The sequence below is a fragment of the Lycorma delicatula genome, chromosome 9 (genome assembly GCF_047948215.1).
Source record: "Lycorma delicatula isolate Av1 chromosome 9, ASM4794821v1, whole genome shotgun sequence".
Taxonomy (NCBI): domain Eukaryota; kingdom Metazoa; phylum Arthropoda; class Insecta; order Hemiptera; family Fulgoridae; genus Lycorma; species Lycorma delicatula.
This window is the reverse complement of record NC_134463.1, coordinates 117,442,992-117,515,080: the sequence shown is the minus strand read 5'-3', so window position 1 is coordinate 117,515,080 and position 72,089 is coordinate 117,442,992. Positions and strand designations below refer to the sequence as shown.

At 30.4% G+C, this 72,089-nt stretch overlaps 1 protein-coding gene across 5 annotated transcripts; it reads left to right on the top strand.

Annotated features, from left to right (window-relative positions):
* The first annotated feature begins 29,215 nt into the window (after window positions 1–29,215).
* Window positions 29,216–63,915, top strand: Tango10 (transport and golgi organization 10). Of its 5 annotated transcripts, XR_012757675.1 has the most exons (11): window positions 29,216–29,376; window positions 29,969–30,086; window positions 37,613–37,753; window positions 40,036–40,215; window positions 42,841–42,960; window positions 43,568–43,704; window positions 44,623–44,846; window positions 49,189–49,391; window positions 50,874–51,029; window positions 57,053–57,205; window positions 63,773–63,915. XR_012757675.1 is itself a non-coding variant. In XM_075375135.1 (10 exons), the coding sequence occupies exons 3-10, from the start codon at window positions 29,970–29,972 to the stop codon at window positions 51,318–51,320; spliced, it is 1,569 nt and encodes a 522-aa protein (XP_075231250.1). In that variant the 5' UTR covers window positions 29,226–29,376; window positions 29,548–29,667; window position 29,969; the 3' UTR covers window positions 51,321–51,775. The 5 variants fall into 5 exon arrangements, 4 of the variants coding, with proteins under 4 accessions (XP_075231248.1, XP_075231250.1, XP_075231249.1 ...); XM_075375135.1 differs by lacking the exons at window positions 57,053–57,205; window positions 63,773–63,915 and adding an exon at window positions 29,548–29,667 and having other exon boundaries at window positions 29,226–29,376; window positions 50,874–51,775; XM_075375134.1 differs by lacking the exons at window positions 57,053–57,205; window positions 63,773–63,915 and adding an exon at window positions 29,548–29,690 and having other exon boundaries at window positions 29,226–29,376; window positions 50,874–51,775.
* Window positions 63,916–72,089: the final 8,174 nt, after the last annotated feature.

The window sequence follows — 72,089 nt, the reverse complement described above, 5'->3', positions numbered from 1 at the left end:
GTACCGACGGGCTCCTTGAGTGTTGCTTTAGGTTAGGTAAACCTAACCTAAAAACAGTTGTCGATATTTAGTGTGCTGATTGGTATTTATTTTTTTGTTTTATCGTTAGTTATTTATTTATTCAATATGGATACAATTGCGACTGATAGTGAAATTATTAATTATTTGGACGAATTAACAATGTAAGTAATCCAAGTGAAAACAATGAAACTATCTTTGAGACTAGACAGAATACTAACAATATGTTTGACTTAGTTTTCGATGAAGAAATTACTAGAATTAGACAGGTTGTACCTGAGAGTATATCAGATAAAAATTATAAGACTAAAAAAGTTGACAGTAAATGCAGTGCTAAAAAACGTAGACCTAAAAGTAAAACTGTGAAAGAACGACTGGAGAAGAAATACATAGAAAATGGCGTAAACAAGAAAAAGCAACTGTCATATCAGATTATTCCTTGCCAACAGGTGTTGATTGCAATTTGTTTGCGCATTGCAATACGGGTACTGAGATTTTTATTGAGATCGTTCGTGAAACTCTTGAAAATATTGTTTATGAAAGTAACCTTTATGCCACCCAGCGGCATAAAAATTTGAGCCTGTCATTAAAAGAACTCCATGTGTTTCTGGGTATAAATATGATCACGGGCTACAGTATTTTGCCGTCCAAGATTTACATAACCCAGAGATAGCAAATACAATGTCAAGAAATAGATTTGATGCTATTTTGTGTAACCTCCATGTTAATGACAATTCAATCATTCCCAATAACAACAAAGACAAACTTTTCAAATTTAGACCCGTAATTCAAACACTAAATAACAAATTTGCAGTTTCATACAGTGGTACAAGGCAATTAACTGTTGATGAAACAATGATACGTTTCAAGGATTGCACCAGTATGAAACAATACAACCCGATGAAACCAATAAAGCCTGGATTCAAATTATGGACCGTTGGTGATATGAAGGGCTATGTAAAAAAAATTTGGAATATATCAAGGTAAAGACGATACACTGCAACAAGAACTTGAAAATTTTTCATTGTGTGAACGTGTAGTTTTACATCTTTCGAAAGAAGAATGGGGAAAATCAATAATTATTATTTTCGTTAATTTTTCACAACTTTGACCTTATTAGAAAAACTAAAAATACATTAGCTTGTGGAACAATTAGAATGAATAGGAAGGGTGTACCACGTGATATGGTACATGATAATGAAATGGAAAGGGGTGATAGTGACTATAGAATTTCATGTAGTGGTATAAGTAGTTGCCTTTGCTTCAAACTATCACGGTTCTGAAATTAGTAAAGTGAGCAGAAAATTCCACGATGGGAAAAAACGAGATGTCTCTGCTCCACTAGTAGCTGCAGACTACAATTCATATATGGGGGGAATTGATCTCGCTGATCGTACAGTTTATGGAATTAATCGCAGGTGCAAGAAGTGGTGGCACAGATTATTTTAGGGTTTATTGAAAATTGCGTTCATTAATTCTTATTTAATATTCAGTGAAATAGATGGAAAAATTCCATTGATTGACTTTAAACGGTCAGTTACACGAGGGCTCCTGACAAACACTGAACCGAAAAAGGGTTCAATTAAACGTAGAAGTCTTCAGCAGCTTCCTGAACAGAATAAAAAGCGCAGAGGTAAAAGTTTTTCTGTGCCTAAAGATGTTGGGGAGGGAAATCGTGGTGTCCACTGGCCAGTTTTTACAGACACTAGGAGACGGTGTGAAATATGTAGCATAAATGGCATTCAGTCTCGACCATATACCAAGTGTAGCCATTGTGGAGTTCATTTATGTTGCAATGATAAAAAAACTGTTTTGTTGCTTTTCATAACATAAGTGAAAAGTAAGACTGTAAAAGTACGGTAATACTCTGTAAATAGTTATTATAAATGTATAGTTTGTGATAACGTATGGTTTTGGTGTTTATTGACTGCTGTCAGAAGTGTTTCAAAACTTTTTTGTGTTAAAGTGTCATGTTGTTTATTTGATGCGTATCATGTATAATACTATGGCTAAAATAATATCTAAATAATGTTCTAAGCCTGAATAGTGGTTTTCTAAGAAAGGGACATTTTGTTTTGTGACAGGAAGTTGGTAGCGCTACTCAACCGGTATAGATACGGCAGTGTGAGTTGATTCTCCTTGAGCTGTGTAAACTTTTGTGCCGTTTCCGGTCGTGTTACGAACAGAATGTCTTTTACCATAGAACAACGAGTTTTCATTCTTGAATAATATTTTGCTGCGAAATCGTATGCGAGTGTAAAAGAATCATTTGACAGATGACGTTTTAGAGAATGTGAAAACAAGATTGTTCAATTCTCCACAGAAAAGTTTACGAAAACTTTCCACGCAAGTCGGCTTGTCATATTCGAGCGTTCAGAAAGCCGCTAAAAAATTAAAATTGTATCCGTATCGCGTACGATTAGTCCAAGAGCTTGAGCCTCCAGATTTAAACAAGCGATTGCAATATTGCCGTCGGTTTAGGTCTCTCGTAACTGTTAACGGAATCGAATTTTTAAACACAGTGTTCTTTAATGAAGGAAGCTTGGATCCATCTCGATGGTTATGAGAACAGTCAAAACTGTCGAATTTGGGCGGTTGAAAATCCTAACGCTTTACAAGACAAATCTTTGCATCCTTTCTTTCTTTTTCCTGTTTAGCCTCCGGTAACTACCGTTTAGATAATTCTTCAGAGGATGAATGAGGATGATATGTATGAGTGTAAATAAAGTGAAGTCTTGTACAATCTCAGTTCGACCGTTCCTGAGATGTATGGTTAATTGAAACCTAACCACCAAAGAACACCGGTATCCACGATCTAGTATTCAAATCCATGTAAAAATATCTGGCTTTACTAGGAGTTGAACGCTGTAACTCTCGACTTCCAAATCAGCTGATTTGGGAAGACGCGTTAACCACTAGACCAACTCGGTGGGTTAAATCTTTGCATCCTGGAAAAATTGGTGTGTGGTGTGCGATATCTCTTCATCGTATAGTCGGACCCATATTCTTCGAACAGACAGTAGATGGTGAAGTATACAGGAATATTGTGCGCCAATTTGTGTACCTCCTGGAACCTCAAGAACGGTATTGCTGGTTTCAGCAAGACGACGCTACATGCCACACGTCTCGAGATACCGTGGATTTTCTCCAAGAGTTCTTTGATGATCGAATAAGCAAGGGCTTATAATAAAATATAAGCAAAGCAAATATAAATAAGCAAGGGCTTATGGCCTCCAAGGTCCCCAGATCTCACATCTCCTGACTACTTTTTGTGGGGCTATATTAAGTCCGAGCCTTCAAAAACCATCCTCACACTATTGATGTTCTTAAAGTCAATATTACAGACTTAATCACGAATATTTCCAATGCAACTCTTAAAAAGGTTTCTGCTAATATGCTGAAAAGAGTCCGTGCGTGTATAACCGCAAGGGGTGGGCATTTTGAGCATATTCTTTAATAATTATGTAAGTAATAGGTTTTTTATTAATTGTAAGTAACAAATACATTTTTTTATTCCACCTAAATTTCCCTTTCTTAAATTACGTTTAAAATTGGATAACAGGACTAAAAAATCACTCTGTATTATTCAATATTATCCCAGTAAATCAAAAAAATTACACCATTTTGTTTTTTTAATATTCTGTGTAACACAATCAAAAAAAGGTTTCACCCTTCTAAAAAAAAAAAAAAACAAAAAACAAATAAAATAAATTATATCCATATTTTTCTAAAAAACTTAGAATCAAACAGAAAATCAAAAAAAAATAAAATGAAAAGAAGGTGGTTTACAAAATTAAAATATCTGTAAATCTAAATTATTTAGTTTTTGTTAACGTTTGCCAAACATAATATAAAAATGTCATCGCACTCAATAATTTCATTCCGGTTGACCGAGTTTGTAGCATTAACTTCTTTAAAACAAAATTAACCTACCGATTCGGCTAAAATATTACACTACACGAGTGCAAAATGTTTTTTTCTTTCGTTATTAATTGGATAATTCGTAAATTACTTTAAAGCAGAATACTTATTTTCATTTATATTATTATAAAATTACAATGATAAATCATTAAAATTTTAATAAAATAAAAAAAAAATGTATACAATATTATTAAACTTCCGAGAATTAGAGCTTAAAATGTAACGCTTTCCTCTTACTAGTTAAGATAAAAAGCATTATTACTTTTAGGATCCAATAATTATTTTCTCTTTTTATTTACATACTTATTGGAAAAATGAAAAGTAAGAAATCTGTTTAGCTACCCGTTTGTTCCCAGGACGCATAGGAATCCGTTTGTCCTTAGGGAATCTCGTTCGGCTTCAGCTTCTACGCATTTCTAAACCTGAAAAAAATAAAATCCTTTTAAAATTTAAAGTAATAAGTCTTATTCTTTCTAATCTAAAAATAACAACAGTCTTGTGATTCACATCACACCATAGTATACCGATTACCTCTTTCCCAGTCCGTCAGACGTTTACACAGGATTAACAACAGATTCGAGGGACCCATTCTTATCTTGATTCTAAAATTTACAGTCAAAATATCAAATCCCCGTAAACATAACAGAATTTACCCGGATCGTTTACGCAATTTCTCGGCATATTTATTCGTTAACACAACACACTCGATATAGCAACTGTAAATTCCAAAACATAATGAAACCGTAGTGCGTGCACGCACAACGAACGCTTAAACAACACCGGTACGTTAGTCGTACGACTAGGAAGATTGAACTGCATCGACGGGTCAGAACCTACAGCAGATAATATTGCTTTTTTATTTTCCCACCTTCAGTTAGAAATCAGTTAAAATATTTTTTATATACGTAAGTTATCCGTAAAGAAAAAAATAAGTAGAATTGTGTAAAAACGATGCTTAGAAAATGTTATCGCACAAAAATTGTGTGCGATAGAAAAATTCTGATCTCGTTTATGAATTCAGCATAAAAAGAAACACATAATTAGTATAAAAAGAACACGATGAAACTTCGTGTATCAAAACTGTCTATTAATGTTATTATAAACGAGTTTACAAATTCATCGAGAACGTGTACGCTAATACTAAAATTCAACGCGACACATAAATTAATTCAAGCGGTTAATCTACGAACGGATCCCAGTAGAATATAGGTTTACAAAATTCGAAAGCTTTTACGATATAAAATTAACGAGAAACGACGGATTTCAGAGCAAGATTTATGCGTAACATAATAAAGGAATTTAGCAGTTAAAATCGATAATTAAAATATTTTGAAAATTAAACCGTTTATATACTAATAGATTATAGTAGTAAACTTTGCCATTAGTTGCCCTAGATTTAAACGTAAACACGAAGTTATAATTTAATCGGATTAAAATAATCAATTAGATACAGCCTTGTTTTTATATGACTGCTCAAAAAGGAGTGTAATGTATTTAGGGTGTTTATATGTTTGTTTGCTCCATTGTAACAACCCAACGGCGGAACCGATTTAGATGTATGACCCGCGTTGAAAACCTTACGTTACTGTCTCGGGCTCTATATATATATATATATATATATATATATATATATATATATATCTAAAGAAATTGAAAACAAACTGAACTATATACAAATACACTGTAGAAAATTATCACCCGCACGCTCTTTAATTATTCTATATTAAACAGCAATTTTTTTTTTTGGCAGTCGTGATTTTTAATTTTTATTATTTATTCATTTCATTTAACAAATACGCTTTCTTCCAAAGCCCTTTTATTATTCCCTAAATAATATAAATGATAAAAGTTTTAAAGTTAAACGTAAAACACTTTTTGGGAAAATTATTATCACCGGAATTCTAAACCAAAATAACTACGGTAGAACAAATAGATAGGTTTTTTTTTTTATTCTGATCGGTAGATAATATGATAAACGGATCAAGTCAATAACGGATAGATATGGAAATCCAAGAATGAAAAAAGGAACCGCCCTATCAATGCCTGAATGGAATGGAGGAAACCGCGGTAAAACCTCGATCAGAACAATTTTACAGAATACACAATTAATAATTGTAAAATAAAAAAGTTGACAACACAGTTGTGAAGCTTTCCCGTCACGCGTTTTTTTTTTTTTGTAACGTACGGCTTACACACACAAGTTAATTTAAAATATTTATCATTTCATTTAAATATTTAATATTCTTTGTTTATTTAATTCAGTGATTCTAACTAAAGCGCGCGCGCATACCGTATTTCATTCGCGCGGGTGTGCTGTATTAGCGGTCACTTACCTGTGACGTTACAACATAGCAGACGACTGCACCTAGCAGTTACTTATACAGATTTGAATACTAGATCGTGGATACCGGTGTTCTTTGGCGGTTGGGTATCGATTAACCACACATCTCAGAAACGGTCGAAATGAGACTGTACAAGATTACACTTCATTTACATTCATACATATCATCCTCTGAAGTAATATCTTACGATGGTTCCGGAGGCTAAACAGAAAAATAAGCGAAGACGACAATAGCATCTGTACGTCAGTGTTACTAGCGATCTTCTGGTGAGAAGGGGTACAATGATGCATTATACCCACTTAGCCACTAGTTTATTTAGAGCATCTTTTGTGGTGGTGGGGGGGGGGTGCGATTTTGCCAACCGTTTTGTGCAAATATTATTCAACGGAAAAATTTTTGGCGGGAAATATGACTAAAGTATCGATATTTTAGTTTCCGCTTTCACGAAAACCTCAACAAAAAGCAAATAATTCACTGATGCTGTGAAAAGATCCATCAATAAGAAAACCCATTTGGCAAAAAAGTTGTTATTGAATGGAAACAAAATTAATTTCTGGACATGGTACCGCTGACATGTTAAATAAATAATATTAACAATTAATGAAATCCACCTTACCAGCACATTATTACTGAACTCAAGCTCTTTCGGGTTACTTGAAATCCATCATCAGAAGATAAAATGATTGGATTAAAGTCAAAAATTTTAAAGATCACAGTTTAAATGTAAAACAGTTACGACTGTCTGGTCATACCAGTATACTGAAGGAATATACACGTACTCTGGTGGATTAAAATGAAATCAAACGGAACCACGTTATCAAAGAGATAATTATGAGATTAAATTATTACTTCTTTATATTTAATAAGTTTTTAAATAATATATTGTTTTTTAAACATTTTTGTTCATTAATAAGATTTTTATTATTACAGTTTATATGATATTTTTCCAAATTATAAGTATTATAATATTTCTACGAAATATCTAAGATTTTCATGAAATTATTATGATTGTATGTATGACCGTATTCTGTTAGATGTTTGGCAAAGTTAGTGTTTATTATTTAATTATTTATTATTTTTAATGTTATTTATTTGATCTTCTGCACGTGCAGAAAATTTGCGATTGGTCATACTCACGTACGAGGTCTGTTCAAAAAATACGTAGACTGTTTGAATTGCGCGGATCCAGTTGGTTCCAGTCAAATCCGCTTGGCGTCGCCATGTTCGTACAGATCAGCTGATTACAACGCAGTTTTTTGATTGCAAATATCATTGGTCGCTTAGCTACGCGGTTGTTTGTAAAGTGTGTTTCTTTCTTTTGGCGGATTTTACAATGTTCAACTTGAACGAGCAGAACGTTGCTGTGAAATTTTGTGTTAAACTCGGAAAATCTGCGAGTGAAACTTTTTATATGCTCAAGACGGCTTACGGCAACGTTGCTATGAAGCGTGCGACAAGTTTTAAGTGGCATGGATATTTTAAAGATGCTCGTCAGTCGATTAAAGACGATGAGCGTCCTGGACGTCCTTCCACGTCAACTGACGACTCACACGTAGACAAAATCAACACCCTGGTTCGAGAAAATCGACGTCCGACCATCAGAGAAGTTCACTGAAGTTTTCAAACGTCTGCGGGACGCTATCCGGCGGAAAAGGCCAGAAATGTGGAAGAGTGGTGACTTATTTTTCCATCATGACAACGCTCCAGCCCATTCAGCCCTCAGAACTCGTGAGTTTTTAGCCAAACACTTGATCACTGTTCTTCCCCACCCACCCTACTCACCTTTCCTCGCTTCTTTTGACTTTTTCTTGTTCCCCAAACTCAAAAGACTTTGAAAGGAAAAAGATTTAAGACGATTCCTGAGATCGAGGAAAATGCGACGAAGGAACTGAAGAACATCACAAAAGAAGCGTTTCAGGAACGTTTCCAAAAGTGGAAACACCGTCGGGATAAGTCTGTACGTCGGGATGGAGAGTACTTTGAAGGTGACCCAGACAAGTAACTTCTAAATAAAGTACACTTTGTTTTATGACGTTAGTCTACGTATTTTTTGAACAGACTGCGTATATCAAGTCGCAATCATCACAAACAAGACTGTATAATCCCTGTTTATTAAATCTGGAATCATTATCATATGATTCTTCATTAAAACTATTTATAATTATTATATTTAATTAATTTGTTATTAATAGAATATGCAGGTGTTAAGCCATTTTTTATATATTTTTTCAGTTTTTTGATTAAAAGGTGTACATTCATTTACGTATAATTTATTCTTTAGCGATGTTTTTAATGATTACTACTTCTTTATTTAAGGAAATTTTATCACGTTTGAAATATTTTATCGCCGGTAAGGTGGATTTCATTAGTTGTTAATTTTATATATAAAATTATCAACAAAAATATGTTTTGTATGAACAATTTTTAGCAGGAAAGATTATTTGAGTATCCCAAAGTTAGGTTTTGTTAATAACGCCTAAATATTTAAGACAAAAAATATGTTTTTTTAGATTTAATTATGTTTTCTACTATGTTATTAATCTATGTAAAATCCTGAGCAATTACTGGGTCAAATTCAGTTTTTTCATACTTTAATATATACCGCAGTAGATACGCTTAGGATCAGGATTTAAATATCGGAGAGCAGGTTTGGACAGCGGGTGATCCGTGCAAGGACGAGGTCAGCACCGCATTATCAACACTCTAGTCGATTATTGATCAGTTTTGTGAGATATGACGACCTGATCGCATTCTAATCTCTGTGGGAAAAAGGTAGGATTAAGATTACAATTTTGTGGAGAGAGGTAAAGTACCAAGATTCGGTGATATACCACATCTCGTCGGATAATCGACCGAATTTAATTTAAACAAAAATTTCTCACTACAGAGAGATACCAAACCGTATGTGTCCAAGCTATTACTCGATTGTACGACGCAGAAATAATTTTACGAAGAGCATCGTCAGTCATCTTTAGAGGCTAACTCCGAGTCCGATTCTGGCGACTGTAAGGTTAGTTTACGGCGTATTTTGCATTTTCAATACTTAGTTTATGTTAATGTTCACTGTTTCTGTAGTTAAATTTTTGGCTGAATTTGACATGCTGTCGTGACATGAAAATTACTGGAAAATCGTTTGTAATGTGGATAAATACGGTTTCGGTGGAGATTAGTATAGAGTTAGGCGGGGGTCTTTAATCTTCCGCGGGTAGGCTTTTAGTTTAGCACTTCCTGAGGGCTTTGGGATAGAGTTAGGTGTCTGATGTCTTCGTAGAAGGCAAACGTGACTAGGGCGAAATTTACCTATGTGAATCTCTTTCGAGGCATCTGCATCGTTGGCATCTCACGAGGCCGGACTGATGACTGTGGAATGTAATCGGTTTGAGGGCAAGAAGATTTCCTCCGATTAAGTCACTCATGGCTAGGAATGGAGAGGGTGGTGTAGCGATCAGACACGCTACGAGGCGGATGTTCTTCTTCAACGGGAGGGGGGGGGGGGGAATTGAGATGTTTCTGTCGTTAAGCATGGATTCCCATGCAGCCGTGAGGTGTGTATCTCCATCTCGATGATGGTAGTTTATGTGAAAAGTAAATGTCACGCGAGACTCTGCGATGTAGCTGAGTGAGGATAGAGGAGGTCGGTCCTCCCCTCCCTGGTAGACCAGGCCGAAATTCATAATTGTAACCAAGTCAGGGGTATGAACTACAAAGTTGATTCGCTAAGGGAACTAGGAATAAATTTCGTTGTTGCCAACAACATTTTTTGTGAAATGTTATTTATTAAATTGCCTCGAATAATTATGAGACATTTACTCACAAATCGGCTCTTAAAGTATAGAACTAGGCGCGCGGTGTTCGTGCTTCCGCAAACTCGGTTAACTAGTCCATAGGGGAATGAAGTAGAACAGTCAAGATTGCCCGAAAGAAATCTACAGCGAAGGAGAAGGCCGAGTCATAATTCACTGACGTAAATGTCTACCGAGGCATTTACATCGGTGACATCCCAACCAGGCCTGGCTTATTACTGTGAGATGTAAAAAGTTACAGGACATAAGACGACTCCCGTTAAAGCTCATCAGGATTAGAACTAGCGGAGTGGTGTGGTGATCGGAATCGTCACAAGGCTGGTGTCTTTCCTTCCCTACGGGGACTGAGATGTTTCTTTCGTTAACGTAATCTTGTGTCGGTATGAAAAATTTGATTTTTATCAGATAAACGGTCAGTATTACCGTGTAAAAACCTATTGTATGATGGCAGAAAATAAACTGAATTGAAAAAATCGATTATATCGAATTTCTCGGACAGCAAAACCCCACCAAAATATATAAAAATTCAAAAAGAAGATGTTTGAATCCATCGATACTTAAAATAAATTAAAAATTAACGACAGTTAATTTTTAATTTATTTTAAGTTAATACTTAGCTTGTTTTTAAACGCTTAATTAAAAATAAGTTACAAAACTTACAATTACACACTACAAAATACAACTTTTTAGTCGGTCATTGAACAACTTTTTTGTCTCATTAGATATAACAATACAAAACAATAGGACTCATATAATAAAGATAAAAAAATAAAATACTCTTTTTTAGTCATTAAATAGAAAGAAATTCACTAATATGTTGAAGCATTAAATCAAAAAGGTCTTAATTTCTGTATCTGTGTCTCCGTAAAAATTCACATAAATAGGAATCCATTACTTTTCTGAATGTTTCCTTTTCCTTTTTATTTCGTTGTTCAGCACAAATCCATAAATTCTCAATATTTTGTGTACGTGCCCCTATCTCGGGATCGAAAAAAATTCTCAGAACGGTTCACGAAGAGGTGTTAAAAATAGTCTTCCGAACGAGGAATATCGTCGTTACGATTTCCATTTATCAGATATAATCGTTGAACCTTTTTCGATACAACCTTTAATTATAATCGGTAAAGTGTCTTTCGTACTATCCGGAACGGCATACGTAAAACACTCTTTTATTTCTCTACAGATTCCATCGAAATCTACCGGTTCGCAAGAATTTTCCTCTATTGTTTCTTTTTGAGAAAGAAGACTCGATGATCTACACTGTCATATCGGGACCGCCAATTTTTATCGGATTTTTCAATAGATCAGCATAAGCTTAAAGTAAATAGTTCTTCCGATCAGTGATGCTTTCGGTTTGCACGTTCAATTCTTTGAGATAAAATTTAGTCGTTGCACATTAGTTAACCCGGCAATAAATAAACCAAATATCTTTTTCAAGTGTTAAATCTCTCCCTTCTAACCGTGTATCTTTTCTCAATATATATTTTGAAGACATGATCGTTTAACGCAGAAGCGACGAATACAGTTTGCGCTATAGTTTCATTTCATTTCATCGTGCGTCTTTTTAAAATATCTTACAGGGTACAATATTTTTCTTTCTTGCAAAACTTTCACTGCTTTTTCAGGACCGTTAACATCTCGAACGAACGAAACAAAAGTGTATACAGCTATTCTATTCAGCGATATAATAACATACAAATCACAAATAGTCAGAAGAAATAAATACGAACATCGTGACCCATTCAAACACGGGTCTTCCAAATGTACCCGTTGAGAGACGTCCGATATAAGCATTATTGCTTATAACTATAAATATAATCTAACCAAATTTAACCTACGCTTGCTTCACTTTCTAGTGGTAAAAGTTTTAAAACTGTTCAAAAATGAAAATTACGTAAGCGTACTTTAAAAAAAAAAAAAAAAAAAAATATCAATTTCCGACAAAAAACCAATTTCAAAGATACGATTAAAAAGTCCCATCTAAAGGCTTTGGTGAAAAAGATGGTGTAAATATCGTTTAAGTCACAACAATAACCTACTTATCGACAGAATTATATGTCGACTTTAGCCTTTTTATACCTAAAATTAATCGATCGACTACCCCGTAATCTGTGTCATTAGAATTCCAAATTTTAATAGCGTTAATTTTCCTAACTTATATTTACCTGTTAGCAAGTATTTTATTTTTAAACCCGATATACACTCGAACAAACACACCGTACATTCTTATTTACATTATTTATAATTGTAGCTCTACAAATAGTTGACCTAGTTCAATAGAATATTTAAAAACAGTACCGCTTAAATAATAATGAACAAAATTGACTGCACCGATGAAAATCAATAAAACGGTGCAGTTTTACAAACTGCAGTAAATAGTTAAGACGATTCTGTTTTACGATTACAAAAAATATAACAGAATAAAAAAATTTAATTCTACAACCACAACTAACAACTAAAATTAGAATTTTCCAGGAAGCTCTGCTAGATTTTTTGCAGGAAATTATCTGTTGTAACAAATAATTTCTTTTTATATACAATAGTTAATTTCCTTCAAGAATGCAAAAAAATAATCGGTCTTTCTCTCTTAAAAGTAAAAGAATACGGTACACCCTCCAAACATATCACGCACATATACCTCATTTTATACAACCAATATACAGACTGGAATCCCAAACGGCCCGGTTTTTATTTAAAAGCGACACTGAGAAAGAGTTATTTTAGTCACATAAATTCAAACCCCGAGCCTTTTACAGTAGCACATGTTTATACGCCAAATTCTTCAGCAGAAGATAAAAAGACAAAGAAGATGCGTGAAGAAATAGATGATCTAATCAAATATGTAAAAGAAGATGATAAATAATAACGACAGAATGGAATGCTATAGTAAGAAAGAGATGAGAAGAGGAAGAAGTCGAAGATAACAGGCTAGATAAAAGTAATGAAAAAGGAATTATACTTATAGAATACTACATTAATTATAAACTAGCGATTGCAAAAACCTTATTAAAAAGTAATAAAATAAGCAACTCGCAGATCAGACCAAGAGAAATCACAAAATATCAGATAGATTTTATAATGATTAAGCAGATTTCTGAAATAAAATACCGACTGAGAACTACAAACATCGAGGAAAAGTCATCAGTTCTAATCTTAAACAAGTAATGATGAAATGGAGGCTGAAGTTTAAAAAATTAAAACAGTCGGAAAACAAACAAACTATAAGACATTTTAACATTGATTTAAATGAAACGTAGGTTCACATCTAGAACAGTTGGTGAAGAGTCGGTGGAGAACTACCGGTTAAAATTAAAAAAGGAAATAATTAAGGTAAAAAAGAAAACGATCAGTAGAAAAGTAAGTGAGCAGAAAACCGTAGGTAACGATTAAAATACTAAAATAATATACAGGTGAACACAAAAGAAAATAAAGGCTGAAAATTGTATTACGATATAAGAAATTAAATTAATAGGAAACTTAAGGTAGCGAATGAAGATCCGTAGAAAGAAAGATGAATCGAGTCGGGAAAATTGTGAATACTGGAAAAGTCGATGAAGCGTCATACTAGATCTGCTCAGAAAATAACCGAATTACATTTTTTTTTTAATTGTTTTTTTAATTTTACCGATTATTGATCCTGGTTGCCTTAAAAGTACTCCCTTCCCCTATACAACACTTTTCCAAGCGGTGTTTCCAAACCCCCAAGCAGTCCTAAATAGCATCATTTGAGATGGCCTTTAAGCTCTGTGATGAATTTGCATTAATGCATTAATATAGTCTCAAAACGGCATACTTTCATCACTGAATTTAATTTCGGAAATGAGAAAGAATCGCAAGAAGCCAGGTCTGGCAAGTAGGGAGGCTGAGGGAGAACAGTCATCTGATTTTTGGTAAAAAACTGACGAAGCTGAATGTACAGACGCATCGTCGTAGAGAAGAAACCGTGAGTTTTTCGCCGCAACTCCGGTTTCTTTTTAGGCTCCGGCTTTTTACAACGTAACCGTTGTAAAAATCCTTGATAGTACGCACGGTTTAATGTTCCACCTTGAGGCAAGAATTCAAAATGCACAATTCCATTAAAATCGAAAAAACAGAGAGCAGCGCTTTGACATTGAATCGAGACCGACGTACTTTCTTGGGTCGTTGAGATCCTTTGCCGATCCACTATGATGATTGAACTATATTCTCGATGTCGTAGCCGTAAACCCCGCTTTCGTCTCCATTATGATCCTTTGCACGAACGTTTCATCGTCATCGGCTTGTTCAAGAAGTTGCCGACAAACGTTCAATCGATGTTCTTTCTACAGTTCGGTCATCAAACGAGGAACAAACTTTGCAACGACTCCTATACATGTTCAAATTTTCAATCAAAATGTCATGGCATGATCCGATGGGGATGCTAACCTTTTCTGCAATTTTTCTGTGAGTCGATCGGCGATTTGCGTGTATGAGATCGTTGATTTTCTGAACGCGGATGTCATCAGTTTCAGAAGTCGAAGGCCTTCCTGGTCAAGAGTCATCTTCAATCGACTGATGACCACTTTTAAATCGTGAAAACCATCTTTAACACTGCGTACGACCCAGAGCATCATCTCCGTAAGCTTGTTTTAAAATTTGAAACGTTCCTGTGGAAGTTTTTCCCGGTTTCACGCAAAATTATACGTTGAATCGTTGTTGCTGAAAATCGCACATTACATAAATTTCTACTAGCGCTTAATCACGTTGCACTCAGATAACAATAACACCAAAGTAAACGAGATATCAACAATCCAACAATATTTGGTTACAAAGGAGGTTATGCGGAACACAATGCTACCAAATGTAGGTCACTAAATATCTCCGTTGGCGCGTAATTAAAAATGTTCGGTTATTTTCTGAAAACACCTCGTACAGAAAAATAAGAAAAAACTTAGGGAAATAAAAATAAAATACGAAGTGTGTGAGAAAAGTTATGAGATTGGTAACACTGCGAGCGATTTCGCAACGCTGTGTCTACCGGTCTGTTGTAGACCGATTTGTTCATCCCTTCCACATGTTCAGTACGAGTTTCAACTCCGTTCAGCCAACACATTCTTTTTGACAGCGCCATCAGTGAAGTTGTGGTTTTGTTGTGTTACGAAAATGGAGCATCGGAATTTAGATCAAAGTTGTGCGATCAAGTTTTGTGTTAAACTCGGGGAATCCGCAAGTGTGACCTTTGAAAAGCGGTAACAGGCCTATGGGGAACGCTGCTTATCAAGAGCATAAGTTTCCCCTGGCACAAATCATTTTTGGAAGGCCGAGAACACGTTGAATATCAACCTCGCTCAGGGAGACCTTCGACTTCAAAATTTGACGAAAACGGTGAGCGTGTGGGGGTTCTTGTGAGATCAGACCGTCGTTTAACAATAAGGATGAGTGAACAGTTAAATTTAAACATTTCACCGTACATCGAATTTTGACAGACGATTTGGACATACGAAAGGTTTGTGACAATTTCATGACAATGCCCCGTGTCACAGGGCCATTTCCATCACGGAATGTTTTACCTCAAAACCCGTTCCTACGGTTCCTCAACCCCCCTATTCAACTGATTTGAGTCCTTGTGACTTTTTCCTTTTCCTGAAATTGAAACGCGTCTTAAAAGGACGTCATTTTGGAACTCTGGAGAATATTCAAAAGACTGTGACCGACCAGTTAAAAGCCCTACCAGTTGAAGCCTTCCAGCGCTGCTACCAGGAATGGGAACAACGACTCCGCCGGTGTATAGCTGTATAAGGGAAGTACTTTGAAGGGGATAATGTTGTTGTTTGAAAAAAATAGAAACTTTGGTAAGTAAAAAGTCAGTCTCATTACTTTTCTCACACACCTCGTATATCAGTATCAGAGATGTAAATGGAAAAATCTTTGTCACAAAGAGAAAATAGAGCTAACAGGAAGAAGGAAAAACTAGAACGACCGAAAAGAGTAAAACAATTCAGATTTAAACACGGTAGAGTTATTTATAATTTGTAGAAAAATTAGGTGGCAAATATAAGAGTAAAAGATGAAAAAACCAACCTCTGACTCAGAATGGAAGGAGTTGAAGATGTATTCTATCGCTATCGGTTTTCAACTTGTGTATAGAAGAAGCGATACAGGAATTGAAAAATGCATTTGAGAGCGGAGTAACTGTTGAAAGAGAAAAACAAAACGTTCAACAATGTCGAATTCTTTGGCAAATACTGAACACCAGTTAGGTGAAATACAGAATGGCACGGAGAGAACTCAGTCTGAAATTAAATAAGAGTAAAACAAAGGTGTCAAAAACAAATGCGACAGAAAGAAGGATGATAAAAAATTAAATATTTAGCTAAGAGAACACAATATCTCAAGAGAAAGAATTTTTCGTTTATTCGATAAATAAAAAACATGACAGAATTATTCATAAATAAAACTTTAAACAAATCTGTTTATTTTTATTTAATCCGTAAAATTACTAACAATCATACCTTAAAATTAACGTTATATAAAAAAGTAAACGTATAAAAATAGTTAATGAATTTTGTACATTTCATATAAACATCAAAAATGTATAAATAAACAAAAAAATTATACAAAAATATAAATTAATCAGCAAAACAACAAAACAATAAGTACCTCAAAGAGAAAAACCCAGAGCCGAGTTACCATTATTACCCTATATACAAAGCGTCCCACGAAGAAACTTTCAAAACATGTACTACTGATAATAATGAAAAAATTTCATATAAACCGAGGTCTGGAAACGCTCTGTTTTCGAATTACAGCTAGCGAAAGATTTTGCCCGGATTTCAGCTCTTCTAATATAATGAAGCCCTACAATAATTTTTGGGACCAAAATTAAGCAGTAAAATTGGTAGTTTCTTACGTAATTTAAACTAGGAAATAATATAAAACAGGTCCCAGAACTGTAACTTGAGTAGTTTTTTTATATCCGATGTAAAACATAAAATTCGTTTTTTTAGGTTTGTAGTACAATAGCTATGTTAAATGACTAATAAATCCGGAAGATTTAGTAACAAAACTTGTAGAAAATTTAATTTTGAGAAAATTAATGTGAATCCAATCGATAAAAAGTAAATAAAAACTTTTAAAAACCGGTTTTTTATTGAAGAAAAACAAATGAAAAGTAGATAGAAAATTGTATTATTCTTTCTATAACTAATAAACATTCTTTTTAAAACCAAAAACGCTAATTACATTTTTTTTTAATAAAAAAATATCAAATCATCTATTAAAGTTATTTTACATTAAAAAATTCCTTTCTAATTAAGATAAAAAAAAGAATTATTGAAATGAATATGCTTGGTGAAACCAAAGCTGAAATGTACATTAAAAAATACATATTGAAAACTGCCTTCTTTTTAAAGTGAATTAGTAGTCATTTTTTTGCAACGACTTAGACAGGATTAATTATTATTCTTAGTATTCATTGCCAAAATGATGGTTGAAAAGCTTGAAATTTGATGAAGGTAAAAAAAATATGATCATATAATTTTAACGATTTCTTTTTTTGGGAGGGGAGCGGAAAACGCTTTCGAGTTATCATCGCCCAATTCAGAAACTAATAAAAGTCCCTTCTCGCATATTAAATTATTAATGAGTTTAGTAAAAAAAATTTCTAATTCTTGCTTATTATATCGAACGCTTAAACACTTATTAATGTTTATTATCTATTGTCTATTACATATATTTAACATTTAAGAGGTTTTGATGATAGAAATGTAGTGTCTTAGGTTTTTTGGTGTCAGTATTGTTTTGTTAAAAACAGGTTTATTTATATTACAGAAATTTTTGTTTTTTGAGCGGAAGAAACGATATCTGCGAGACTCTTAGCTTACCGTTTATAATTTCATTGTAATTTTTTATGGATATCACTGTGTTTTGTTAAATTATTTATTCTTTTAATTTTTTTAATGAATTACTGATAGTTATCTTATGGATTTATTATTAAAATTAATTACTTTAGAACAAACAAATTGAATTTCACGGCTAATTTTTTTTTTTTGTTAGTTACCATATTTTTCCTTTTTTAATAAAACCAGTATAATGAACTTTACGAATCGAAAATCCGTGATGTAATTTTGCACGTATTACTTTGTAAATTAACCCTCGATTTTTATCGTTAAATTCGATTTTACCAATCGAATTTATCTCTGTTTTATTTATTCCATTTTTAATAAGACTAGTATAATCTTAAATAATACTTTTATTGTATAACACTTTTATTTTTTACTTTATGAAGTGATGGGAATTAAAAAAATTGTTTCATCTTCAGTACTTTCATCTACATAACAGTATTTACTATTAAAATAAGCTGTAGTATATTTTCTTTTAAATTTTATTATTTCAAGCGCATTATCAAGTTTTTGTACGCTACCTAGTAGTATCAAGTACTGCTATCTAGCGGCGAGATTCGTAAAGGTACATTAAAAAATGAATAAATGACATATTCGAGTCCCGCCGTTCATCAAATGGAAAAAAAAGTTGTCTAACAAAATTCGACGTATTTTTTGAAAGTATTCTTTGTTACTCTCATCCTGAACTGAGATATAATGTTTTGACGCTTTTTTCCATTTTCATTTCACCGTTAGGTTAGGTCACGTTTAGAACTGTAAACGTAGTTCATCGACTTCGTCGCCTCTTACCGACCGAGTTCTATCGAACTCGGTGATAAAATATGTAACATAATCGACAAAATAAAATCTAATATAATCTAACGAATATTGATTCTTCTTAGAAGTAACAATTCCCGGTCTAGAACATTCTTGCCGTTTCCTAGGACGCGCCGTTTGTCCCCCGACAATTTAAATTTACGACGTAAGGCAGTGTAACAAGTCCACTCCAGGATGTGGTGCACAGTCAAACGGCAGTCGAATCGTGCGCATAGTGGTGCGTTTTCTGCCGACATCAGGTATCCGTGAGTAGCTCTGGTATGTCCTAATCCCAATCGACACAGGACCACTTCCTCTGGGCGAATTTTTCTACATAGAGTCCCACGATAACACTATATAATTGATGTGTCGGAGTTTATTAACCGCTGTAGCAATCCAGTCACCTTGCCGCCTTCTTCGAATAGTATTTTTAATTGAATTAATAAAATCGGTAGTTTTAACTCGAGCGGTGAATGACGGTCGGCTACATGCGTTTTTAGCAGCGGAATCCGCACGTTCGTTACCCAAGATTACCACACGGCTAGGAATCCAGCAGAAATTCATCTGTGTGTTGTGACGATTTAATTCAGCGATCGGACGATGTATTTCGGTAACAATTTTAATGAAATGTTGATCGATCTATTTGTATGATTATCCGAAGTATCCTGGATATTTCTAGTGCACATTTACGCATACGAGATACACAGAGATGGCAACGCCACTAGTTTTTCTACAACGAGTGTAATAGAGCGATACGGAGGTATAATAGTCGAAGAGCCGTTAGCGTTAAAATATAAGTGATCCGGCCGAGCCTCGGAACTATCAACCTTCCGTAGGAGAGAACAAGTGCTCAATACATTAAAAAAAAAAAGAAGCGAACGAATGGCGCTCAACGCCGTTCGGAAAAGACATGCGTTAGGAACATTTTACATTATTAAATGGTAGCCGTACAAAGTTTCTCTTTTTATTACAAATTTTCATCGTCAAGGTAATATATCGTGAGCATTATTTTCAAAATCACACCTTCCTAACTTCATCGGAATCAAATTATTGTTTTCATAAAGCCGACATACGCATCGGTAACTGCAACCGCGATTCAGCGAACCTAAAATTAAATTTTCTACAACTTCACTGGTAATGAAATTTTTATCATTTTTCTTATCACCGTTACGTGATAATCTTTTAAACGATCGTTCATCGCGTACAATCGATGCGAACAATTTATCACGATTTCTATTACCGCTAATAGGTTATCAGATTGCACACAATTATATATAAAATAGATATACTTCTTTAAAACACGAGTTTGAATTATTGAGATGCTCATTAGAAAGTGTTTAAGAGTAGATTTGCTAGAAGCAAATTTAATCTCGCTTTATATTTCATGAAAAATTTGTATTACGTTTGATTTGTTATTTATTATCGGCTGAATTGTATGTTTACTCGGTAGATGAAATGTACATTTTTTTTTTTTTATTTACAGATTCTAGATTATCAATGAATCGTTCGTAACGTAACAAAGTACATTACTTTCAGTAGTCAGTAATATACAAAAAAAATACAGTAAAAATAAATAATAATAAAACATCTCAACGTAGCTGCGAAAAGAACGACTAAACCATTTAAGCCGATTTTATTTTTGAGATATTAGTTCAATAATTACTCATAGTAGTGTGGTAAAATCGTGTGGAGTATAATCGACGAGCCGATTAATTTTACTTGATACTAAAAAAATATACTCCTCCCGTTATCTGTTGTCAACTTTGTAAACTATCTTCACAATCGTAATGATGTAACTAATTGCAGTATTAAACACATGATACGATGATTTTAATTTTGACCACAGGTAATAATCTGTAAACAAATACTTAAAAAAATAATTAAAAAATAAAACCCGACTTATAATATAACTGCATTAAAAACTAAAATATATATATATATATATATATATTTAAAAGCAGAGTTTTGAAGTTATTTTTATTATTATTGTTCATTTTGCATTCATATTTTCTGATTTAACAAATTAATTTTCATGGGAAATGTTTTTATCCATCATAATTCAAAATAGAAATTATATAAAACTTAATTTTTTTAATGATAAAATGAACCAGATTTATTTAATATAAAGATTTAAAGTTTTATAACACATGCTATCGTTTGCAATTTTATTGAGTAAGACATGTAATTATTATGCAGCTTGAAAAACATGTTAAATTTTAATTGTGTCAGTTCATTTAGTGTATTATTTTTGTTGTGATTATGTTTTTTTAGAATATTCAAGTATGTTACGATATCCTTTTTCGTGTATTATTTTCTTTTTTAAATTACTACAGGCTAACCATGCAATTATGTAGCTGCAGATGCCAACAGTGTTGGCAGAGAGTGAAGTGCATTATGAATGAAATGTTGAGAAGAATAAATCAAACATGTGAGGAGTATGAGATGAAGATAAATAAAAGATAAAAAGCATGATAATTAGTAAATCAACCAAAAGGGCAACAATTAGGACTAGAGGAAATAAAGGTGAGCAAGTGGCATCCTTCAAGTACCTGGGGTCCATCATTAAGGAAGATATGAAGTGTGATCAGGAAGTTAAAGTACGAATAGCTAGGCAAAGGAAGCAATCAGCAAAATGCGGAGAGTGCAATGTAGCAAACTAGATCTGCTACTAAGGAAAAAACTTGCAAAATGTTTTGTATGAAGCGTGGCTCTTTATGGGGCAGAGACAGGGACTATTAAAAAATGGAGAAGAGGAAAGATTGAAGACCTTTGTAATGTGGGTTTGGAGGAGGACGGAAAAGATGAGCTGGACAGAGAGAGTTTGGAATTAGCAGGTGCTTCGTAGAGTGGGAGAAGAGAAGGCGATTATTGAAATAAGAAGAAGAAAATGCAGTTGGTTGGTACATTGGCTGAGACGTGATTGCCTGTTGCTGACGGCATTGGAAGGATTTGTAACAGGAAGGAAAGCAAGAGGTCAGAGACAAATGATGATGGTAGACAATATAAAAAGGGAAGAAAGTTACTATAAAATGAAACGGATGGCACAGAATCAAGCAGAATGGAGGGTGGCCATGTGGAAACCTGCCTTTGGACAAAACACTTATTATTATTATTATTATTATTATTATTGTTATTATTATTATTATTATTATTATTATTATTATTATTATTGTTATTATTATTAGATGAAATATGAATTTTTATAGCATGTGAAAAATACGAAGTCTGACTGGAATTCAAACCCAGATTCTACCAAATTAAACAGGAAAATGCTATCTTACTACCATGAAGGTTGACAGTAAATATATAATACATCAAACATTGTTAATTTCAACGGTTTGGTGATTCATATCGTTGAGCTAGTTAACAAAACTCGATTGGTTAAGTATGTTGCTATGGATTACTTTTTTAAGCTCATTGTAACTTTAAGGCTGTATCCTGTTTAAACCGATATAAAATATTTTGAATTGATAGTAACTCATTTTGCAAAATCTACAGGACGGTGTATTTATGATTTGTGTATAACGGTTTTTTTACTTTACATTATACTGTCTAACTGAACAGACAACAATATATAAGAAAATGTATATTAATTGGATCAAATTTCGCATGTAAAGGTTTATTTGCAGATCTTGGCATTTTATGATCCCTCACCGACCAAAAAACAATTTTAGTATCGAAAGATTCCAAAAGGAAAAATGTTGGTTTGTTTTTTTTGTTTCATCTTTCCCGAATAAATGGTCTAATTTGGATGAAATTTGTCACAATGATTTCTGTGCAATGGAAAATGATGCAGTTAAAGTATAATTACAATTGGTCAAGGAGAGAGCAATATAGGGCAAAAAAAAACAGTTTTATTTTTTGTTGCCACTAGACTCAGTCGCACTGAGCTAGTAATTAAATGATTTCATTACATTAGTACTATCCGAGATGTGCCTAACGGGCAAGTCTTGTCTGCCCTCACCCAAAACGGGTAGGGGCCAACTTTGCCTGAATTGATTTAAGCATTTACTCATAATCATAAACACACCCAGAGCAGCTACTCAAACCACTAATCAAATGGTTGCATGCTCGCATCTCCTTCATACAACTTTGATCTAAATAAACTCAAACTTAATAACTTTTTCTCTACATTAAATTATACCCTCATGAGTGCAAACAACTTTACCCTGAATGATACCCAAATAACTAACTAGTACAAAAAAATCAACCCCAAAACTGATTACACCTCTGAGATTCAACTCTGATGACAAACTCAGGACTTTTACTACAATCTTAGATGTTACTGAGGTAATGTATTTAGGCAATTTCGTTCAGGGAGGAGAGATAATAAGCCTAATTTTTCTTCTTTTTTCTATTAGTTATCATTTTGCTTGATTAATCAATTTTATGAAATTTTGTACGATGAGTTTTGATTATGGTTCATTGATTATATTTTATTTTGATGCAATTGGTCAAGCAAGTGGAGAAATACAATCTCTGTGGTTCCCATATTTCAAAATTTTACACAAGTAGAATAATTTTTTCACATTATTCAATATTTTTTATGAGGCTTATACTCTTTTATTGGCAAACAATAAAGTTCAGTATATGTTAATGATAGCACTATTTATAATAAACAAACAGAATTATTTGTACTGACATGTAACAATGGATAAAGTTATTAAAGCTCGGGGCTTATTATGAGTAATAATATCCCTCCAAAATAGCCAAGGGCAAAGCCAAACAATTTTCCAAAAGAGTGATGCAACTCTTTGTTGGCTGTTTTTGTTTTTTTGTTCTGATGGTTGCATCCTTCATTTTACATTCTATTGTATAAATCATTTTCCAGAGTCTTAACTATCTTTTATGTTATCTTTGATTTTATGTTTATTTAATTTGTGGCAAAATGTTCAATAAATGTCTGATACGCGTATATTCATAATACTAGTTATTATAGTGTTGAATTCTTTTATGTGATCTTTTTTTAATGACATGGGTCAAACCAACATATGTTAACCCCCACATGTAATAAACTTGAAATTCTACATAAACTCAGAAAAGGATTACATCTTAGATCAGACAAACACTATAATATATATGAATGTACAGAAATAGTATTCTACATAAATTTTAGATAAAAGTAGCTATCAGAGACTCAAAAATTTAACTGAAAATAAAAGAGAATGGAAACAGACATGGTTCCTAATGACTTAACTTGGGACATATAACTATTTGATTTTTTTTTTTTTGTGTTCAGTCATTTGACTGGTTTGATGCAGCTATCCACATTGTTATATGAAAATGCAGAGAGCCACATTTTCTTGGAAAAAAAGCAGCTGTAGTTTTCCATTGCTTTCAGCTGCGCAGTACTCAGAGGACTGAGTGATGTTGATATGGCCGTTTAAGTCATTGTGACTCACGCCCCTAACAACTACTGAAAGAGCTGCTGCCCTCTTTCAGGAATCATTCCTTAGTCTGGCTCTCAACAGATACCTCTCCGATATGGTTGCACCTTCGGTCCAGCTACTCTGTATCCCCCTGAGCACTCAAGCCCCCTCACCAACGGCAAGGTCTCATGATTCATAGAGGAGTTAAATAAATATTTAACTATTTCATAAAAAATCAATATCCTAGTTTTTCATTTATAATTTTTCTATTCTTCAGCAAACAAAAAGGTATAAGTGTAATAGTATTATATTCCGTAGTAGTTTGCAGTAGTTATATAATTAGTAGTAGTTTGTAAATTTTAATGGAGAATTTTTAAAAAGTCAGGTATATCAAGATGCCCAAAAAGAAGTGAATTCCTGGGTGTTTTATTAAATGACAAATTCTCTTTGGATGATAAATCGATTAGTTTGACAAAATCAAACTACATTATTTTGGTGTGAAGCTTGTCATCATTATTAAACAATTTTTTTTTTTGGTTACGTTTTTTTTTAGCTTATTTCTGAAATATATCATCTCTTGCGGCCCCCTCAAGAAATCCAAATGAGTTTTCAAGGTAGAAAAGTGGTTTATCAGATCACTGTTCGGCCGCCATAAGTATGAATCAAATAAAAGTTTTATAAAATTGAAAATATTAACTTATCCTTGTGTTTATATTTATGAATTTGCAAACTTTGCTAAAAAGAATAACCACGTATTTTTTTAAAAAATAACAATGTCCACTTCTATTAAATAGTACAACAGAACTGTTTTTGTACAATATAATATTTATTGCTTATGAGAAAAGCCTCATACTGCCTTTACCTTTTTTAATAAAATACTGAATCGTTATAAAAAAATTTCCCACTACTTTATTTAAATACAACTAAAATATTTTCTTTTACAGAAAACAATATCAATGAATTTTCAAATAGTACTAATTAAAAATTGTTTTAAATCCTGAATTTCCTGTGTCTTCGCTTAACATTACCACAAATATGCGCTCAAATAATTTTCATTAACACCTTCTGAATTATAAATTATTTTTTATGTTTAGTAACTTTGTGTACTAATATTATTTCATGCGTTTATATTTTAAATAGTTAATATGGACTTAATGACATCTAATTTTTATTTTATGATTAATTGTATATTTTGTAATCAAAGATTTGTCAATTTTCCTTGATCCATCAAGGCAACTGCTGGGAAAGTTCCCTTTTTTATACAGGAAGTAGCATATTTATCCATTTCTTAAATGATCTGTATAATGTTTGTATTATTATGTACCGATCATAATATTTATTTTGCAATAAACTTAAATAGTTTTCTCATGTGACAATCAAATGGACACTCGTAAAAATCAACAAATTATATTTTATACTGTTTCTATCAAAAATCAAAGACTGCTTCTGGAAAATTTCAATCAAGTAAATTACTATATGCAAAAATTACTTATATGTAAATTACTATATCTTTTATCGGTTTATTTAAATTTATGTAAGCTTACTAAATCATCATTTGTCTTCTTACAGAGATAAATAGATTTTTTTTTCTTGACAAGGGCATAAAACTGAAAGCATGTATTTGAGAATTTGTTATTTACGACATTACAAATTGTACTGTGGTTATTTTTTGCAGGTTATATTTGTTAATTGATACTTATCTAATAAATACTTTATCATAAGAAAAAGAAACTAATGGAATATAAATATTAATGACTTGAGTACTGTCAACCTTAAATCAATTTATCTGGTAAATAATAATAATCTAATAATAATAATAAATAGTAATAATCTGGTAAATAATAAATTTATCTTGTTCCACATTTCAGCTTATGTTGTAAACTAAATTTCCAGATAAAATATTTTACAAATTTTGAAAAAAAGAAAAAGATGTAGAATGCTTTTTTTTAATATAAAGGGATTTACATTTTAATAATAATTTCATAGAAAATACAAATTATTTTCAAAATGGTAGTGTAATGCATTATATTAGTCATGATGTCATGTAATGTGGGTTACACATTATTACAGTTAGTACCCATATTTTTGAATACATATCTATACTTAAAGAATAGTATAAATTTGTTTTCTGTCATCAAGCTTCATGATGTCATTTCAGTAATGAGTAGTAAAACTAGACAATTGTTGTACATAAAACTGTTTTTATGTCTTTTGCCTTTCAAGCTCAGGATTAGCAAGGGAAAATCAAGGAAGATATAAATATAAATTCTTCAGTACATATTCTTAAAATTTCATAATTATATCTTTAGTAAACTATTGCTCCTGTTCCATGTGTTAAAAATACCCACAGGAATATGAGAATCAATGTTTATCCTTTTAGGGATAAAACAAAATTTTTTTGGTTATTATTTTATATATTCTCAATCAAATTTTTGATTCTATTAAAAATGAATTGCAAAATATAAGGAGACAATAAAATTCAGTCTTAATCGAGCTTCACCTTTTTGGGGATGGTTATGAGGTAAAAACTTTTAATTATTTTTCATAGAATGTTAAATTCTTTTATCACAAAGTAAAAAAATTTAACAAAGTTCAGGAAATAATATTTTAATCCTGTTTATATCTCTTAGCAATGGATAGTTTTAATGTAAATTTCCAAATTTATATTAAATATTATTTCCTTTTAACATCGCTTAGGGGCTAGTAAAGAAAAATCCTTTTTATCAAAAGCTTACTATACAAGAATATTCTGACCAGGTTTCAAGTTTACAACACTTCCATTTCGGCAAACTTTTCACTTTCACTACTCCGTCTTTATTTAATCCCTTAGGTGAAGTTAGCAGTAATAAAAATAATATCTATTTATTTTTTGTAAAGACTTTGTTAAGAATTAACGTGCCAATGGCAGTATCCTAAATATTCAGAATATTTGAAAATTATTTGTATATTATTATTTATTTATTATATCATTATACTATTACATCATATATTATAATCAATATATAAATAGTGTATATATTTAAATATATAAATAATACATAATCAAACAAATTAGTAAAACTGATGGATCAAATTAATGTCTAAAACTGCTGAAAAAAGAACATTAAATAAATAAAGATTCTAAACACTTTAACAAACCAAGTATAGATATAAAAATTTGCATACTTAAAGTATTTTTGCAACATAAATCTAGATAATTTAGACATATTTTAATTAATGTTTTCAGATAGATAAAAAAAAAAATTTAATTCCTCAAGCAGGTTATGGAATATTAAGGTAAAAATATGCCAAATTTCATTACTATATTTATAAAAAGTATATATATTATATTTTTTTTTTTTCAAAATAATATAATAATAGAAATTCAAAGTTTGGTAGCCTAAATTTTAGCTTATTTCATGTTTTTTTTTTGTTTTTTTTTTTTTTTATCTAACAGTAAATGTATAAACTTAATATAGGTTTTAAAAACAATCCATAGGTTTATGAAACAGAACTGTTTGCAATAGTTTCATTATTCTATAACTACTAATATTAATATTACAAATACTACTATTTACTAATTAGCCAACAAGAGACAATGCTAATCTTTATAATACTTTAATTAAATAGTTTTTTAAATACGGTCTTATCTGCCATACCTCAAACAGAAAAAATTACCTTTTCCAGCTATGACATGGTCTCTGTACAGTAGATATTGTTGTAATTCATTTATTTTTAAATAAAAAAAATAGCTATTTATTTAAATAAAACATTTAAATAAAACATACTATTATACCTTTTAATAAATAATCCAACAGGTGTTGCAAAATGAGAATCGGTAAAACGATTGAACATGGCATAAAATTTGTGTTCTCAAATGCATAACTCCTTGCTAGTTTCAGTTAATCACGTGAAAATTTAAAATAAATTATCATTGACATTAAGTAACAAAAACAAAATAAAAATTAACCTAATAACCTTAAACTAATATAACCACTGATTTAGTGTAAGAAACAAACTTTAAATAAATAAAGAAGTAATAATTTTGAAGCACAACAAAACAAACCACACGATAAACGAATTATATATTTTTTTCATACGTCGAAATACGAAGCGACGAAAGAAAACATTACGTTTCTCTCTATCTGGTGGTAGGTTGCTGTACCTACGCTAGAACAAATCGACACTGTACAGATTGCAAACTTTAAAATGTATCGTCCACCGTAGAGCGAGGCAAAATATTTTTATATTTGAAAAAACATTCCAGATATATGTGAATTAATTATACTCAGAAAAAATTATTGACAGTAGAATTAAGGTTTAAATTATCCACATACCATTACTTTAATTCATTTAAAACCTTTTACTTTAAAATAATTAAATTCAGAAGACAGATATTTTTCTTCCGTTACTAGAGTAGTATCTTAGTATTTTACGCTTCATCTTGTTAGTAGTCGAGTTTATGTAGATGCATGAGCCTTGCGAATGAACCACCACTCTATGCCTACCTTCCTTTTTTCCTGTTTAGCCTCCGGGAATTACCGTCAGGTATTAAGAGGATGATATGAATCAGTGTAAGTGAAGGGTAGTCTTGTACAGTCTCGGGTCGATCATTTCTGAGATGTGTGGTTAATTGAAACCCAACGACCAAAGAACACCGGTATCCACGATCTAGTATTAAAATCAGTATAAAAGTCGAGTTTTTATCTAGAGTAAGGAATAAGTTTTTAGGTGGACAGGTAAGATTTCTTATCTTTCGTTAACTTTTAGTCATAACTACAACTCATTTTGATCCTCAGTTAACTCTTATTTATGTGACATCAAAGTTTTTCACTATCGGTTTCGATCTTCATTATCTCTTAGCAATACCTATTTTAAAAATATCCGTTTATTCTAAACTATGAAGCTTCAACGCCTTAAAATGATTTATTCTTACGTGTACAGGTATCCCAAATCTTCCTTGATGACAGCTGATTGTATTAGCTGTCAGTTAATTTATTTTCAGTTTGTTGAAAACGTTCATCTTTATGAGCATTACAAACCTGATAACTTTATCAAGGAATAAGACTACGTTTTTTTACCTTCAAACATTCATTCTGAAAACAACCAGTAGGTGCGACAATGTCAGTAAAAATTATTCTAAACGATGGAGGGGATATATGTGACTTATTCACTTGCAGAGAATTGAAAAGTTACGTATACAATTGTGATAAGGAGAGTAAAACATGAACCATAAAATAAATCTTGCTGTCTTCTATTTATAAAATATGCTTGAAAGAGTCGTCGGAAGGTAAGATGTGCACGTAGCCTCAATTAATACAGCACAACTAGTTACGTATGTATGACGATATGGTAAACATACTTTTGTGATTTTGGGGTTAGGTTGTTCTTTCCGTTGAAGTCGATAGTTTTAAATTATATCATCAATGACTTGTAATTATTCGTATTCTTTTTTTTACAGAAATTCAGTTGTAAGAGATTTAAATTCGAATGATACATTTTATTCTTATCCAGATGACTGATTTGATTAATTTAAAAGTTAATTTATGGTCTTAACAAAACTGAGCAAGTAAAAAGAAAAGTAATCACCATTGTTATTATCATGTAACTATAAACCATTTATTTATCTGATTTGAAAGTTATAAGGATATGGATGAAAAAGAAAATATTTGTTTTGAAAGTATTAAGTTATAGGTTATGTAAGGTTAGATTTTTTAAAATTTAATACCTATATAGAATGAATTTTATAGAATTTTATTTTATAGAATGAATTTTTGCTATTTTAAGGTTATTGTATAGAATTTTTGACTATATGGAATAAATTTATATATTATTAAGCTATGAAATTGTAGTAGATTTACTTTCATTTAATGATTTATTAGAATGTTCCGGTCTGCTGCAAGAGTCGGACAGGAAAGTCGTCCAGATGATAAACTAGGTCCAAGTGGTAGTCCTCAAGTTGATAAATCATGTTCTTCAAGGAATGCTGGGGATATAGAGGTAGAATATGTTTTGTTAATTTTTTTACATTAACTTTTTAATGTAACATTTACAATTTTTTTTTTTTTTTAGAATGGTTGTCACTAAAAATTAATTTAGTAATGTATATAACTGTCTGTAATCTATGAAACAATTATTATATAACTTTGTATATAACTTGCAACCTTTTCTAAAAACAATTGTTTCTTATCCTTGAAAAAGAAATAACTGTATCCATCTATACCAAATGAATCATCAGGACCGTTTTTATGTAATTCAAGATGATAATTTGGCTTATTTTGTCTTGCCATTTTTAATAAATTACCGAATCATTTTAAAATGTCCTTGGAATTAGTTTAAATTAAAAAACTAAACTTTTCTGCTTTAAAAACAGTAATAATCTGTCTACGAATTTTTAAGAAGTATTAATCAAAAAAATGCTTGATAAAACCCTGATTTTTTATGTGTGTATAATTTTTAACAAATATTTTTGCCTTCTGAAGTGTTTATTTTGTAGTTGTTTATTTATATAGTATCATCTATCATCACATGGATTTTATTTCATATATTTATGTTTTTCAATTACTAATATAGATTTTTACAAATTTAATTTTTTATTTACTAAATAATATAAAATTCTTATTGCTACTGTGATCAAAGTTTTACTGTTTACTTCACCCATGTGGACAATTCCTTTTTTTTCATCCATGCAGTAGCAAATTTACCATTCCTGACATGAATTACATATTATTGCATCCTGTACAGAATAAAAGATTTCACCTTCATTGGGATATTTAAGCTCATAAATTTTATGTTTAATGAAATGGATAAATGTTTTATAAGAAAAAATCTAATAATTATTAAAATCATACTATTTCTATAAGTGTGATGATTGTTGAATGTTGTTCATAAGGAAAAATGGTTTAAATTTTTTTTTTAATAACATGATCATTAAATTCACATTAATAGGTTTAAGTTATGAAACTTAATTAATGATGTAATCTATATATTTTTATATAATTCGATGTATTTTAAATCAATTACATGGTACTTTTCAAGAAGATGCCCGCAGCTGATCTGTAATTAGACACTTTGGTTAGTTGTTAGATAGCGCCACTGAAAGGGGAAAATAGATAAATTAAAATTATAATCTAACCAAACTTTTCTACTACACTAACTTGTCAACTACGCTCGCTTTGCTTGCTAACCTTGACTAACAAGCGAAGTGAGCGTAAGGTTAAGTTTGGTTAGATTGTGTTTTTGTTGTGTTATGAAAATGGGGCAAAATTTAGAAGCAATGTTGTGCAATCAAGTTTTGTGTTAAACTTAAGGAATCCGCAAGTGTGAACTTGCAGATTGAAAAATTGAAACAGGCCTATGGGGAACATTGCTTATCAAGAGCACAAGTTTTCCGCTGCCACAAAATATTTTTGGAAGGCCAAGAACACGTTGAAGATCAACCTCGCTCAGGGAGACCTTCAACTTCACAATCTGACAAAAAACATTGAGCGTGTGAGGGTTCTTGTGAGATCAGACTGTCATTTAACAAATAAGAGTGAACAGTTTAAACACTTTCACCGTACATCAAATTTTGACGGACGATTTGGACATGTGAAAGGTTTGTGCAAAATTTGTGCCGAAAAACCTCACAACGGAACAGAAGGATAATCGAAGAAACGTGTGCTTTTATCTTGAGAGGATTGACAATGACCAAGAATTCTTCAATCGTGTGATCACAGGTGATGAATCCTGGATATTTGAGTACGATCCCGAAACAAAGCGACAAAGCGAAGAGTGGCACACTTAGTCTTCTCTGAGAGAGTCTGGCAAAAATTAAAAAAGAAGCAAAAAATGACATCTCAGTAAACTCAGTCCAGCCTTGACTCAAATGTTATAAGAAGAAAAAAGAAGAATCTCCAAGAAAAGATTCACTATCCTTCCTTCATCTTACAGTTATGTCAGGCAATTGCCTACAAATACCACATGCAGCTCCTTCTACAAAGGGAACACATTGCACCCTCAAAAAACTAGGGCACCGAAAGGAGGATCATGTCAGGTTAAGGATGCAAATATGTTGCTAATCTCCCAAGTAAGATAGTTCAAATCCCAGTCTACAAAGGACTGGAATACATCCCTAAATAAAAAAAAAAAAATAATAGTGACTGAAAAGCAACTGAAAGTGACTGATAAGCAGGCTCTGTAATAAATAGGGAAATAAAATATTTCCAGATACTCTTGCATGTTCTGACAAGATTTATTTCTTCATCATTTTAAATTTATGTATGTGATTTTTGATAAAACATTGTTTAACATACGTTGGTAAGGGATTTTTTGATTGTTAAGAATTCATTGCTTTAATGAGGCAACTGAAAAAAGGAGAATCGCTCTTCAGCAAGTCAATTCTTTCACTTTTTAAATAGTCTGTAGATTCTACACTGTAACTGGATGTATTTTGTTATATTGATAGCACAAATCTCCATCTTCTAACTATTAAGAAATAGATGACAAGTGCATTTAGAAAATAAAAAGTAGATTATTTCAAAATGAATCTCTATTACTATTATAATTAATTAACTTCTTGTAAAGTCATAACAATAAAAAAGACAATTAGTTGAAATAAAGTAAAATTATTAAAGTAAGTATAATAGTTACTTTATAGTTTATAAAGTAAGTATTATTAAAGTATTATCAAAGTTATTTTTTTATATAGAAACTATGTTTTTTCCAATACCTTCTTTGAGATACTTTCTTTGAAAACAATTTAATGACAGAATTTTACCAACTTAATCAAGCCAAAATAACGTAGCTATATTATGCACTTTGAACCATAACTCCTTATCATATTTTCCCTTTCGATTATGAACATCTAACTTTGTAAACTGAAGGTATCCAATACAGTAAAAGATAAGTTTAGAATTATTCTGGGTTGATGTGAATGGAGTATTCCTCACTATGGTAAATCACACTTGGCAATATTGCTGCCATGTTCAGTGATAAATTTCTCTGTTCCCTTTGAACAGAACAATTTTTTTTTCTTTGTCACCTCACAGACCGATGAACTTTTAACAGATAAAAATTCCTAACAAATCTACCTTTTATCAAATATAATTTTCATCAAATTAAGATAATGATGAATTAACTTGTCTCGCGTTTTATATTATATAGATACAAATATTATAGATGTATGTAAAAGATTATGTATTTTTTAATAACAATCAAAAGAAGTCAAAGATACAGATTTTATTGGTGATAAGGTAATATAATGGGCCACTTTGTGTAAAAATTTAAACATGACTGCTCCAGTGATTTATTTTTTTTTTTATCAGTGATCAGTCAGTACTCATAACAGAAAAATAAAAAAAAAAACAGTTAACTTTATTCATTCTAACCATAATAATGTATCTTAAAAAAATGTAAAGTTTAATATCATCAAATCCAGCATAAGATTATCGAAAAGGTTATCAGAACAAATGTTTTGATAACCGATAGAATTTTATTTTTATAAAATCACTTGAGTACATATACTTTCTGCAGTGATAGTAGTTATAATATTTAGTTTCTAATTGAACCATTTAGAAGATCAGAAAACAAGTTAAAAACAGTTTTACTAACATTTTGATTAGAAATTAATGAAATCATTTTTAGAGAATTTTGAAATTTTAGAAAATTTCTCAATTTATATTTCCATCTATTTAATAAAATCAGACATTTAAAATTCAGCTGACAGCTTTCAAACTTTGATATATATATATATATGTCTTCTCATGCACACTGAGTTTTTAAACTCATTATTTTGACAAGCATAAAGTTAATTTTATTACAATCGTTCATCAGTTTTCAGATCAACATAAATGTACAGCCGGTCCAGCTTCATTTTGATTTTTAGTTTTAGTTTTCACATTTGTTATCTCCTTAGTTTTCTTATTTTTACAAGTGAAAATGATTATTTAATTTTCCTGTCTAAAGTACAGATATGTTGAAAAAGAGTGAAGTACAGTTTGTTAACGAAAAAATATACATTATATTCAATCCATCAGCTTTAAATTGTCATTTAGATAAGTTTGAATAAATAGTATAATGACAAAATAATGCTGTTGTATGATAACAATGGTGACTGTGTTGGTTGGGTGGTTTGTAAAACTGGAGGGGCAATACATATTTTCCAGTGATGCGGTGAAAGGGTTAAAAATTATATGATTACATGTATTTTTAACATTTATGTAAATTGAAGATTTCTTCAAAGTTGTGAAAAAATATTTTAAGTGCATCCTCGCAAACCTGACCGCCAGAGATAAACATAGGCCATTAGAATTTTCTTTTAACATATTTATTAATTATTTGTTTCTGGTCTATTTTTTATACTTCAATGGTTTTCCAACATTTCAAGCAAAATATTGTATAAGAGGGTTTTTTTATGAATATAACTAATTCCTTTCCCTGCTTTTATTACAGCATTTGATATATTTCTTAAAACTTTCCTAGATAAATCATCCTTTTATTATTGAAAACTACATGAAAATAAGTTTATTATTAGGGTTTTGGGTTCAGACAGAAAGGCATTTAATATTTCTTTTAATTTATTTATTCCAAACATAATTAGTTTTGTATTATGATGCTTAAAAAAAAATGTAGTTGTTTAAAAGTGATTGTTTTATAAAAAGAATTGATTACATGAAGTGTCAATAATTTATTCATATATTTTTATGCTACGTATTTTTACATTCCTTTGTAGGGAGTTCTATTTTTATATAAATAATTTTCTTTTTTTATAAATAAATGCTTGTTAGGAGTAAAATCAATGCGTTTCATTTATTATTTAAACATTTGAACTAAAGAAAGAATTGACTCAAGAGAAAAATAAAAAATATGTAATCCTTTGTTATTTTTGTAGAATACTTTTCTACAGCACATAGTTAAAGGTGAACTTGTAGCTGATGTGTGATTATTACGGTGGTTACTGTGATACTTATCAATCTAATAAAATCTATTATTAATAAATTAGTTTAACGATGAAATTTAAAATAAATTAATTTTTTCATAAGTTTTTAAATACTTTTATTTATTTTTTGGATCAGGAAATTATTATGTTTTTTATGAGACAAAGCATAACAGCCGTAATTCCAGAAAGAAGTAGTTGTTCAGCTACCGAATCGGTACTGTATAAATTTCTCAAACCTTTCTACTTTTAGTTGTTATTTTTTATATTCAAAGTTCTATTGCCTCAACATAGACAAAAAAGAAATAGTTTTGTAACCTGTTTCATAAAGTTTGAAAAATTATATTGGGTGAAACCTGGAAATTATAATCCTAGTAAAAATAACTACCTTTAATTAATTAAAACATTTTAAATAGATTTGTTACTGATTGGTAATTTGATTTGTATGGGTTTTTTCTTTGATATTATGTATATTTGAATGGATATAAAAAGTTTATGAAGCATTGTTTCCTGTCTGAAAGTGGAATTATATTAATTTGCTGATTTACACTAACTGTTCAAAAGTTCATTTTAAGTTATAGCATCCCTGATATACTTATAGTATATATAGCATCCCTGGTATAGGTTTCACTAGTCAGACTTGCTTTTTATAAAAGTAATGATGTTGATTATATTACCAATAGTTTTGTTTTTATCAATAAAGGTTAATTATTTTTTTTTTGTTTTTCATCGACAATTAAATTCTCTACAAATTTTGATAATAAAATTTACGCATTTATTAGTCAGTCATTTACAAAGTTATTGTACTGTAAACTTAAAAAAATGTGTTTTTCATCAGTGAATTTTTCATTGTTATATTGGATATCATGAAAATTAAAGGAAATATAATTCTGGGATCTGTTTTATTCGATTTTTCAGGTCAAAAAACATAAAAAATAATAAAGTTTATCCACATATAACTTTCTTAAAAATTTCAGTATGACCTCATTTCTCTTCTGGGGCAACTGAAATCAAATGAAATTTATCGCTAACCATAATTCAATAACAAAGCATTTTCAGGCATATATTTATATGAAATTTTTTCTTATTTCAAGCTCTAGAATCAGTAACCAAATTTTTTCCTTTCTTCCTGAATCGCCTTTTATAATGAAATGCAGGTGTGATTGGTCCACGTTAAATATTTAGGTAGGTGCATAAAGATACTAAACAAAAGAAATAAAAATCAAATTCAGAAGGTGTTAATAAAAATTATTTGAGCACATTGAATGGGATGCAGAAATTTCTAGTTTTTTTAAATTAGTATTATTTAAAAATGCATTAATACTGTTTTCTGTAAAGAAAATCTGTAATTATATTTGTAATAAATTGATGGGATGATTTTTTAATTGGTTTGATAATTTATTAAAAATGACAATGAAAGCATACTAACGCTCTTTCTCTCAAGCCAAAGTATCATGTTGAATTATGTGTTAGTTGAATTAATTAATTAATGAAAATTATAAAACTGTTATCTTGTAATAATAGCAGTACTATAATATTAATAATGTGATATTAAAGCATAATATTAGGAGCATTTAATGTAGTATTATATATTTATGTACACACATGCACATTTTTTTTTTTATAAACGACCCCAGCACTAATACTAAGGTTGTTAAACTTATTATAATTCAATTGAAAATTTACTTTAATTAGTACAATATACAAAATTGTGTGATTTTTTTTTTTTTTAAATGAAGGGTATTTACATCCTCCTCATGTTTACAATGTCATGTGCATCAGTTACAGAAGTTGATGGAAGTATTTACCAATGATGCCCTTCTATGTGTGTATGTATATATTTATATATATATATAAATAATTAATTTGTGAAAAACAAAAGTAATTTTCAACAATTAAACATTTTCACACATGCATAATAATTTTATTATTATTAATACTATTATGTAATTAAAATAAACAAATCTTTATTTATACCTGTTCAGTGGTAGAAAATAATTTCATTAAGTAAACAAAAATCTTAAATCAGAAATTGTACTGAAATCAGATAGTTCAGTCTAGCTACCTACCAAGTAAAAATAGAGATTGAATGTTAAGAATTTATAGATATCTTTCTCATACAACAATATGAGTCATTTGAAAACTGGATGAAGGTCATTTAGTTCACTGAAAAGGCTCCTATCATCTGAACTAAAAGTTCATTAGCATTTTATTAGTACTGTGACTTGAAGACTGTACATAGATATTCAATAATAATTTGCAGGTTGTTTTTCTAGCTTAAAGTTGCACTTGGGTGTATGGGTGTAATAATTTCAGTTCAAAATAATTTTCTTTTTAATAACAGATAACTTTAGAAATTTGTATCTTTTACAGAATGTGATTTAATCACCATCTAAAAAATATTACTTTATAGTAAAAAACTGCAATTAAATATAAGATTCTGTCGGTTAAATCTTGTTACTCTTCTTGTATTGGAGTTACCCATGAGAGTGTTATGCCTCAAGTAATCCAAAAATTTCAGTTAACAAATTGTTAGAACAATCACTGATATAAATTATACGTGGACAGTCTATTTTATTAAAGATTAAAAAACATTTTTCATTGATTTCAGATTGATAATTCAAACCATGTATTGGTTAAAATTGCTACATTATATGCTGAAAGGCTGATGAATGACATATGTCTTGTTGTGGGGGGAGTAGAATATCCTGCACACAGACTAATATTATGTGCTTCCAGTGAAGTTTTCCAGGTAAATAATGGTACATTTTTTTGTTAAATTGTAATCTATTCATGATTTATTTATTTTCTGTGCTTGTTGCATATTCTAAAAAAAAAAACATTATATGCCACATTCATAATACCTGGTGGCCATTGAAAGACTGAATGATATAAAACAAAAATAACTTTCACAAACACATGCTTTTTTAATTTTTTATCATCCTTTTTTAGTATTATGTGTAAAAGCAGATCCTTCAAATAACCAACATTTTCCTGCTCACAAACATAGGCTATTTCCACAGAATTTTTCATAATTTTATGCAAGATTTCAGGTCCTAAATGTCGGAATATGGCTTGAATGTTCTCCTTAAGTTCTTGAATTGTTCAAAGATTACTTATGGCCCATTCTTTCAAGTCACTCCACGAGAAGTCTGGTGCCATCAAATCGGGTGATTGCAGTGTTTAAAGAAATTCAGCAGGTTTTAAAATTATTCATTCATCGAAAATTTCTCAAAGAAGGTTCATTGTTGCCTTGGCTGCGTTTGCAGTAGTTCCATCTTGTTGGAACCACACCTGATTATTTTTCACTGCTGGGCGTAAAACTTTTTCATGCATTGTCCTGTACAAGGCCTCATTGATTCTTTCTGGCTAACCTTCCTCATTTTTTAAGTAATAGGAGCTTATAATTTTCACCCGTAACATCTCACCAAACATAGCATCTTTGGGGTTGCGATTGATGCTGTTATTTCCTGGGATTCTTAGTACCCCAAAATCTGCTTTTTTTTTTTTTTGATGTACCGGATTAAATGAAAATAAGCCTTATCTCTTATTATCAAGTTCAAAAAGTTATCTCTGGTTTTGAAATTGAATGGCATAGTGTAGGTGCTGCTGATTATCATCCGGTGTAAAGCTTTGGACCATTTACATCTTTTATGGAAATATTTTTAATTCTAGTTTCAGAATCTCTGACATTAAAAAGTCGGTTGTATTTTCTCTAAGTTTGGATTATTGTTCTTTCACTGGAATAGAAAAACTCAAAATGACTTACTTGCTGGACATCATATGTAGCCATTTTAATTTCCAAAGGATGCTCTGTAACCTACAAAAAAAATTAAAAAAGATTGAAAATAAACAAGTTATGACTTTTCAAACCCTTCAGTTTTTAAGTGGCCACTTTGTATTTATTCTTTTAGGTATTTCCTGTTATATGACTCTTGCATTGAGTTCTTACGTTCTTTAAGTTTTTATAAAGTTATTTTATTTTAAATGAAATTTGTTTAATTTTATATATCTGTTGACATAATGTTCATTCTTAGATGTTATTTGAAAAGTCAAAGTCTAAACTTACATGGTTAATCATAATTTCAGACCTTCTGTTTTATTACATATCTGCTGTTAACTAAAAACCAATATAGCTGTCATTAATTTATAAACTGTTTCTGCATATTTATTGTCATTTATCTCTGTATCTATAAAAATGTCATAATGAAATTAAATCAGTTAAATAATTTTTCATCAAAGTGGTGTTTTATCAGTCGATGTATAAACACCAAAATAAAATGTTATTTAATTTCAAAATAAAATTAAAACTTCCTTTATTATTTAAGAAAGAATGGACTGGATTGTAATATCAAGATGCTCAAAAATTGACAACAAAGCCGGTGAACATTTTAATGCCGAAAAAGATATGAGAAAGAAAAATCTTGTTAAATATAATCAACAGCGTTCATTACTGAACACTAAGAGGTCTTAAAAAGAAATGGTAAATTTTTAATGAGATCAGCAAAATTATCGTTATGAATGTATGCTATTTCTACTTAAGATTGATGTAATTATCAAAATAACTCTACTCTTGTTATTCATTTTAAATTATATTTTGATAACCTACCATTTAAGTTATAAAATAATTTAAATAACTCACAGATCTGTAAAAAAAAAATCACTTTTTTCCAGTAGTGTTTTCATACTATTTCAGTAAATTATTAGTTCATATAAAATTAACAGCACATGAGCACATGTCATTAAAAATAGTTACCCTAATACCTATCATATTTAATTGTGTATCCTCACTGTGCTTTTAATTTTGTATGCGATATAAGTACGTTGATATTCAGCCGATAATGTACTGAAATACTCTGAAAATGATCCTGAAATAAAATTATGAATGAGTTTTGCTGATCTTATGATTATTTAAATTGACTTTTAATAAAAATGTTGTTTTAAAAAGATACAATTTCAAAACAAATTTTACTTTGATATTTCTCATCTGTTATAAACTAATATTTCAGTGTCTTTGTAATTCATTTTTTTAAGGTAATGCTAATGAATCCTCGGTGGAGTGAATCTCATGAAAGCAGAGTGGTATTAAAAGAGACTCCAGCATGTGCTGCCATCTTCGGAGAGTTCCTACGATATTTCTATACTGGCCAAATTAGAATAAGTCATCTAACAATTATGCCTATTTTAGCACTTGCTGATAAGTATAATGTTAAAGTATGTTTTTTATTTATTAAAATGCACAGTCATTTATTTTTATAATTATTAAACACTTTGATATATCCTGTATTCGTTTGTAGGAGTCAGCATCTCCTGCATACAAGCTTTATAATTATAATAAGCAAAAAAATGGATATCTGAAAATTTTTAAAAATTGAATAATGTGCAATTACAAACTATTCACAGTTGTTTATTCAATAAATTGTATAACTTTCCTTTCACTGGGAACTTATGCAACTCTGGTTACTAAAAATGAAGCCTTCAGCAGATTACTATTTAAGAGAAAAATTATTAATGCTATGTCTTCAAAAATTCTATGGTTAAAATTGTTTTTGAAGTCAATTGCTGTCAAAATATGTATAAAAGCCTAAGCAAGTAAATTACAAATATCGGTAAAGATTTCCACACACAAAAACTTACCTACAGATTTTCTAGCAAAAATTGCTTCATCCTTCAATTGTACATAAATGATCCTACACTTTTTTCATTTAACTCAAAACATTTTTTGAGAGTTACTATTCACATATCTTAGTAATGTACAAAATTTCAGTTCTGTTATACAAATTATTATTGAGATACACACTTAATCCTGTTCATAAATTAAATTATCCCACTCCCTTGACTCAACATTTTTGACACCCAATTCACTATGTGAAATTTCAGAATTATATGACAAACTGTTATCAAATAGTTAATTTTTCCGAGATATAGACTACTCTCCCTTTTCCCTATTACTCAGTTGATGTCCATCAACCTCATCAATCCTCAATCCTCATCAGAAAATATCTTAGTTACCCTAAGAGCATTAAATTATGTGAAAAAATATATTATAGAGGGAAATGCTCAGTTGTAGCTTTTCTACAGTTTGAGTATTAGTTAGCAACTGATGTAAACTTATAGTTATCTATTTGAATGGATTAAGCCAAGATGTTTTTTTATAATCTAGCTGCAGAGGCATGCCATAGGCATGCGTGCAAAATTGATATAACAACAAATTTTTGGTTATAGTTCATTATTTTATGAAGAAAAACAATCACAAAAAAAAAATATTATTAATATATATTAAGCATATATATATATAATATATTGATATATAATAATATAACAAGTATACACCTGACCACCACGAGACATGTACTAATGAATCAGGATTTTCCACTAGTGATCGGTACATTCCAGTGCTAAGCTAAGGGGAACGGACACATACAAATGCCCTTTGGTAGAGTAGGATATTCAGGTATCATGACTGAAAACAATAAGTTTAACTTCAATTTTTCTTTGATTTTTTTTATGACATCTGTGAGAGAATTATTTAAAACTATATATTTTTTTTTTTTTTTTTTTTTTTGTTTAAATGACAAACCAATGTAATAAATATAAATATTTTATTTTTAATTTTTAAAAACTTATCTCATTATGCTTACAGTTGCTCTTGGGCCATCTTTGCTTTATTCTGAATTTTCACTTCTGTAATAAGTCACATCATCTATAAAAATCCAATTTTTTTAAATTTTCACTAAAGTTTTTTTTTAATTTTTTCTGGAAGAAAGCATATAGTATATTAGTATAATCTGTTTTCTTTTTAAAATTTAAGTTGGGATGAAATTAAAAACTAGTCTTAAAAAATTATTTTAATGTAGATCATTTCATCGTAGGTGAAAATGTTTTCTGATAAAGAGCTCAGTTTTTCATAATTGTATGCTCTTTGTGTATGAAAAAAATTACATCACTTACATAATTTTTGTTATATTTATATATATTGCTGCTTATTATCGGTTCAAAAAAGGATATTGAGAGATTGCACACATTAAAATTCTTACAAATGCAATTTTTTTATTCTTAAGTATCCTACTATTTACAAAATAAATGAATTATATGTTACAGACATGTAACTATGTCCATTCAAGCATAATGGTTTCAAAACATCTATTGTCTGAACCTTGTACACTATTCTAGAAATTCTTTGTTCTTTTTTGTTGTTTCTGAATTTTTCTTTTTAGATTTATTTAATGATTTACATTCTTCATTTACTGTATTTGTTCTTGTTTACTTACTTTCCATTACTAGTAGCTTCTCTATGCATTAACTCTTTATACATACATATACATATTGCTATACATTCTCAAAAAAAAATTAACCCCACTGGCAGGAGAACAAATCAGTTGCAATTAATGCTCTGAAAACTTGCATAAATTATTTTTTTACCCTGCTATCAGTTGTGTCAGATTATAAACTTCAGCATTGTAATTACATATAGTAAAAATTACATAGCAGTTTTATTTTTGGTGCTGCTCTGATAAAAATTTTATTATAGTTTTCAGTAGGTCTTTTCAGAGAAAATCTTTTTATTTCTTATTAAAATTTTTAAAATGATAAGTGTATGTTGCTCTTGATATAATAATTTTATAAATCTATACTGGGTAAAAATGACTGATGCATATAACATTTTTTTCACATAGTTCAACAGTGATCAGAATAAGAACTAAACAAATAATTTTCCTATTGATCCAAAACAGCACTTTATTTAATTATGATTTCCTTACGCTTGTTTTGCATAATTGTTTATGTATTTCTGTTTTTATTTTTTTAATTTTATTCATTTGTTTTGTCTATAATTTTCAGGATTTAATTACTCTCTGTATAGATTACATGTGTAATCATATAGCTCATGCTGCTACTCACAATCAACTAGTTTCATGGTTTCAGTATACCTTATCTTTAGGCCATTATCAGGTAGCACAGGTGCGTTATAAATTTCATTTATTGTTAATATTTTTTAATAAGTTTAGATGTATAAGTATGGTTAGAATAATACATTAGTTTGTTCAATTGATTAAATATAATTGTAAATGAAGAGCTTTGTATGTTTTCACAGAAGCTTGTACAAGCAGTGTATTGATATTTTGTAACATTATAATTATAGAATGCTATATTATCACTTCAGAAAATATAGAAAGAGTTTGATGGTATATATAATCTAGGAATAAGAAGATTTATTACAATGATAAATGTTTAAGCCATTCTCAGTTATAATTGCAGTGTTATTATATATCAACTGGCAAATTTAACCTTTAATACATTAATATAAGTACTTTTTTGGTGTTTAAATATGAACAGACTAGTCTAATTCTTTGCCAGGATTTCATTAGAAAACAACTGTACTGCATGTATTAATTATAAAAGAAGTTGTCGAAATGCAACTTTTTTATTTAAATTTGAATACATACGACCATGTCATTTACATTATATAACATTAAACATTCTTTTTTTTTTAATTATAACAAATCAATAAAGGGATTAAAACCAACAATTTATTTGTCTAAATCTTTACAAACGTTTTTTTTTTCAGGCATGCCAAAACTTTGTTAAGTGGAATTTAGAAATAGTTGCAAAAACTAGTGACTTTGGTAACTTTCATCATGAGATATTGGCTAAGCTTTTACAACAAAATGATTTAGTCGTTCATAATGAAATGGCTGTATATAAGTAAGTAATTATTTTGTTATTATTAAATAATTGTCCTGTAATAGGTTAGTTTGTGAATAATTTGATCAATTGGCTGTTCTGTGGTGCTGTAAAACCTAGGTTCAAATCCAAGTACAACTAAAATTAATGTCTGTGACTCTCTCTTCTACTTTTTTCTGCAAGTCTGTAAATTAATAATAAATAATTATCTTATAATATTTAAAAAATAGTTTTTTGTTATAAATATTATGTATTATGTATGAATCAAAAAATATAAACTGTGATAAGAGACTTTATTATGCAATTTTGATAATTAGCCTTATAATAATTACCATTATATCAATCAACTATGAAATATATTATGTTATTTTATATAACAATAATTTTAATAATTACAGGCAGTTATGTTATAAATATGAATTTATAGAACTAAAGATTATGAACTGCCAATTTGTGTTAATGTGTGCAGATTCATAAAGTAATAATCATTATATATTAAATTTCTTGAAAAAATTTAATAATTAAACAGTTGTGTAATGAAATACATCTAATATTGTATTTTAACACTGAACTAGCTGTAAGCATAGCTTCATAGTAGCATATTTTCCATTAAAGACAGATAGAAGAGTAATCCATTCTCCCAGTATATCATATTTAGTTGAATACTAATATGAATATATCATAATATTTAGTTATTTGTTTGTAATGTGCATCGATTAATATTACCTTCTTAAAAATGTAAAAAAATTCAAGTGTGATAGTTCATTATCAGTCACATCTGACAATTCAGGAATGACATTCCAGTTCTGAAAGTGTTAAATCTTTTCTTTACGATGAACTCATTGCTGGGAAAATATTTTTATCTTGGAAAAAGTGACAAATTATATTTTTTTAGATTTAATTATTGTTATAATTCTAATTATTTTTTTTTAACAACAGTTGTGTTGTAAGATGGTTAGAACTTCAAAGAGAGCAACTTACTGAAGATTCAGAGCCTGAATTAGAAGCACAAATGGAAGCATTAGTTGAAGAAGTAATGTCATACGTTCGATTTCCTATGATGACACCTAGGCAGTTAGCTGAGTTGCTTTTATCACCTTTAACTAAAAAATATAAAGAATTTTTTATTGAAAGAATGGCTATTGGAATGTCATTTCATTCTGGTTAGTTATAAATCTAATAATAATTTATTTTTTCTTATTGTTGTGTTGGTTTTTAACTTTAATATATAATTGTTTGATATTATATAATTTTTCTCATTTCATTTAACAAATTAGTTTTTTTTTTTTTTTTTTTTAAATATTTGTCTTGAATAAATATGGTCTACATTTTAAGTGCTTGATTAAACTTAAAAAGTTAGGTTCATAACAAGGAAAAGTTAGAAAAATTAGCAAAAAGGGTTACCTAATTTCTGACTTCATTTTACTTGGCCCAAAATATTTTTTGTCCCTAAAAATAAAATGAGTTTCTAATAAAGTATTAATTCTATATTACAGATTAATATAATTTTGTAATTAATATAACTGATTAATATGTGTATTGATTTTAAAACAATACAAATTTCAAATTGTATATATATATATATAACCAGATTAAGTGATAGAAATAAAATGTAAGCACTTCAGAAATATTAGTTTTTAAATTTTTGAGTCTGTAAAAAGTAATTATTTGATTTTGCTAAAATTGTAAAAATTTTATGTGACATTAAAGTGTTAAAATAGAATATTACATTAAAGCATTTTCATGAATTAAAGTTTAGTGGCATATGTATGCCATTCAGCTTTAGAATCAACAGATCTTGAGGATATTTTGGAAAATTTATTTTCATATCCATGGTTTTATTCAGATGTAGTTCATTATATGATTAATATAAGGAGATACTCGCATTCAACTTTTTTCTTTTTGTTTGCCAAACAATGCTTAAAAGGTAACACTGTATCCCTAGTGAACTATTTTTTTTTTTATAACTGTAAACTGCATCTTCATATGAGTAGATGGTTCTGCAATATGTGAAACATTTCAGCAAGTACAATCACATAAATTTTAGGGTTTAAACTAGAAAAATGATATTTTTAGTAAAATGGTGGCCATGAATCATTGAAATTAAACAACGCATGGGTTCAGTTGGCATATATTAGTGGCTAATGACTAATGACCTTAGTACTCGATGCTGCTTAAAATTAAAAAAATTAAATATCTCTGATAACAAGTTTTTAATAAATAAAGACAATATAGCTTGTAATGATCAAAACATAGTATCTGGTGTGTTTGATGAAGCATCTAGTACTAATTATAGATAAACACCTTTCAGATTTCTTCATGGTGTTGATCATACTAAGTGAATAAATGATGCTTGTGGGGCTATATGAAACCAGATGTCTCTTCCACATTGTGGGGCAGCACAGTCATCTGCCTACAATTGAGTATAATTTTCCTTGCTTCCTGGTAGTATCCTGAAAGATGTAGTGATGGTTGTTATCTTAGTATGTAGGCCATCCTGTTACAATCCACATGTCACCATAGGCCAAAGAACATGTGGCACTAGCATTGCGGTAGAAGTTTGTTAATAGTTCATATTGACAGAGTCAAGATACCCAACATTATTTCAGCAGTATGTGTTGATAAGGGATCACATTTAACTGACAAAAACAAAATAAACTGCCAGGCATTATTCAGATCATCTTTCAATTAATATACATGTGACTTTTTTTGTTAATACAAGAATCTATAAAAAAAAAAGGAAGGAAGTATCTATATTGTAATGCAGCACCTCTTAAAACTCACTATGATTTTTTGTTCATTGTAGTGCATATGTTAACTCACCCATATCTAGCAAGTTATGTCAGGTTATATTGCTAATTTTTTTTCTTTTATATGACATCGAACTGTTTTTATTACTAAAATAAAATAATGTATTTGTCTTAATGTAGGTCCAGGTTCTTTCTTACATTTTCTCCCATAAAATGGGGAGATCAACCTATATGCATGACTGATTTACATTTGGATTCAACTGGGCTTTTAAGTTGTTGTGTAGTTTATTTTTGTTTCCATGTTCATGATGGAACTACCTTCAGTTATTATTATTATTATTACCTAGTATTATTGTTATTAATAATAATAATAAAATTACCTAATTAAGAACTTTTAATTTTCATAAGATATTGATTTTAAAGTAGAATATAGGTAAATTTAAAACATGAATTACATTTTCAAACTTTTAAAGGAAAGGAAATATTAAATGAGCCATATAACCAGTGAATAATGTTTTTTTTTAGTTTTTTTTTCAAATAACAGTAAACATTTATTTTTTGGTGAATATTTGACAATTCATTTTTTTATCTTGATATAGTGATTTAATACAAGGATTATCCCTCTGACTTACTACTACGTACTTACATATACAGTTAAGGGTTGTGAACAGTTAAAACAAACAAGATAAACACAGGTGTCAGTTACATAAAGATTGTTTCATTGAAATCCTATACTTTCGGCCTGGGAATTTTCTTACAAGGGTAAATCAAATATAAACAGGTTTTTATTTTTAAAATAGTTTATTTATTGAAAAATGAAAGGCAAATATAATTTATTTTTCTACATAGTTTTCTGCAGTTTTTTATCGTAGCATTGTAAAATGAAGCTGGTTGCGTCAGGAGCCAATTGCGTACGAATCCTTTCACGTTCTCATCATCTTCGAATCATTGCCCTCCTAGAGCTTCTTTAAGCGACTCAAACAAATGAAAATCACAGGATGATAGGTCCAGGCTGTAGGGAGGATGACTGATCTAGTAAGAAGTTAAGTCCAGTCCATTTCTTCTAGTTTTGATGAGATCGTTAGAGCGGTAATATGGGACCTGGCATTGTCATGGAGGTGGGTGGCCTCTCAAATCAATTGATCTTGTCTTTTGCGGTGATATACAGCTCTCAACTCATTCAACAGCTCGCAGTAGTAAGCAGCATTGATTGTGTGTTGCTCATAAAAAAATCAGTGAGCAAAATGCTTTTGAGCAAAAAAAAATTGTTGAAAGAACCTTGCCAGTTGACAGTCGACCCTTGGCTTTCACTGGGGCTGCCTCCTTCATTGGTTCCACTCTGGAACCAATGAAAATATGTACCACTTACAATATATCGTTGAAAAGCTCTTAAAGAGGACTTATGACTGCATTTAAGAAAAAGTCCAAAATCCAAATCTCTTTGGATTTTTGGGCTTTTTTGGACACTTCAGGCTTTGAGTTTTTTGGTTAAGTCAATTGCAATCAAAAGTGGAGGTACACAACTAGATGTTACAACAGTCCTATCCAAAATTTCAACATCCTATGGCTAATTGTTAAGCGAGATACATATGTACATACAGACGTCAGTAATTATATTCCTGTTAATTCTTATGATGAGTTGAGTGAAGTGGTTCCTTCCATTCGGTCTGCTTATGTGGAACAGTATAATACAATAGAAAAATATCACTTCATTCTTCCTGTTGAGAGCATAATAATTTTTAATTTAAAATTTCAGTATAATACAATAGAAAAATATCACTTCATTCCTCCTGTTGAGAGCATAATAATTTTTAATTTAAAATTTCTCAATTTTGAAAATGATTCAAGTGTCACACAACGCTTGTTGCAATATATAACAGACGATTTTTATTTAATTTTAATTTTTTATTTGACCTGGTTGAAATAGCTATTTCTAGAAACTTTTTCAAACATCTCTATGTCACAAAAGTTGTTTCATGGAATTCATTCGAATGGTTCTCAAATTATAAAAGGAAAATAAACTTTTTGTTAAAAGTTTTTTTGTTAATCTTTATATAAGAATTTTGGAATTCTCTTTGGATTCGTCATAGTTAAATGTGACTACTATTATACTATATATATATATATATATATATATATATATATATATATATATATATATAATATAATTACTACTATATATTACTACTATATATATATATAGTAGTTTACTACTATATATATATAATTACTACTATACTATACTACTATACTATACTATATAATTACTAACTATAATTACTACTATATATATATATATATATATATATATAGTAGTAATATTATACTATATATATATATATATATATATATATATATATATATATATATATTACAGTATATAGATAATAAAGTAAGTTCAGTTAAATGGACAACATGCATAATTGCTTTACTTAAAATTAATTTTATTTGATTTTAATTTTTGTGTTTAATTTGATTTTATGCCTTGAAATCATATTTTTACATATGTAAAAATTTTTACAATTTAATTTTTAATGTTAATTTTAATTAATTGTTTTATATAAATATATAGGGTATGAGCATCTGTACAAAATTGAGAAATAGTAACTTTAATCATAAAGTACCCTCTTTAGAAGGAAAAAATAGACTTAAATATGTATATTCCACAAAATATAAATATAATTACAGTAAATTTATTACAATTTATTTAAGGTAGAACAAAAATTTTTGACGTGTATTATTTATTGAATTTCAGGACAGCTAGACAGAATAGTAGAAGTAGCAAAGTCAGAAGGAGGAAGATTACTTTTTACTCCGCGTTTGTACACGGCCGACAAATGGAGTTCATTATTAACTGTTGAAAATTTTACATCATTGCAAGCTTATCATACTCGTACACTAGTATTTACATCACATTCTGGATTGGCTGAATGTGCCGGAGATAAAACTTGTGAATGGGTATGTTTGTATTAATAACTTAATGAATTAATATAAATTTATTCATATTATGAAAATATTCTGTCTTAAAAGAATACTTTTATTTTTCTATATAGCCAGAAAGTTTTGTAGTAAAAGTAATATTATGAATATACATTATTTTTCATGTTATTTTGTTTCAAAATTCTATTTTATACATCATATTACTCAGAAAATGTTACAGAATATTTTTCATGCAATAAAAATCAGACTCTTTAGAAATGTTATTTGTTACTTATCTATCTATCTAACTAAAAAAAAAATCAAATTACAAATTATCACTTTCTGTTCTTTAATAAAAAAAAAGTCACTGCAAAAATTTTTTACAAATTTTTAATGGAAAAATTAAAAATTAAATTGTGTTTTCATGATTTTTATGTATTATTTATTATAAACTGCCAAAGTTATTTAGAAATTCTTCTTTTTATTTTAATTTGGTCTTTTTATTTATGTTAAATTTCTATAAAATTGGTATTCAAATACATCAATTTCAATATAAAACTGGTTATTATTACATAATAAAACAACTTCTATTACACAATCGACTGTAGGAAAGTTACAAAGTAAAAATAAACACAAAAAGTTATTGGTTCGAAGTAAGACATTAACCTACATACGTATCTTCTTGATTAATCATAACCTGATGATTCCACAAAAGGTGAATTGTCTTTGGAAATATAATCCTGAAAATTAAAGTGTGTGAAGAAAGGTACACTTACCTCAGTGTTGGAAACATTTTTCAGTCATTTTTAATGAACACCATAAGCTTTCAGTTCACAGAAGTTTAAGCTTAGGAAAGAGCCAAAAATCACAGGAAGCCATTCTGGTGAGTAAAGAATCTGCTGAAATTGTTAGATCTCATGTGAATTTTCCTTATTGTGTCTCTCCTTCTGACAAAATTTAATGCAGGTTCAATGCTCAACCCATTTAGTCATTTTGAATGGCAAAAAAAACAATAAGCTTTTCACACATTATACTTTCATGGCTGTTAAGCAGAAACTGCCTGTAATGGTAGCAAAACAGTGAATCATACCCAACCAATAAAAATCGCATTCCTTGATGGTCCCTTCCTGCACTGCAGCTGATCTGCAATAAAAAGATAAGGTTGTATGCTTTTTGATCACACCTCTGATTCTAAATAGTAAAGACTACTCTCTAAATAATGAAGTTTAAAGTATAACTGGGAAAACTAGACGGGATAGAGTTACATGAAAAAATCAAGAGGCAATTCAGATTTATATGGTTAGCTAGAAGGATTAACTATAAAAAAAATAAATAGTATTTTAATGAATGAACAAATATTTCTGAAAATATGAGTACAAAAAAGCTAATTAGATCACTAGATGATTCACCAGATTACTAGATGTATGGATTTAGTCGATGGTGAAGATTGTAGAATAGATAGTGAAAATAATATTAAAATTCTAATTCTACCGCTAAGTTTAATCTTGTGTTGTTTTACAGGTGGTGGATGTTTATCCTAAAGGAGTGTGGTTTAGAAAATATTTTCTTATTGTTTGGCAAGGCACCGTAGAAGTACCCGAAAGTGTTTTAAGAACTGTGCGATTATCGATAACGTGTAAAGATCCACCGAGTGAATCGGAAGATTTAAGAGTTAAAGTAGGTATTCTTATTACAGGTATACAAGATGGAGTTGAACATGTTATGAGTGTTATTCAAAGGAATCATAGATTCAGTGAAGATGATAAAGTCTTAAATTTAGATGATATATTATCCTTTGATGAACTCAATGAAATTTGTATGTGTACAAATTCAAATTCATCCGAACCATCTCCGTTTTTAGTTGGACGGGACAGGGATATACTTAAAATTCATATTGTTATTGCACCTCTTTGTGAATTCTCTAGTACAGATCCTCCTGATAAAACTTTAATCATGCCATCAAGATAGACTATGCTATTAATTGTAAAAAGTGTAATATATTTTTATACTCTTATTCATTAGTAATACAAGGTTAATTTGTTACACGAGAATTTTAATATTTTTTGAAACGCAATATTATTTCTTATTATATTAAGTTTATTGTTATTAATAATTTCTTATTATGTTAATTAACCGCTAAGGATTGATAGTTATAATAAAAATATTTTCTTTATGAGTATATGTTTTGTTGATTATAATTAATTTTACTTGAAAGAAATGTTATAAAAATTATCATTAAAGTGTTATTATATTATTATGCTATTTTGTTATACTGAACAAAAATGAATGATTATGTTATATATGTATTTATAGGTTCATATGTATGATTTTTTTTAAATGTTGTGTATAAAATTGGAAATACATTCATGGTTTAAAAAATAATTTATATGCAAATGCTATTAATAAAAAAATTAAATTTATAATTTTTTTAAATTTGTTTCCTACTGCCTTTGTCTTCTTAAATGTATTGGAGAAGATTGTCATACACCGCTAATGTAGTAGGTAGTTAAGCAATGTTTTCAATATAAACGTGTAAGTTAAATAGAGGCTTGAAATAAATTGTGGTTTGTATAATGTGTCTTGTGTTATGTGAAGTGTTGAGTTAGGCAACATTAAAGTTTGAAATCTTTCTTAATATTTTACCAATTTACTGTCCTCCACATAATAAATTATTTGATGGTTTATGTTTTTAAATTTATTGATGTAAAATTTGTCTAATATCATTCTCGATCAGTCGATAGATTTTTATATACTATAAAAACTGGATCCCTTCTTCCAGTTATGAATATGTAACTTTTTATATTCCATAGATTGACAGGATTTTCTGTTAAATGAAAACCCAACAACAGATAGTACCAAGCAGCTATTAGCAATTATAACCAATACATTCAGACCTTGAACTATCAACTAATTGCAATGGCGAACAATTCTGCAACTTGCCAAAACTCTGTTATTATTATAATATGCTACATATTTATGAAAACCCAACAACAGATAGTACCAAGCAGCTATTAGCAATACATTCAGACCTTGAACTATCAACTAATTGCAATGGCTAACAATTCTGCAACTTACCAAAACTCTGTTATTATTATAATATGCTACATTTATTCACATTTGATTTTACAAACTTAAATACATCTAAATTATTTTCTATATCTGTGTTGAATTTATTAAAAATGTTATGTTTTCCTGAAAAAAGATTAATTTTGATTTCTATCTTTGTAAGCTCTATAATAACTTAAAAGAATTTTTTTTTTTGCTTTTCTATCAACTTCAGAAATCCACATACTGATAGATCTCACAATTTATTTTGTATCTTCCTCTTAGATAATTTGGTATTAGCCTGTAAACACGAGAGGGGAAGGCAGTTTGCTTTTTTTTTTAGTTTATAAATATAATTAACATTATTATATTAATTTAAAATGACATATTTAATTATTATGTTATATAATGGACACTGTTGCCATGTTTCTGGAGGAAATCTGCAGACATTTTCAGTGCGTAGGACTTAATTGTCTTTATTGGGTAATTGTTACCATCACATGAACTGGCCTAAGCATAGATTCTAAATGATGATGGCACACTATACCACAATGTTTTTTATTTTTTTTATTTTGCACTACTCCAAAAAATATGCAACTGTTAAAATGTGTGAACCGGATTAATAATCCACAAAAAATATTTATGGATTATCTTAAAATGCACGTAGCCCACTTATCTAACACTTGTACAGTGCCTTCCAGGAATTAGGAATTAAGACAAAGTCAGTCTTCAACCAATTACATTTGTTTCACCTCACTCTGGTGCTGCAACAGTATAGTTACCTCACATGTATCTAAAATACCTCATCCAACCTGCACAAAAACTATGTTTATACTTGCTATAGAAATGTAGAATTTTAATACAAAAGATCACATAATATTAGGTCAGTTTGATAGATCAGTCACATGTTTACTTCTTAAAGGTTGTAGGCTGTATAAGGCTACAGCTTTATTGGCTGTGTATGTTGCAAGAATTATATATTCAGAAATACAGCCACCTTGTGTCGGTTTTTTTTAAGGATAATGATTTAGATTGACATTAAATAAAATAACCATTCTGTTGTATATGCTATCCAAAACTAAAGTTAAATATTTATTGTTAGCCCTTATAAATAACTATGCAGTCTTAATTCGCATACTCTGTACTCAGCCAGACAGAAACTGACTTAATCTTTTTTTCATTCTCTCAGGTGTTTGTCAGTAGACATAATTTAAATATTTATTAGCTGTTCAGGGATAATAATAAAAATTCCTTTGTTCAAGCATCCAAAAAGGTAATAACATTAATTTTGTTGTTTATCAGGATAAATTAATTTTTTTTTACATTATTTGAGTACAATATTTTTTTTTTTATTAACTTAAATATTAATTCTTAAATTCAGAATTGAAAAATGGGGGATCAAATTTAGGATCTTGTTCCTGTAGTAGATGGCAGTCTGTAATGAAATACAAGCATGTGCAGGACAATTGGTCAGCAGCCAGAATAAAATCCAGACAAAAGTTACTAGGAAGTCGTCTATACAGGAAATCTCCTCTCTTTACTTACCTTGATAGTCAACTCATAATTATCTTAATAGCATTTGAAAATCTAAAGAACAGTACTTGATTGTGTAAAATGGATTAAATTTATAGGAAATAAATTGCAATAAAATACAAATAGGGAAAAGAGAGTTATAAAAAAATCTGTACAAGAATCATGTAACAATGGTAAAAGTATAATGCAAAGAAATACAAGCTGTGACTTAGAAGTAGTAAGATAAGAATACAGTCAGTCATCAATTATGTTTCAACTTGTATATAGATGAAGCAATTGGAAGAGAAAATCTGTACGTTTTAATGAACAATATACTACAATTATATTATGTATTATTGTAGAATTTTATTATTGGGAAAAATAAAAAATTGATTTTTCTGTTATCAAATATGAATAATGCTCGGAAGGTATTACAACCTTCATCCCAAATACCTCGGCCTCCCGACCTCTTCGCAATTTCCACATGGCTGCCCGAACTTTCACCACAAAATCGATTGGAAGAACCTTTCCTAATACGGTGGTAGCCTCGTAGGAGGTTGTTTTAAAAACACCAGTGCATACAATTAAGGCCCCTTAGGTTATAGCGACCCGAATTTGGAGCTCTTGGACCACCACCATAAGCGATCTCATAGGTTGTAAGTCTATGATCACTCACACTGGCCTCAGGCCAGACAGTCCAACTATTTCTACACCTAAGAAAATCGCCCATCACCAAGGTGACGTCGATGTAACTTTCCTCCAGTTCGGAAGAGAAAGTCGGCAGTTGTTCTGCCTCGATCAGCAAGTAGAGGTTACTGGATTCAACGAACTGTGTGAGACCAGCGCCTCTGAATTGCTCGTCAAAAAGAAGACACCAAACAAGACCGAGCCAACCACACCATTCCCTGCGAGAATGAATAATATCAACCCCGTGGAAGCCGACCACCCTATCTCCGACTGTGTACGGCTCATGGACCAAGAGGACCTCGAGGTTGTACTCTTCAAGCATCCTCATGGCTTCATTTGTGTTCGTCCATAAATGGTGCTAGTTTAACTGCCCCAGGCGCAAGCGTTCAATATGGTGACGACTGTCCTCAAAAGCTTCCCCCAATTCAGGTGTCGCCATACGACGTACGGCGTATTATGCACGATCTTCCCCCGGGCTATGTCGTGCGACCTGCATTTTTTGCCCCCAACCCGGTGTCCGGCCTTTCACCAAGGCACAAGAGCACACTTTGTAGGCGCAGTCTTACTAGGGCAATTAACTGCCCTGTACCCAGCAAGGGCGCAATGACCACACATCTCCGACTGTGCTCTGCAGCAAAGAGAGGTGTGATCAAAGCCTTGACAATTGAAGCACTGGGGGCTTCTGTTTCCACTAGTGCTTTACAGGATTCTATAAACTTTCACCTCTTTTAATGGTCTCTGTCACTCATTGATAAAACTATTTGTGTTTCATAGCAGTGTTATGAGCTGTACAAATGTCTATCTTGTTTAGGCTCCAACTATACCATTGCTATATGTTTGATTCGTAAATTAAAGTGATGATAAATTTTATCTTTTTTTTTTACAGACTACCTAAGACCTGTACCACACTTCTTTTTCTTTAATATTCATCAGTACTGTAGGGGATGTGTACCACACTGACAAAAAATTAATAATTTAAGTTACTTCTATTTCATATACCCTCTGAAAGTTAAAAAAAAAATATATATATATAGAGTGGAGTTAATCATGAATTTTGTTCACAGAAATGTAATTTAGAATTTAAAAAACCATATGAACGAAAAAATATAAATTTGATAATCCAAAAAATGTGTTAATTGTACAAAAATAAAAATTTTACCAATATTACAACGAAATAGTGTTCTTTAAATATCACACAACCTGGAAATATTTTGTCAAAATCAACAAAAAGAAAACATAAAAAATAGAAAATAACAGAAAAATTACATTCAGGACATTTTAAATCTGATAATATGCAACATTTTACATACATGTAAAATAATAACATTAAAATAATTATATCAATTCTGTATAGGAAAAATAGAATCTCTGCTTCTCAGTATTGTAATAAAAATGTTGGTAGGCTATATTAATATAAATTATATTATAAATATTATATTTATTAATATAAATTATATTATTAATATAAAGAAAATCAACTATTGATCTCTGTTGACATCACTATTGATTTGAAACACAAAACTCCTTTTTTTCCCCAAAATAATATGCACATTATTTATTTTTCTGAGTGAAAAATAATGGCTTGCTTTTTGTCTTTTTGGGCAACATAGTGTGATGTCATTTCATATGTAGATTATTTGATTTTGGGCATTACATGCAGCACCAACTTCATCCCCAGTGATTATACAACTCAAGAAGCCATTGCCTTGCTCTTTGTACCGAACCAAAAATTTCAACCTACTGACTAACCATTTCGTTTTGTAATTTTTCATAAGCATCTTAGCACCCACTGCACACTCAATTTCTAGTAATTCAGTTTATCACAATTATTTATGTAAAAGCAAAAGTAAAATTTCTGAAAAATGTATAGAAAGATATGTGACTGTGAATCTGTTCCCTACAAGACCGTCTATTTCTTGCAATCAGTTGCATACACCAAATCGGTATTCAAAGATTATTGTGTGCTCTATTCATCATCGTGCAAGTGTACATAAAAAATCATCTTTGTACATAACACTATCTCTGTACGTAAAATCATTCATTTCATTTTCTCCATAAACATCACAAATCTGATGGTGAATTTCAACCAGTTCAGTGTTTCTTGTATTAAAAAACTGATTACAGACCACTAAACTAACAGCACAGACTAGACCGTTAAATAAGATGTAACTATCAGCTTTTGTAAAATATCAGATGACTCAGCTCACATCTGATTGTGATCATACCTCTGCACCAGCAGTATTTAGAAACAAATCTTACTCTAGATATACTTCATACTTTGTGACTATAGTTTTTTTTTTAATAGCAATTAATCTTCTTAAGTTTAATAATTTTCATCGTTGATTTCATCAAATGCCGTGTGCTATACTGTAGGAAATTTCCATTGTTTTTATTTATTTATTTTTCTTGTTGATATGGATGATGTAAATATTCTTTCTGTTTATAAATGTTTACAGTAAAAAAATGCAAATGTAAAGCACAAAGAATTATTTGAAAGGCTGATTGATCCACTGCTTACACTCATTGCTAGTAATCCAAGTCACTGGTTGAGTAATTCATCAGTGAGCATGTTAACACTTGGTGTGTGGTAAAGTCTGCAAGTATACCAGGTAAATTAATTTAACAAATTTCTGCTAGATAGATAATTTTTTTATTTATTAATTAAGCTTTGACATTTTAAAAAATTAAATATAATGGATTGTGAATCTTAATCAAGTCTGACTTTTAGGGATTTTAAAAACATGCTTATTATTATCTTAAAAAGAATTTACATCATTTCTATGACAAAATGGTAATACATAGAAAGTATCATGATTGAATCCTGATAAAATTTATAATTTCTCACAGACCAAATATTTTCATTAACCTTTCCCCACCCTTCAGAATTTATTTTGGCAAATTAATGAAAAAAAAAAGGTGGCAAAGGGTAGCATAACTTTCCCGGCTTTGCCCTTGACAGATTTGTCCTGTTCACAATTGTACTAGATAGAGTACAATAGTACTCAGTTAATAGTACAACAGCACTAGAGTAAAGACAAAATGTTCAGTAAAAAATTTAAATCCAATTTGACACTCCTTGATCAGCTAATGTTTTTTTACCTTAAAAGTTATTCACCATTATTAAAAAAGCATGAGAAAAAAATCAAAATTATTAGTAAAATATTTTGGGTTCCAACCGACGACCCCCTTGACCATATTTAATAGACAAATTATATTTCAACATAAAAAAAAATTATATAGAAGAGAAAAAATAAAACTAAAACATAATAACTCAGGAAACAAATATATAAAAATAGAATATAATTTAATCTATAGAAAATTGAATAAAATATGTAAATCATTTAATTTAAAGACAGCATATATCTGTCACTAATAATAAAATCATAAATTATATAAATAATAGAGATACTTCTAAAACCCTAATAACTGGAAATAAATATAATTTGTATGGACAAGGCGTAACAATTTAAAATGTGAAAATTGTGATTATGTTATACTGGTATGACTAATTGTTTCTCAAGATCAATTGCATAACAAAGAAATACAAAGACCATTCGAATTTTGCTAAACATATTTTAGATTCTAAACATAATTATAATCCAAATAAATTCAAAGAAATATTAATTACTCTAATAATTTTTATAATACTATAAATCTGGAAAAATTCCACATATATAATAATAATAATAATAAATTAATAAATTAACAAATCAGATCAAAGATGACATTTTATATAAACATATAACAAAAAACAATTATTGAGTTGCTTAAACTGATTCCACAATCAACAGAATTCATAAAAATTGAACACTACAAAACATTCTTAATTATTTTAATTTAACGTATGACTCCTATGAAACATGAGACCTTGCCGTCGGTGAGGGGGCTTGAGTGCTCAGTGATGCAGAGTAGCTGGAACGAAGGTGCAACCATATCGAAGAGGTATCTGTTGAGAGCCAGACTAAGGAATGATTCCTGAAAGAGGGCAGCAGCTCTTTCAGTAGTTGTTAGGGGCGTGAGTCACAATGACTTAAACGGCCATATCAACATCACTCAGTCCTCTGAGTACTGCGCAGCTGAAAGCAATGGAAAACTACAGCTGCTTTTTTTCCAAGAAAATGTAGCTCTGCATTTTCATATAGCAATGATGGAGGCGCCTTCCTTGGTAAAATATTCCGGAGGTAAACTAGTCCCCCGTTCGGATCTCTGGGTGGGAACTACTAGGGAAGGAGTCACCAGAAAATTAAAAAATAACATTCTATGAGTCGGAGCGTGGAATGTTAAAAGTTTAAAAAAGTTGGTAGGTTAGAAAATTTAAAGAGGGAAATGGATAGGATAAATGTAGATGTAGTAGGAATTAGTGAGGTTCGGTGGGAAGAGGAAAACGACTTTTGGTCAGGTGATTTTTAGAATAATTATTCTAAAATCACCTGAGTTAATTAACTCAGCTTCAAATAATGGGCAGGCAGGAGTAGGTTTCGTCATGAACAAGAAGAGAGTAGAGTATTTCAAAATGCATAGCGATAGAATCATAGTAGTGAGGATAAAATCAAAACCTAAACCAACAACAATTGTAAACGTCTATATGCCTACAAGCGCCCATGCTGATGATGAGGTAGAGTGTTTATACGAAGAAATTGATGAAGCAATTAAACACATAAAAGGAGATGAAAATTTAATAATAGTTGGAGATTGGAAAAGGCAAGGAAGGAAATATAGTGGGTGAACACGGGCTGGGCAAAAGGAATGAAAGAGGCAACCAACTTAGAGAGTTTTGCAAGAAGTATAATTTAGTAATTGCCAACACCCAGTTTAAAAATCATAATAGAAGAATATACACTTGGAAAAAGCCAGGCGATACTGCAAGGAATCAGATAGATTATATCATGGTTAAGCAAAGATTTAGAAATCAACACATTGACTGCAAAACTTACCCTGGAGCAGACATTGATAGCGACCATAATTTAGTGATAATAAAATGTAGATTGGGGTTTAAAAACCTGAAGAAAAGGTGTCGGATGAATCAGTGGAATTTAGAGAATCTTGAGAAAGAGGAGGTAAAGAAGATTTTTGAGGAGAACATCGCAAGAGGTCTGAGTAAAAAGATAAGGTAGAAAATGTAGAAGAAGAATGGGAGAATGTTAAAAAGGAAATTCTTAAATCAGCAGAAGCGAACTTAGGCAGAACAAAGAGAACTGGTAGAAAACTTTGAGTTTCAGCTGATATATTACAGCTGATGGATGAACGTAGAAAATATAAGAATGCTAGTGGTGGAGAAAGTAAAAGGAACTATCGACAATTAAGAAATACTATAAACAGGAAGTTCAAACTAGCAAAAGAAAAGTGTTCAGAAGTGGAAAGAGAAATGAACATTAGTAAAATAGACAGAGCATACAGGAAAGTTAAGAAAAATTTTGGGGTACATAAATTAAAATCCAATAATGTGTTAAACAAAGATGGTACGTCAATTTATAATACGAAAGGTAAAGTTGATAGGTGGGTGGAATATATTGAAGAGTTATATGAAGGAAATGAATTAGAAGATGGTGTTATAGAGGAAGTTGAAGAGGATGAAATGGGAGAAAAAATACTGAGATCTGAATTTAAGAGAGCATTAAAAGATCTGAATGGCAGAAAAGCTCCTGGAATAGACGGAATACCTGTAGAATTACTGCGCAGTGCAGGTGAGGAAGTGATTGACAGATTATACAAACTGGTGTGTAATATTTATGAAAAAGAGGAAGTTCCATCAGACTTCAAAAAAAGTGTTTTAGTCATAATACCAAAGAAAGCAGGACCAGATAAATGTGAAGAATACAGAACAATTAGTTTAACTAGTCATGCATCAAAAATCTTAACTAGTATTCTATACAGAAGAATTGAGAGGAGATGGAAGAAGTGTTAGGAGAAGACCAATTTGGTTTCAGAAAGAGTATAGGGACAAGGGAAGCTATTTCAGGTCTCAGATTAATAGTAGAAGGAAGATTAAAGAAAAACAAACCAACATACTTGGCATTTGTAGACCTAGAAAAGGCATTCGATAACGTAGACTGGAGTAAAATGTTCAGCATTTTAAAAAAATTAGGGTTCGAATACAGAGATAGAAGAAAGATTGCTAACATTTACACCAACCAAACTGCAACAGTAATAATTGAAGAACATAAGAAAGAAGCCGTAATAAGAAAGGGAGTCCGACAGGATGTTCCCTATCCCTGTTAGTTTTTAATCTTTACATGGAACTAGCGGTTAATGATGTTAAAGAACAATTTAGATTCGGAGTAACAGTACAAGGTGAAAAGATGCTACTATTTGCTGATGATATATTAATTCTAGCTGAGAGTAAAAAGGATTTAGAAGAAACAATGAATGGCACGGATGAAGTCCTACGCAAGAACTACCGCATGAAAATAAACAAGAACAAAACAAAAGTAATGAAATGTAGTAGAAATAACAAAGATGGACCACTGAATGTGAAAATAGGAGGAGAAAATATTATGGAGGTAGAGGAATTTTGTTATTTGGGAAGTAGAATTACTAAAGATGGACGAAGCAGGAGCGATATAAAATGCCGAATGGCACAAGCAAAATGAGCCTTCAGTCAGAAATATAATTTGTTTATATCAAAAATTAATTTAAACGTCAGGAAAAGATTTTTGAAAGTATGTTTGGATTGTCGCTTTATATGGATGTGAAACTTGGACGATTGGAGTACCTGAGAAGAAAAGATTAGAAGGTTTTGAATTGTGGTGCTATAGGAGAATGTTGGAAGTCGGATGGGTGGATAAAGTGACAAATGAAGAGGTGTTGCGGCAAATAGATGAAGAAAGAAGCATTTAAAAAAATTAGTTAAAAGAAGAGACAGATTTATAGGCCTCATATTAAGGCATGCTGGAATAGTCGCTTTAATATTGGAGATGCAGGTAGAAGTAAAAAATTGTGTAGGCAGGCAACGTTTGGAATATGTAAAACAAATTGTTAGGGTTGTAGGATGTAGGGGGTATACCGAAATTAAACGACTAGCACTAGAAAGGGAATCTTGGAGAGCTGCATCAAACCAGTCAAATGACTAAAGACAAAAAAAAAACTTATGACTTTAACATTTACAATATTTTTACCTTATGACAACCAATTGTTACGTCTCTAATTTTTTCTAGTGAATTTTATATTTTTATATGTTTTAATTCTAAATTATTATTAGTTCCTCCTGAAGATACCAGAATAGTCAAAAAGGTTTGAGGAAAACACGTGATAAGCTGAGCGGTTTATACTTCTTTCTTGTAGCAATTGTATCTCAACTCCATTGTTTCTTTCCACACATTCAGCTGTGAATTTCTTTTATGTTTCCCCCGCATGATCAGCAGTTTTTTAATAACAGGGTCCTCATTTTTCTCTCTATACTTTCCTGCTTCTTTTCACCATTTATCGTACATTATCTCAATGATTAAAAAAAGTGAGTGTGCATTACTTTGCTTCTCTCTGTTGCTGTAGTTTAATTTAATTGTTCTTTCTTGCGCCTGCCTTATATGACACATTTCTCTCATTAATTCCTACAATCGTTTCACTGTTCCTTTTTCCATGTGTTTATTCTTAAATAATACCCTGTATTTTTCTTTATCATACATTATAATATGCCTTTTCAGTATCTAGGAAGGGTATCCTCACAATGATAATGTCTTTCTTGTCATCAACCTGGCCTAAAGCCAAGATGATCCTTTTTAAGACATTTTTCATTCTTGCACAAATTTTTCATAACATTTTTTTTAAAAAGGTGTTCATAGAGACACATTTAGATGACTTCCTTGTATTTATTAACTCCTTCCTGCTTCCATTCTTAAAAATAGGAATTATGATTATTTATTTTTTATAATCTTGTTATCGCCTTCCGTTTTCTTTTTTTACTCATCATTAATAAAGGTACTACTTTATCTCTTTTTGCTCTGATTGTACATTCCATTTCTCCACAGTTAGATTTTTCTCTTTTTTATGTTGTGATACAAACTCCTCCTCCTTTATTTTCTGTTTCTCACCTTCTATAACATGCAGTTTCATTTGAACGTTTGACATTTCTCCTCTTTTTCCTGAGTATCCCATCTAAACCTCTCTGTTTCCATCCCTATCCTTTTTTTATCACACTTGTTGACCCTTTCATCCAGAATCTACTCTCTGCTAAGCAGTTCCACCTCCTGTTCCTTTACCATTCTTCCATTATTCAGTCAATACTAGTTGCCTTATTCTTCATAGTTTGTTTTGCCCTACCCCTTCCATGATACTGTTTCCTTCTATTTGTTATAGCAAATCCTTTCACAAACATCTATTGCTGTTTATGTCAAAATTTGTTTTTAATTCTTCACCATTTTTTTTTCTTAATTCTTTTTTATTTTTCCCATTTTTCTTTTCTGAACATTCTACAAGATTCACATGTTGATAATTCTGTTTGGTCAATGTACCATTCCTCTTGCATAATTGTAATCATATTTACTCTTATTATTTTTGCTCCCTCATCCTTCTCATTTATACTTATTTTTAAACCGCTGTCTATCTTCACCGACAAATGCATTCAAGTCCTCCTCTAACATTACCTTTTCCTTATCAAGTTACCTACGGAATTTTTAAATTTTTCCTCTTTTTCATTACACCTACTTACGAAGCATATATTTTTTATGAATACTTTCTTTAACTGGCATTCTCATTTTGGATTGACCTCACAGATTTCCCTCAACATCTCATTAAATTTCTCTTAGCACCATTCCCTTTTCATCTTTCCTTCCTTTCTCATTTTCAGTATGATACTCTTTTACCAGTTCATCATACATCATTCTTCATTTTCTGTAGTTTGCTAGTTCCAACACATTGTCTCCTCTACTCTATCAAACATACTATCTCCACCTTTTTTCTAGTCAGTATTGTAACATTCTGAGTTTGTAATGCAAGTTATTTTTATTTTATTTGATTAGGCTTATTTTCATTTTGAAGTCACACTGTTTACTCATTTTTTACTTCCTATATATTTGCTTTTACTTCTCCTGAATCCTTTCACCCTTAATAAGTGTAGTAGTGATGTTAGGGCAAACGTTCCGCTTAACATCTCTGCTACATTGTCAATATTATTCTATGACTTGATATCTTTTATTGTGAATATCTGTAAAGAGTTTTTATTTTTTTATTTTCTATTTCAGATTGATAGAATCAGGTGACACCACTGCTATGACTCAGCTTGAGAGTAAATTTACTAAAAATATTAAAAATTTACTGAAAAATGAAACTACAGCTGGTGCTAAAGTGTTTCATAAAAAAGCCAAGGAGAAATAATAAAATCTAAGTTATTGTTTGTTTTTATTAAAAAGTTATTCTTTTTAAATTAATTTCTTATTTATATCTTCATTCATGTACAATTTTGAACATAATTTCATCTGCGTGTGTTGCTTCTACTTGGCCTAACATTTCACAAATAATTGCCTACAGTAATGAAATTTGGTATGTTAGTTGGTAAATTAACGGTATTAATTTTTATCAGATTTTTTAAAAACAAATCAGGTATTCTTGAACAGGGTTTGATTTCATGAAATTTTTATTTGGACATATTTTTCAGTTTATCAAAAATTAATAACACCAAATATATCGTAAAAAGATATTTTAAAAAATCATAAAAAGCTCTCCTACATCTAAATTTATAGTTTAGTTTTTCCAATTTTTTACTGTATTAATGCATCTTATCAAAATAATTTTCACCTCTAATTTTTACCCTCGACTTACCTGTATGTAGTCCGAGGTGTCATAGAATTTTTAGTAGAGTGGATCCAGTGGAGAGTTCTCTGTGGATCCAGTCATAAGCTTCTTTGCAATCTACAAATGTTATCACAATGTCTGTGTTTCTTTTCCTGTTGCAATCCATTATAAGCATGAGACTTATGATCTGGTCTAAACAGCTTCTGCAGGGTCTGAAACTTCCCTGGATTTTCCTAGTTCTTTCTTGAGTTGTGAACCGATCCTTTTGATTCTTGAAAGAATTTTGTATGTTGTGTCTAGGAGTGAAATTCCGCTGTAATTTTTAGGGTCGTTTTGTCCCCTTTTTTGTGTAGCGGATGGATGAGGGCTGTCGTCCAGTGTTCTGATAAAGGGCACTTTTTACTAATCTTTCTGCGTGTTTCCAGATCTCTATATAAGTATAAGCTTCTCCTGTGGCTTTGTAATTCTTCATCTCATTCAGTGCTTGGTGTTCTTCTTTTACTATAGGAGAGTTGATGTTTTCTGATGGTATTGTTATTGAGGTGTTGGTGTTGAAGTCAAGGAGTTCTGTCTCTTCTTCGCAACTTCGGAGTTTGTTGAAATACTTAGCTAGGATATCTGCATTGTCTTTATTGTTATGGGCTAGTTTACTGCAATCTTTATTAGTATAGTTTGAGATTCGTATTTTTGGAGTCGATTTTTGAAGGTTTGGTAGTATTCTCTTGACTGTGTTATATTGAATTCTTTTTCTACTGACTTCGGTGCATCTTTATGGTGTTGTCTTTTTATTCTACTTGGGTTAGGTTGTATGTTTTGTTTAAATAACATAAATTTTTCCTTTATTATTTTGACGCACGTGCTCAAGTGTGCGCACACACACTAATATGTAGAAATATATATTAATATATAATCATTTAAAATAAATTCTATTTTATGATAAAAGAGTAAAGTAAGTTAATTTGAATTGATACTTTTTTTTAGCGTTTGTAAGGTTATTTTTCAGATAAGGTAATACGGAGAATATTTAAAAATTAAAATTTATTTTCAATTTGTTTTGAAAATTAATGATGGTAGAAGCCTCTAGGGAATAATAAACTTTGAAAAATGTAACTTATAAATTGATTAGAAAAATATTTATTATTATTTTAAAAATATATTTTTTCTGTTAAGTGTGTAATATTTTTTTTATAATAAATGATTGTGTCCGTATTTATAACTTTTTAGATTTTTCTTTCAGTAGTAAATCGATGGCAGTTCTTGTGTGTTTAATCTCACGCGAATAACAAATTTCTGGATTTTACGAAATTCGACCGTGAAAGAGGCGAAGAAAAGTAAAATAAAAATTTGCATCTACCTTTGGTTACTCGATTAATAAAACAAAAAAAAATTTATGAGAAACCAAGTATTAATTTAATAGATGTTCTTGTTTTTCCCTTCAGTGTGATGAATCGACAGATATAAGTGATACAGCACAATTACTTGTTTTCGTTCGTATGGTTTTTACATCCTTAAAAACCAATATAAGGAACTGTTGAGTATGATTTCTTTGAAGGAAACGACTAGAGGTGTAGACATATCTAAAGCCTTTAAAAACTTGCTCGGTGATTTGAAAGTACCACTTTTTAAATTAGTCTCAATAACAACGGATGGCAACGATAGGTTGCAGAAATGGATTTATAGCCCTATGTCAAAATGAAGATGAATTTCCAGCCTTTTTGAGCTATCATTGCATAATTCACCAGCAAGTGTTAGCTAGCAAGAGACTAAACACAAAAGAGGTGATGGACATAGCATTTAAAATTGTCAATTCAATTTGAGAAAGTTCCCTCAAACGGCGTCTCTGCCAACTGCAGCTCGATGAAGGCCAACCTGAATTATTACTGCATACCGATGTCAGATGGCTAAGCAGAGGTAAATTTCTGTAGCAATTTGGTGATTTATTGTCTGAAATTACAGATTTTCTTCACGAACAAGATAGAAACTGTGAAAATTTAAATGATGAAACTTGGCTTAGCGATTTAGCATTTCTTACCGATTTTACTTCTATATTAAGTCGTTTAAATTTAGAATTCCAAGGTAAAAATAAAACAGTAATTGATATGATCAGCTGCATAGACGCATATAAAACAAAATTTATTTTGCTAATAGAAGATCTGCAACAAAATAATCTGAAAAAATAATCTTTCCAAATATGGCAGATATCTTACAAAAACATAAAAATATTAATTATAATATCGACAAATACGTCGCGGAAATCCAAAAAGTAATTGAAGATTTTGAGGTAAAATTCTAGGATTTTGAAAAAATTAAAGAAATTGTGGAATTTATATCTTTTCTTTTTAAAAAAGATTTAAGTGTGAAATGCATTAGCAAAAAAATTTCAGATATATTTCATATTGACCAAAGGGCCTTAGAAAATTAAATTATAATTTTATAAACCGACTTAATCTTACAAGCCAGAAAATTTGAAGAAGATTTTTGGAAATATGTCAACCGAGAAAAATATCCCAGTATCACCAAATGTAGCGAATATATATCTATTCTTGTTTCGGATCTAGATACCTATGCGAATCGGCATTTTCATACTTGAAGCTAACGAAGGCTAAACAACGTTCTGTCCTGACTGATTCCCATACTGAAGACTCATTATTATTATTATTAATAATAATTTTTTTTTTTTTTTTTTGTCTTCAGTCATTTGACTGGTTTGATGCAGCTCTCCAAGATTCCCTATCTAGTGCTAGTCGTTTCATTTCAGTATACCCTCTACATCCTACATCCCCAACAACTTGTTTTACATATTCCAAACGTGGCCTGCCTACACATATTTTCCCTTCTACCTGTCCTTCCAATATTAAAGCGACTATTCCAGGATGCCTTAGTATGTGGCCTATAAGTCTGTCTCTTCTTTTAACTATATTTTTCCAAATGCTAAACAACGTTCTGTCCTGACTGATTCCCATACTGAAGACTCATTATTATTATTATTAATAATAATAATAATTATTATTATTATTTATGATTCCTTGGTTAGAGACATGCAAACTCAGTCTTCCCATTAATGTTAAGGCAACAAAATAAATTCTAAATCTGTATTTATCAGTAGCTACTTTGAATGAATAAATATTGTTAATAATTATCCATGTTCTTTTAATTCCCCTGGACGTGAGTTTTTTGGCCCTTTAAATAATTATTGTTGTTGTTTTTTACGTAGATAGATAAGCCGTATATCTATATTTCAGTACGAGGTGTACTTGGCGAGCTATTGATAGATTAGATTATTAGTAAGTCATATTATTCTTTCATTATAAATTTTCCTGGCCCAAAAAAACGTAAAAGTGAAATACTGAAATCAAATTATCACCCGTAATGTCCATTTTTATTAAAACTTTTTCATATTTACGAACAAATAGTACAACAACTTAAACATTGCAGTCGATAAAAAAAAATTAAATTGCTTTTTAAATTAGTAAAAATCTATCTTGAAAAAGCGTCGGAAAATCGAATTTTTTAGGTACCGCATGTACGGAATGCTGCTATCAAAAGTCGGGTCTGGAAATTTATTTTCTTCGTGAGCCTATATCTCGAAAACTTAATAAGCGAATTAAAAAATAATATATTTTACTTATCTACCCGTACCTCGTTGGAATGCACCTTATACTGAAACACAGTGTATAAACATAGTATGCATTTCACACCCCTTCTTCACCCTTTCGTCGCTCGCGACACACTTTTAAGATAAAAAGTCGATCTTATATACAGAAAAGTTGGCCACCCCTGGTATAAACAATATATTTGCACGACAAAATTATTTACATTGTTAAGATATTGATTCATTTGTGTTACTATGGAAATGGAAAACAAATTTAATACATAATTCTTTAGTAAATTCATTAACTAAATTAACAGCATAAATTAAGCATAAATTTTCAAATTAATCAAAATTATCAGTTTTGCAAAATTTTTTAATTTTCATTTAAAAATATAATTATACCTACATCATTATACCTACATCATTACATTATGCCTACATCGATATTAAAAAAAAATACAAAACAAAAGGACGATGTTGGTTGTGACGTTTGTCAAGCAAGAAACGTCAGTCGTAAAGTCCAAGTCCACTTTCACCCTGAAGCGAAAACTGAAGATGCAAACAGGAGCAGAAGAAAAAAGGGTGAAAGATCGAGCATATTGCCACACATTGGGTGCTTTATTGGCACAATTGTGGCTATACGAATATTGTCATATATACTAAATACAGAAGACTAAAGGTAAACTTTATTTTTAAAAAAGGTAACAAAGGTTATTTATTGCTCTATTTGTACATCTTAATTAATATAGACTTAAGAAACTTATTAGTTATATCGCATATTTATAGCATAAATAAGAAATAAACATTTAAATAAACATTTCAAGTTTTGATGGTATTTTAACATTCAAATATACATAATTTATTGATGTTTAATTTTAAAAATGTCATGGAAAATATATTTAAGAAAATTATTTCCTTATTATGAACCCCTTTGGATACGTAAAAGAAATAATGTAATATAGTATTGTTATATAAAAAATAAATAGTTAAAATATTCGTGTAAATATTTTAACTGTATATAAATATCAGCTCGGTGAAACTTGGTAGTGTATGAAAAAGTGCCATGCCTGGCCAAGAAAAAATTATATTATCAATTAATAAAAATATTTAATATTTAAATATTAATTCTTTTACACAATTTTTATATCAAGTTTTTAATATTCAATACTAGCAAACATTTATTATATGTTTGCTAAAAGTAGATATATTTATAAATGCTGAAGAGGGAAAATATTACAGCAACATATAATATCTATTTTTCATTTATAGTTTTCATCCCTTTTAAGGTTGACTTTCAAAATATCTAGAAATCTCTTATTAGTTAGTTATTCGTGTGAAGATTACACACACCAAAACTCCAGAAGTGCGAGCGGTGTGTGTGTGTGTGTGTGTGTGTGTGTGTGTGTGTGTGTGTGTGTGTACAGAACAATATTCTGCTCATATTCCAAATATTCAGTATAACAAAGAAAAAATTTAACTTATTTAAACAAAACATACATAAACTTACACCTGAACCAAGGAGAATAAAAAGACCACACCATAAAGATACACTTTAGTCAATAGAAGAATCTCTCAGTTGAGAGACTATTACAAACCTTCAAAAATTGGCTCAAAAAATGTGAATCCCAACCATGCTAATAAAAAATGAAGCAGTAAACTGGACCATAACAATAAAGACAACACGGAAATCCTAGCTAAATATTTCAAACTCCTAAATTGTGAAGGTCTGAGTAAAAAAGATAAGGTAGAAAATATAGAAGAAGAATGGGAGAATGTTAAAAAGGAAAGTATTAAATCAGCAGAAGCGAACTTAGGGGGAACAAAGAGAACTGGTAGAAAACCTTGGGTTTCAGACAATATATTGCAGCTGATGGATGAACGTAGAAAATTTAAGAATGCTAGTGATGAAGAAAGTAAAAGGTACTATCGACAATTAAGAAATGCTATAAACAGGAAGTGCAAACTAGAGAAAGAAGAATGGATTAAAGAAAAGTGTTCAGAAGTGAAAAGAGAAATGAACATTGGTAAAATAGACTGAGCATCCAGGAAAGTTAAGGAAAATTTTGGGGTACATAAATTAAAATCTAATAATGTGTTAAACAAAGATGGTACACCAATATATAATACGAAAGGTAAAGTCGATAGATGGGTGGAATATATTGAAAAGTTATACGGAGGAAATGAATTAGAAAATGGTGTTATAGAGGAAGTTGAGGAGGATGAAATGGGAGAAACAATACTGAGATCTGAATTTAAGAGAGCATTAAAAGATTTAAATGGCAGAAAGGCTCCTGGAATAGACGGAATACCTGTAGAATTACTGCGCAGTGCAGGTGAGGAAGCGATTGATAGATTATACAAGCTGGTATATAATATTTATGAAAAAGGGGAAGTCCGTCAGACTTCAAAAAAAGTGTCATGATACCAAAGAAAGCAGGAGCAGATAAATCAGAAGAATACAGAACAATTAGTTTAACTAGTGATGCATCAAAAATCTTAACTAGAATTCTATACAGAAGAATTGAGAGGAGATGGAAGAAGTGTTAGGAGAAGACCAATTTGGTTTCAGGAAAAGTATAGGGACAAGGGAAGCAATTTTAGGCCTCAGATTAATAGTAGAAGGAAGATTAAAGAAAAACAAACTGACATAATTGGCGTTTATAGACCTAGAAAAGGCATTCGATAACATAGATTGGAATAAAATGTTCAGAATTTTAAAAAAATTAGCGTTCAAATACAGAGATAGAAGAAAGATTGCTAACATTTACACCAACCAAACTGCAACAGTAATAATTGAAGAACATAAGAAAGAAGCCGTAATAAGAAAGGGAGTCCGACAGGATGTTCCCTATCCCTGTTAGTTTTTAATCTTTACATGGAACTAGCGGTTAATGATGTTAAAGAACAATTTAGATTCGGAGTAACAGTACAAGGTGAAAAGATAAAGATGCTACGATTTGCTGATGATATAGTAATTCTAGCTGATGGTAAAAAGGATTTAGAAGAAACAATGAACGGCATAGATGAAGTCCTACGCAAGAACTATCGCATGAAAATAAACAAGAACAAAACAAAAGTAATGAAATGTATTAGAAATAACAAAGATGGACCAATGAATGTGAAAATAGGAGGAGAAAAGATTATGGAGGTAGAAGAATTTTGTTATTTGGGAAGTAGAATTACTAAACATGGACAAAGCAGGAGCGATTTAAATGCCGATTAGCACAAGCGAAACGAGCCTTTAGTCAGAAATATAATTTGTTTACATCAAAAATTAATTTAAATGTCAGGAAAAAATTTTTTAAAGTATATGTTTGGAGTGTCACTTTATATGGAAGTGAAGCTTGGACAATCGGAGTATCTGAGAAGAAAAGATTAGAAGCTTTTGAAATGTGGTGCTATAGGAGAATGTTAAAAATCAGATGGGTGGATAAAGTGACAAATGAAGAGGTATTGGGGCAAATAGATGAAGAAAGAAGCATTTGGAAAAATATAGTTAAAAAGAAGAGACAGACTTATAGGCCACATACTAAGGCATCCTGGAATAGTCGCTTTAATATTGGAAGGAGAGGTAAAAGGAAAAAATTGTGTAGGCAGGCCACGTTTGGAATATGTAAAACAAATTGTTAGGGATGTAGGATGTAGAGGGTATACTGAAATGAAACGACTAGCACTAGATAGGAAATCTTGGAGAGCTGCATCAAACCAGTCAAGTGACTGAAGACAAAAAAAAAAAAAATTGAAGAACCGACTGAACACCTAAATTTCACCCCAATAACACCACCAGAAAACATAAACCCTCCCGCAATAAAAGAAGTCCACCAAGCACTGTGTTAGATGAGACTTTTGTAGAGATCTGGAGACATGCAGGAAGATCAGCAAAAATTTTCCTTAGCTTGTCAACATCTGGATCAATGAGAACTACCAGAACACTGTATGACAGCTCTAATTCATCTGCTACACAAATGAGACATACAGATCCTATTAATTACAGCAGAATCTCACTCCTAGACGCAACATACAAAATTCTTTCGAATCATCCTCAACAGGATCAGTTCACAACTCAAGAAAGAACTAGGAGAATACCAGCGAGGTTTCAATCTCTGGAAAAGCTATCCAGACCAGATCATGAATTTCAAGCTAATAATGGTTTACAATAGGAAAAGAAACAGACA

Bases quoted from the DNA above. Each gene is read 5' to 3' on its own strand.
- Tango10 (XM_075375133.1), top strand. From the start codon at position 29,354: ATGCTTGAAAGAGTCGTCGGAAG. The intron at 37,754-40,035 runs GTAAATAATGGT...CATTTTTTTAAG, and splicing joins CTTCCAGTGAAGTTTTCCAG to GTAATGCTAATGAATCCTCG. The intron at 43,705-44,622 runs GTAAGTAATTAT...TTTTAACAACAG, and splicing joins AATGAAATGGCTGTATATAA to TTGTGTTGTAAGATGGTTAG.